Source organism: Anguilla rostrata, chromosome 8 (genome assembly GCF_018555375.3).
Source record: "Anguilla rostrata isolate EN2019 chromosome 8, ASM1855537v3, whole genome shotgun sequence".
Taxonomy (NCBI): domain Eukaryota; kingdom Metazoa; phylum Chordata; class Actinopteri; order Anguilliformes; family Anguillidae; genus Anguilla; species Anguilla rostrata.
The window spans coordinates 9,743,463-9,815,551 of NC_057940.1; the positions used below are offsets into that span (position 1 = coordinate 9,743,463).

General features: G+C 42.8%; 2 protein-coding genes and 1 long non-coding RNA gene across 3 annotated transcripts; 1 reads left to right on the forward strand and 2 right to left on the reverse strand.

The window, feature by feature from the left end:
- The first annotated feature begins 703 nt into the window (after window positions 1–703).
- LOC135260750 (homeobox protein Mohawk-like) lies at window positions 704–25,728 on the forward strand. The gene is made up of 7 exons (XM_064346271.1): window positions 704–837; window positions 1,735–2,005; window positions 4,787–4,946; window positions 8,023–8,176; window positions 9,859–10,194; window positions 21,174–21,207; window positions 22,093–25,728. The coding sequence occupies exons 2-7, from the start codon at window positions 1,830–1,832 to the stop codon at window positions 22,277–22,279; spliced, it is 1,047 nt and encodes a 348-aa protein (XP_064202341.1). The 5' UTR covers window positions 704–837; window positions 1,735–1,829; the 3' UTR covers window positions 22,280–25,728.
- On the reverse strand, window positions 3,613–34,616 carry LOC135260751 (uncharacterized). Its single transcript, XR_010331742.1, has 4 exons — window positions 34,410–34,616; window positions 33,685–33,788; window positions 5,118–5,165; window positions 3,613–4,997 (listed from the first exon to the last, which is right to left on the reverse strand). It is a non-coding gene; the product is annotated as an uncharacterized LOC135260751 (long non-coding RNA).
- A 17,130-nt stretch (window positions 34,617–51,746) lies between these two features.
- LOC135260754 (Y+L amino acid transporter 2-like) lies at window positions 51,747–62,391 on the reverse strand. Its single transcript, XM_064346279.1, has 10 exons — window positions 62,123–62,391; window positions 60,283–60,812; window positions 58,092–58,217; window positions 57,214–57,358; window positions 56,144–56,267; window positions 55,792–55,895; window positions 55,178–55,274; window positions 54,662–54,811; window positions 53,708–53,891; window positions 51,747–53,084 (listed from the first exon to the last, which is right to left on the reverse strand). Exons 2-10 carry the CDS (start codon window positions 60,791–60,793, stop codon window positions 52,990–52,992), a joined length of 1,536 nt encoding a protein of 511 aa, XP_064202349.1. The 5' UTR covers window positions 60,794–60,812; window positions 62,123–62,391; the 3' UTR covers window positions 51,747–52,989.
- Window positions 62,392–72,089: the final 9,698 nt, after the last annotated feature.

Sequence of the window (72,089 nt, forward strand, 5' to 3'; positions counted from 1 at the left end):
CAATCATTGACATGACATTATAGGTACATTATGTTAGAGCTGGGTACAACCGGTTCCTTGTTCCCACTGCACTCAATTCCCCCCGAGCACATCACCAGAAAACGTCCTATTTAGGAAATCCCGAAAGCATGAAGTGAGGACACATATACTACTGACCTAAGCATAGCCATGTTCTAAAATTCCCGGAGTTCCTCGATAGTTAATAATGAATAAAATTATTGAAACCACTTGCATCAAAAATAGCTCAAATCAGATTGCCCGCGCGAATATTAAAATGCATTCCCATAAAGCTCACGTTTGTGCATTCAGAAACTCTTATTCTTCGCCTTTTTCAGGCCAATACAGTTTTACACCTGCGCAACCGCTCTCCCAGAACAAAGCGCGTTGTGTCAACTTGCAATAGACTACTGCACAAGCAGGGTTGCAGCTAGTGCGCGTTTATGAATTCCAATCAAGAATTATAACCGGCTACTGCTATGAACAATGTGCGCCTCTGTGCTGTCGGCTTCTGGAAGTGGTCCAAAGAGTTTACCTAGCGGGCAACACTGCGCCATCTCACCAATAGCCTCTCTCACCTGAGCGGCGGAACAGGCATAAAACATTATCTCTATGTTCACACGCTGCTCTGATATGCTAGGAAACATGAGAAGGATAGAGTATTCATGTTCCCGGGCGCAGTATAAAATTATCCCGAGGCCGGACGAATAAAGCAACCAGGCTTCTGTGGATTCTGTGATATGAGCTCAGGAACCTTTAAAGGGGAACATGTGAGCAGGGAATGGAAATCGGAGAGAGAGATATATCAGTAGAGAGAGACGCAGGAGGGGCGCTATACAGGTAGGCTAATGGATTTTATTAATCATCATTACTATGCAAGGTTACGCGTGGCTCTGTGCACGTTTAATACATTCAAACGAACCGAACGTTTTCTTTCCGCCGTTATGAATTGGAGTGCATAGGCTTCAGTTTGAAAAGTTGCTGGCTACCGTGCGCATTTAGTTTACAGTCTCGACTGACAAATATATACATGAATTGTTGAATATATAGACTATTTTAAACCCCAGTTTACAAATTACTACCCTTACAAAGTTTTATTGATATTGTTATTTTAATGAAACAACTATGATACAAGTGCCTTGTGTTTTGGGTTGCGCTTAAATGAGCCTCTGTATGATAATGTATTTACAAAATGCACTTGCGGGTGTTATTTTGATCTCCCGAGAAAATAAGCATAGACCAGTAATGAGACACAGTTGGTATTAACTAGCTAGCACGCTGTCTGCAAGGATATTTCAGCGCGTGATGGCATGGTTTGCTTGAATGCATGCGCCAGAAACAGTTCAGTATTACTGACGTAATGTACAGTAAACTTATACAGTAGCCTATATCTTATTTCAACACGAATAAGAACCTGCAGTATAATCGTAAAATAGCAAGTTTAGTTAAGCAACGTTTAACATAGTCGAAGTGTAATAGTGTATGCGAGTTTCAGGTCGTATGGTGTGCGTGTGTGCGTGCGTGCGCGCGCGAATCAGTATATTCAATATTTAATAGGCTATATGATGGTAGGGGTGTGCTGTTTGATTTGATTTGCGATAGTCAATTAAATATGCAGCTGCTGGCTTATAATGAAGGCAATTGATTTCCAGTTGTGAGGTAACCATATAAAGTCGATAGAAGACAAACATTCAAACGTGGAATACGTGCTTATTTATTTATTTATTTATTTTACAGGGAAGTAACCAGGACTACCTTGGGCGGCTTTCAGTAACACGCCGATTCCTGAAGACGTTCGCACAGGAGCGATATAGGAGGAAACCTTACCAAAGATGAACACGATAGTTTTCAGCAAATTAAGCAACCAAGTCCTTATCGAAGAAAATGCGAAAGAGGTGGAAAGGAGCAGTATAAACTATTTAGAAGTGCTTGATCGGCAGCATCCAGATATTCTGTCAAGCAACCAGCCAATCAAAGAGAGCTCTCCAATCAGGCATAGGAAGCCCGGGTATGTAGTTTTCCCCCCCGTCTTTTAAGCAGCAAACACACGCATATAGTCTTTGTTTTTAAATACAACAGATGGATTCTAGTACGAAAACCCTTGATAAATGTGTTCAGTCAACAACTATGTGGAGCGCAATATCAAACGGGCAAACCTTTTAAAATATATATTTTAAAATATATTAAAAAGCCTAATATATTTAAATCACATAAAAATAACAAAATATGTATTCTTTGAACTATTTGCACATCGTGTTATCACTAGGCTATGACCTGTAATTGTAGGCTATTTGTGGGCATTTTGGTCGATGTATATGCTTTATAATCTCGGAATAAAAAAGTTATTTGAATTGTTTCCCCCAAAAGTACAGCAACTACAGTAGTTTTTTCCACAATTTTCGCACTGTTCCTCCGTAATCCACGATTTAAACCGACATTGTATCACGTTAATATACAGGTTTTTTGCTCAGTGAGTGTAACACTTGTGTAACAACCGGCTGATTTAACAGGTCGTGCCTCACTTGCAGTAAAATTGCTAATGAAAATATTAATACATACATTGCATCGCTAAAATTGTACTGAGAGCAAAGAGTTCTTCGAGTTGTTCATACAGATCGAGATTACAAGGAAAATATTTATAGAATACCAACTTCAGGCAAGCTTGAGGTTACGCGTTATATTTGCGGTACGTTCAGATGGGTTCAAATCCGTTTTCCTAGCTCTACGATGACATCTACAGGTTGAGCAAGTACATACCCGTGCATAGACGTGCACGCATACTGAGCAATACTGTTTGATGGTAACAGACTGATTTGACTTTTTAAAACGTGAATGAACTGTGCGTGACGTAAAAAGTGAAACATTACACGAACCTTGTTTGAGGTGTGAATGAAACACCGAAAACTGATTTCTAAAATTGCCATGTTTCTTCAGATCGATTATTATTATGGCGGTGTTGTATTTACAATTAGATCGATTATTATTATTATTATTAGTAGTAGTAGTAGTAGCAGTAGTAGCAGCAGCAGCAGCAACAATAATAATAGCCTCGTTGTAGAACTAGTATTTGTATTATTGCTGTAATGCATTTTCCTGCTGAATATTTTCATTTGCAGCTGAGATTGCATTATGATGGAGGGTAATAAAGTACATAGCATGTTATCTGTGTCTTTCCAGGCACTTCTTTTTAAATTTACATATGTTCACGGATGTTCAAGTCATGTGACCGCTGTGTTACGACAAATCAACGAAATTTTATATAAAAATCCAAACATTCCAAAGTCTGTGTTGCTTCATGGTTGTACTGGCTCAGCATGTGGCAACAGCTTTGTCAGATTATTAAAAATGGGGGCACAGGGACGGTGTTCAGGTGGGCTGTGCATTGTGGCAGTGTTCAGGTTGGGGCTGAGCTGGGAAGTCAGCTCAGCTCGGCTCAGTAGACACCGTAAGGCTCAGGAGAGGAGCTATCCCTTCAGGGCTTTAGTCCAGTATACAGAGAGACACCTGAGCACTGCCTGAATCCACTGCCCATTCCACTGCCCAATCCACTGGTCCTTTTGTACAGAATCAGCATGTAGTCTGATGAAGCAGTCTGTCCAACCACCCTTTATTGTCGCTTTCGGGAGTCAAGGACCTTAATAATGTAGAAAAACACATAGGGCCGGTTTCACAGACACAGATTAAACTTAGTTCTGGACTAAATAGTTTTGCATGCTGAATCTCCACTAAAAATTGAATTTAATCTGGTCTTAATCTGTGTCTGTGAAACTGGCCCATAGTGTTCTGTGTGAGACTGGGATTAAAGTGGCATTCAGGTGTGAGGGTCCAGTTGGGCACTGTGATAAGAGCAGTAATATTTGTGACTGGCTATTTATTAATGGTTCATAAAGTGTTATTTCACTTAGTGTTAAAGATGTGGGCTGTGGATCAAGGTATTGAGGTGTGAATGTTCAGCTATGGGTTGTGGCTCTAGGTGGTGTTCAGGATTTGGATGTTTATTGAGGTGGTTTTCAGCTGTGGGTTGTGGATTTAGTTGGCACTCAGGTGTGTGCTCAGAAATGGTCTGGGTGTTCAGATGGGGTTCAGCTTTGGCCTGTGGATTTAGGTGATGCTCAGGTGTAAGTGGTTAGGAATGTGCTGGGTGTTTCGACGGTGTTCAGCTGTGGGCTGTGGCTCTAGGAGTTGTTCAGGTGAGAGTGGTTAGGAATGGCCCGAGTACTCAGGTGGTGTTCAGTTGAGGGCAGTGGATTTAGGCAGTGCTCAGGTATGAGGCAGTGCTCATGAATGGGAAGTTGATTCAGGCAGTGCTCAGGAGTGAGACAGTGTTCAGTTGAGGGCTGTGGATTAAGGCAGTGCTCAGGTGTGAGACAGTGCTCAGGAATGGGCAGTGGATTTAGGCAGTACTCAGGTGTGAGATGGTGTTCAGCTGAGGGCAGTGGATTTAGGCATTACTCAGGTTTGAGTTGGTGCTCAGTTGAGGTTTGTGGATTTAGGCAGTGCTCAGGTCTGAGATGGTGCTCAGCTGAGGGCAGTGGATTTAGGCAGTGCTCAGGTCTGAGATGTTGCTCAGGAATGGGCACTGGATTTAAGCAGTGCTCAGGTCTGAGATGGTGCTCAGCTGAGGGCAGTGGATTTAAGCAGTGCTCAGGTCTGAGATGGTGTTCAGCTGAGGGCAGTGGATTTAGGCGGTGCTCAGGTCTGATATGTTGCTCAGGAATGGGCACTGGATTTAAGCAGTGCTCAGGTGCGAGATGGTGCTCAGTTAAGCGCCCCGCTCCCGCCCCCCCAGGTCTCGGCAGAGCGGTGGTAAGGTTCGGCACAAGCGGCAGGCTCTCCAGGACATGGCCAGGCCTCTGAAGCAGTGGCTGTACAAGCACAGGGACAACCCCTACCCCACCAAAACCGAGAAGATCCTGCTGGCCCTCGGCTCACAGATGACCCTGGTTCAGGTAAGCAGCCCCTGCTGTTCAGTCCCGTATCCATGGGCAACACCAGGCAGGCTGGGTTCCGTCCAATACAATTCCGTCAATCCAGGAAATGAAACGAAATGCTATTTATTAATGAAATCACCATAGATTATGGGAATTTATCAATTTAATAAACTTCCTGAATTGACTAACCTGAAGTGGATTTGACCCCAATGTTGGTTTGCTATCCTGTGACTGCATCTTTGTATTTGAGAGAAAAAGTTTCCATGACATTTTTTAAAATATCAAATCAAATTTCCTGTTTGGCATTGGCTTAAATTTGCAGGAAGATATATTAACTGCAATTCAAGAATGTTAACCGTTTACAAGAAGTCTATTCAGCTGTTGTTTTATTGAAAATAGGTGGCATAGTAATTTCTACCAGCCAATGGGCATGGATGCATATACAACATTTCAATTTCAAAATGAATCTAGAGTGACTTTTCAGGTAAAAGGAAATGGACGGTTCACATATTTACACTTAAATTATAATAACCTATAAAAAAAAGGAAATGTGCCTGAACAGGAAATTGCAGGTAAAATAATCCGGAACAAAACACACACACACACACACAGAGCATGATCTTAACAACACATCAAAGGGTGTTTTTGGTCTTTTTCAAGAAAGCCAAAAGACAGGGCCCAGTTGGCTGAGAAAACGCACTCCATAAAACTTTTTCGTATGCGCTACGCAAGTGGCTGTGGAGAGGAACATCTGCTGAACTACTGAGCACTTGATGTTAATAACAGTCATATTTGTCAGTCACGATTTGTTATCGTTCAAAATGGACTATCGTAAAATAGCTTAAACACGAGGATTACTTCAGAGCCCTTTAAACCCAATAACCGAAGCGCCGCGGAGTTTCCTGGCCTTTTTTCGCGAAGGGGAGAACAATGGCGGTAATGCCATCCCTCTCAGCGCTGCGCTGAATTCCGTCTGCTGACAGTGTATCCATTGGCACAAGCAGGGTATTGGGGGGGAGGGGCGGGGATGGGGGGGAAGGCTCGTCAAGGCTAAGTTTAGGGTGACTCCAGTGCACTTGGCTTCCTGTCAGCACACTGCGGTCAGATACACACTTGAAATGCATTAACTCTTTAGGCGGCAGCAAAATTTGGAAGCACCCCTCCCGGTCAGCTGAACAGAAAATGTTATGGTCATTCAGAAGTAGAAATCAGCTCAACTTTTAAAATCATCACCCGTAACCTGCTAGAGCTTGAACTGGAGTCTATGTCAAATAACTATTTGACCCGATTCTGCTTGGGCTACAGAGGCAGTCAGAGTTGCTCTGTGTAACCTAATGGGTCATGTGCTCAGCCCTGCAGGCCCCGGGCAGTCTGAGCTGCCAGCCTCCTAAACATACGCGCGCGTGCCCGCCAGAACTGCAGAGATCAGCGCAAGAGCAGCATTTCACAGGAGGCTCTGACCCCCCCCGGGGGCATCGTGTGTATAAACGCTGCACATAGCCACGCTTCCCCGTTTTATATATAGCCATAAACTGCACCGCCGGGACCACAGCGCCAAATCCTTGTGATTTAGAGGCTGGTCTGGATTCAGTCAACATTTTGTCCTTAATGCCGATTCGCAAATAAATAAAAGGGCCTCTTGGCTTTTTTTTTTTTTTGTCTTCACAAAAACACAGTTTGGCAGGTCGGAGCGCTCACCACAATTAAATCACCGGGTAACGACCTCGCCAAATAATGCGACTTTTTAAGACCGCGGCCTGGATCCAGTCAACATTTGTCCAACACACTGACGCGCAAATAAATGAAAGGGTTCTCGGGTTTGCCGAGTTCAGCAGACGCAACTGATTCGCTAAATCTATGTTTGCAGAAGCAAAAAAAATAATAATAATAAAGTAAGGCTCGTATTTAATTGTGAGTCACGGATACGGAGAAATGTCGACAGAATTCAGGCTTCTGTGTTTGCTTGCAATTAGCACACTGCGGTTACAGCTGAAGAGTTTGAATAAGATCCGTAGAAATGGACACGGGACGAAGAATTCCAAAAAAGGATAAGGGGACTAATGAAAGAAACAGCGCAAAATCCAAAGTTTCCAAAAACGAGCGGTCCAGGTCTTTTAATTCTATCAGCCGTGGAAAAAATGTACTTTCGCTTCACTTCCAGCAGTCTGAAGTTCATGTGGAATGGTCTGTGGTCATGGATGAGCTGAATGTCACTCGAAAGTGTACTGCCAGGCAGAATGTATTACCCTAGAGCGATTATCATGCTTCAGAGTCGCATTGCCAGGTTAGGCCATTTGAAGCACATGATGTAGATTCAGGGGCTGTTCAGCGGTGTTCCTGGAGAGCCACGGTGTCCGGGGTCTGTCTGTCTGTACGTCTGTCTGTCCAACCTGGCTGTCCTTAAACAACCCGGTAGAGATGTTCATGGCCCACATAAAATGAAACCTTTGTACTTTGTATCTGCAGGGAAAAGCCACCACATTCTCTCCATCTCTGATCAATAAGACATCTTGTACTGGATAATATGTATGATTATGAATTGAAAAGGAATTACAAATTATCAATATAATAATACCTGTTATATATTAGTACATAAGTACCAATTATGAGTAGCAAAAACACGGTTTTGATATCAACAATGTTACTATTTATAACATTCATTCAAATGATTTTTTTCTTTCGTGGCATTCGGCAGACACTCTGTCATGCGAGTGCAAGTGGAAAGATTGGGGATCTAAGCGCAGTACTTCCCTTGAAGGGCAAAGTACAGTCAGAAGGAACAGCAAGTGCAGGAAGAGTAGACGTGTTTGGCGGCTGGTCAAAGACCCTGTTGAAGATGAAATTGAGTCATACAAGCAAGGACAAATCTACCCTAAGGAGTATTAAACTATATGTGAGGAAGAGCAAAGAACCACAGGCTCTGAAAATAGAAAAAAAAAAAACTAATCTAGGGCTAGGTAAACGTTTGAAAAGAGTTTGAAGCGAGGGGCTCAGGTGAACTTTGAAGAGGTGGGTCTGGAGTCGGTGTGGGCAGAGGGCGTTCTGACCGTTGTGGGACGCTCATTCCCCCATTTTTGCGGTGTCTTTGGCACAGGTGTCCAACTGGTTCGCCAACGCCAGGCGGAGACTGAAGAACACGGTGCGTCAGCCGGACCTGAGCTGGGCCCTGAGGATCAAGCTCTACAACAAGTACGTCCAGGGGAACGCGGAGAGGCTCAGTGTCAGCAGCGACGACTCCTGCTCAGAAGGTACGCCTCACCTGGAAAACTACTAGACTTACTTACGCAGAGGACCGAAATTTGGTCATAAGCAGACCTGTGTCAAATACTTGGGATTAAAGTTTAAGATGAATACACTATGGAGCTTAAGCTTCAGCACTTGAGGGCTGCAGTATCTGCTGGTTTGTGGTGTGTTTCACCTAAATGCTTACATGAAGTCATTGCATTGGCTAAGTCCACTGACATTATTACCAAGGCTTAAACTGGCTGCTAATTAAAATGAAGACACAAAAACCTGCAGATACTGTGGCTTTCACCACTAAAGTATTTCATGTACATATTTGACACAAATTTGCAAGCAACTCATGTGAAGGCTGTGGCTTATACAGTAGGCTACAGCTATACAGCAGGCTCCAATTTCACATTTAAATCATTGAGCTTCCTGTCAGCATGTCATTCTAATGCATGGTGACCGGGCCACACTGGAATAACAGTCATTGGAGGGCAAGGGACCAGCTCAGTATCGGTTACAGAAGACAGAACACAAAGCATGAGGGCTGACAGGAGAGAAAGGGTAGAGAGAGAGAGTGTAAAGAAGAGAGAAGAGAGTATTTGGAGGGATCAGCTTCTCTATTACAGTGAGAGTGAAGCTGCAAACGATGATCACAGGAGAGTCATTTAAGTAAATTAGCCCTTGCGCCTCTGAAACCTGCACACAGGAGCTCTGGTTATGCTCAGGGCGAGACACGATCATAACAAAGACTTGGAGCCACACAGTACCAAGCTACAAACCTTCATTTTCAAATGAGTCTGAGCCAGAGTTTTGACTCAATCTTGAGTTGTGCATAACTGTTATTTAAAAAAAATAAAAGCTGCAGTCGGCATGGCAATGGTATAAATGACCCATTCTCAGCTATCAGATATGACAGTGTGTGGATAGTGGGGTTGAAGAGTGCGGAGCAGTGGGCTCGTTCGCAGATTGCACAGGCCTGATTTTGGCAAGGGTACTGCCATTGCACAGATCAACCAACGATTCTCCTCTGGCAATACACACACTTTGTGAATTTGTGGTATGGACATCGTACACTACAGACAGAACATCCCATTAGCTTTTGTCCCTTGCTTTGACTCACAACTCAATGCAAGTAGCGGCTTATTTTCTTAAACAAAAAAAAAAAAAAACAGGTTTCTAGGCAATATTGAGAAATATTTAAAATGCATGTGCCAAGCTGTGAGAATCTGAATAAACAAAACAAACATCAGAGACAGAGTAACAGACAGCTGTTGGTTAGATCAAGGCCAGTGGTATATATTGCATGCTGGATCCAGGGTTCCAGCTAGCAAGCAAACCGTGGCCCGCTAACAGCTGTCAGTCTCTTAGCGTCTTGCAACTAGGCACAATAGCGGCTCACTGGCAGCCAAGATGAGGGTAGGCTATGCAGAAAAGCCAGAGTGGTGGGTGAATGGGCGCGCTGTCAGTGTTTTGACTGCAGTGCTAAATGCTGGCGTGCCTGCAGTCGTCCCCGACGGCGGTCCAGTGGGCCCTCGCTCGCTGGGATGTGATTGAAGGAAGCATGTCACTGAACATTGGGGCTGTTTCAGTCGTTGTTTTGATTTTTAGTGAGTAAGACGAACCTCTACGGCGGCCCAACCCGAGCCCCTGTCCCTGGTCCCGGGCCCGTTTTCGCGACTCTCTGCTCTCTCTGTCACAGAGGTGGAGAACCCCCTGCGCCCCGAGGCGGGACCCGCCGAATTCAGCAAGCCCATGTACCAGAGCGTGATCCGAAAGGAGGGCGTGGTCATCGGGGCGGGGCTGCGGGCCGACGCCTCCCTGGGCGAGGACTACGCCTGTTCCCCGCCGCCCAAGTACAAGAGCAGCCTGCTGCACCGGTACCTCAACGACTCGCTGCGCCACGTCATGGCGGCCAACGGCGTCACGGACTCGCGCAAGCGCAACCACTCCGGGTCCTTCAGCTCCAACGAGTACGACGAGGAGCTCCTCTCGCCCTCGTCCTCGGAGACCGAGGCCAACTTCGTCTACCGCGCCGGTAAGTTTGTTTGTTTGTTTTTTTCTTGCGTGGTTTCGCTAACTGCTCGTCGGGGGGGGAGGGCGTCTCTTCGCGTTCCGTTTTCCATCGGCACCTCGGGTCTGTCTGGGGCTCTTGGGCCTGTTGGGCAGAACCCGCTGTTCCTGCCGGCAAAGGCACTAACAAACGCTCATATTGTGTCATCTCGTATGGTAGACAAACAGACTTTTTATAGATACCTCACGGCAATGGAACGCACTAAAATAGACCAAAACATATATAGAGGATCAGAAAAGATACTAAAAAGATACTTCGCAGTAAAAAAGGGAAATATATTGTTTTTAGAAAATTTAAGGAAATTCTTTATGCAAGGAAACATATAAAATATATATTCCTGGCTGTTGTATATCGTCCTTGCAACCACCATGAGTGCGTGAGAGAGAGAGAGAGAGAGAGAGCTAGGCCACCCAGGCAGGGCTTGGTCTGTGGTAGACATAGGTCCGCGCAGAAGAGCATTACCCTGAAACTACAGTCACTCTTGTGAAGAGAATTTTTCATTCTGGTGTGAATATTATCGGGAAGTGTGTGTTTCTTTATTTCTCTAGCGTGCGATAAACTTGAGTAAGTGTAGCATTACAACCAAAGAGAGTGTGATGGTGAAGACATTAATCCCACAGCAGGTTAGCCTGGAGCCTAGCACCTGACTGTGAAGCACACACAGTAAATGGAGGACTTCAGCCAACCACCGGCTAACAAATCTGACATTACACAGGAGGTGGTAGGTGCAGACCTTCTTCTGTCGTCTCTTTGGTGGAAAACTTTTTTTTTATTTTTTTTTTTTTAAGTCTTTTGTTTGGAGAACCAGGGGCCTGTTGGGAAATCTGTTGAAGACACGGGGCTGGATAATTCCATCAAATGTGCCAGGAGTTCCATGGCACATTTTGCTTTAATGGGATATTAAACGCCTGGAATCCCTCTGCATTTTTCTTCCTGCTCAAAAGCCATATTTCTACCCCCGTCCGACCCGATAAGGATAATTTGGGAAATAAATATCAATTAGCCCGGAGAATATGATGGGTTTTTACTAGTGAACCGTGGATTATGGGCAGACGTTTCTGTGCGGGGAGCTTCCTGAAGTTGATCGTTTATTCAGCTGAAACGAAATAGGACCCAGAAGCAGAAATAATTAAAGCAGAATCGGGGAAATACTGTATTTAGAAGCAGCTTTGCTTTCACAGTGATGCTAACGGTACTGTTATAAAAAAATGTTGTTTAAAAAAAAAAAAAAAAAAAATGTTTTTGAATGTTTTCAGTGTCCCTCTCTGACATCACTAGTATGATCAAGCGTTAGGAAACAAAAATGTTTTGTTTCCAAGGTTTATTCTCATTGGCTTGAGTCAGAAGTGGACTTTAGGCAGCGGTTGAATATTCTAAAGTGATTGTCTTTTTGGCTTCCCCGTTTTTGGGAGAGGGGAGCACAGTATTTTGTGCCACTGAACCACCTGTAGGCCATGTTCTCGGGCAGACCGTTCGTTGCCTGTTTAACCGCAGTCTGGAAACGCATAATATCTAAACCGTGTGTAATTCACGGCGAGGGGGTGACTCATTTTGAATGGAAGACAACAGTTGACGCACAGTTTAGCCAGGGACGTGTCAAGTGGATAAAAAAAGCAGGGTTCGAACGGGGCCACAGAGACTCGCAAAGGGCCTTTTGAATTAGACCAAATTAGGCCACAGAGAGCAGCAGATATTATTGAGGCTTGGAGGAGTGTACTCTGTTTGAAATGTACTGTAAGTCAGCTCCGAGCTTAAAAAGGTTTCATAAGAACTGAGACAGATGCACCATTCTCTCTTTTTTCTTACTTTTAGTATTTTTGTATTTGACTGTCATGTATTGCTAAAATTATAACTTGGACATCTTTCTTCAGAAGATTACTGATGGATGCCTGAAAAGGTTTTTTTTTTTTACATTTATTTATAAATCAGCCTAGTAATATATAATCAAAGCACGCATAACTAAACTAAACAATAACCACACATGATTACTGAAAAGTGCTCATAAGAGAATTTGAAATGTACACAGTGGAATAATTCGTTTTAAAATCAACTTAGGTGCAGGTCACTGAGTAGGAAAAATCGATAATTCAGGTGTAGCGAGATGACAGATGTGGACTGTTACTGAGGAAACTCATCTCAGAAATCACAGGACTTTACGGTGCCTTTTTTTTTTCGTCCACTCCATAACGGAAAATGGAATTGCCGTTCTGGCCGAGGCAAAGGCAGTGGCGTTTATTTTTACTGCTGTAAAGTCTATCAGTGCCCTGTATTTAGCTCTCTCTCTCGAGTGTTTCCGCGTTTCTGATGTCAGAGGCTCGCAGGACAGGAAAGGAAGCTTCGCCCTGCAGAGTGTGTTTAGCCTGTGTTCTGGAACGTATCGCGGCGATAAGGTGACCAGGAGGGCACACACCGTTTTCTGGGAGATGGTGTGTGTGTGCGTGTGTGTGTATGTGTGTGTGTGTGGTTAGCAGAGGACTTGTGCAAGGAGACTGTGTGATAAGCAGAGCTCTCAGACTCTCAGGGCTTGCAGTGGTGCAGTGTCTGCCCGTTCTTCAGTGCTTGCCAGCACCCCTGCTGATTGACAGGAAATGACAAACCCTGTTTAATGACAAATGTTGACTGAATCCAGGATATTTTTTAAATGTTGCCGTTTCACTTACTGTTGGTGCAAAAAAGAAAAAGAAATGAGTTCGGATTCAATCAACATTTGGAACTTTACGTTGGACCACATCTATGGCTATTGTCCACCTCCAACCCTTACCTGGAAATTTGTCAGCTGAGAATCAACTGCTTGTTGGGAATTATCCATAAAGATTAAAACATAAGACTACACAATGAAGGCAACATCTCATTTAGGGCATCTAGGCTTATCGCGTTCCAGGAGTCTAGAATCTAGATGGTTCCAGCTGAGGTCAGGGGGGTGGGTGAACCGCCAAAATGCCACAAAAGTTGACATCAAAAAACACAATCACCACCATATTCTACTTGCACAGGCCAGACCTGAACAGATCCCTCACCCTGGTACCAAAACTGTCGTACGGTCCGTTGTTAAGTTGTGTTAGGTCACTTGTTTACAGCCATGTTGCATAAGCTGGGGTTTTCTGCAGAGCCAAGATCATGAAAACACAGAAGCGAATGTCTTGCAGCTTCCCAGCAATCAAACACCCGCCAGGGTTTTGAAAATCGGCACCGCGGTGGTCCGGTATAAACATGAGGCTTAAGACGTTTCATAACATGGGGCTAAAGTTTTATTCCATTTCCTGCACTGAGCATGGAGTTGGTGCATTGTGTGTTTGATTCGACTGGTGTGAATGTCATGTGAGAGTTTGGGAACCACTGCTATAAACACTAAAATATGGTTTTTCCACTGGTTTGGTTTTACTTTAGGTTCTTATGAGTAGTCCCAGCTGATCATCTACAAAGAAACATGTTCATTTTTAAATGAATTCTAAACTAGTTTCATTTGACTCTAATAGGAGCCATGCATGGTCTATTACAGTTAATTTTAAACTGAAATTTTTTGCTTTTGTACCTATGGATGATACCAATCCTTTGGATTCATTTGTTTGTAATGTAATCTCTAGTGTTAAATTAACTCTCAAAGTGTATATTTTACCCTTAGACAGTGTATTTGTATGGTCCATGTGGACCCGCATACACACAGCTAATTTGTAATTAACTATGAATGTTTCTCAGGGTGTCCTTTTTTAAACTGCTATTGTCTATTTTAAATAGCTGCTTGTGTACCGAGTTAATCCGGGTCAGGTGCTTGCTCAAGTGCCGTCCGGTTGATATAAACCTGTAACACCGGCCAGCGTGACCAAATAGGATCGCCTTCTCAGAAGAGGTCATGGGGCAATGCTAAGAATCAGTAGCAGTCCGGACAACAAGAATACAGTGACCCGATGGAAGGACCCTGTCAGCAGAGCCATCTGTCTGCCAGTGTTTGGCAAACTCAGCACTGTAGCATGGCCCATGAGATCAAGATCAGTTGCTAACCCTTTAAGGTTAATGCGATTAGTGTTCTTAACTGAACATTCTAATGCTGATGTCACAATCCCTACTGGTAATTGAAAGCAATGGAGTTCTAGAACACGGACTTGGAATTTTCCAAAAAAAAAAAAAAACATTCCACAAATCCTACTCTTCAAAGGGTTAAAAGAATGCAAAACGGTTTGTAAACGGTCCTGCCGCTGGCGGAATGTCGTAGCGCCGACCTGCCAAACGCTGGCGGGAATGGCAGCTGTTCCTGCCGGCGGTCCGATAGGTCCTCGCTTGGCTGGGTGAGTCATGTCCCCGCAGTTGAGCGTTCTGTAACATCTCTTCCCCCCTCTGGGTAGATAACCAGATGAAAAGGGAGGCTGTCTGCAGTCCATTGTTCCCATTATGTATCTGGCACGGTCTAAGGGTACAGTGATTGTTAGCCACATCTATTTTCAGGAACACATTTTTTTTTTTTTTGGGGGGGGGGGTGCTTTTTTGTTTGTGAGTGTCTGTATTTTAAATTCAACGCAGGCCTTCGGTGATTTGCAAATTCATCGTGGTACAGTACATTGCAAGCAGAAGACCCGACGGTACACAGAGCTCTCACCTCGAAACAGGCCTGCGTGTTAAATTACGTTTTTTAGTGCGCGATTGTTCGCCTGTTTTTTCAGCGCTCGCTGTAGCCGTCTGTGACCTGGCGCTCTCGTCCGTCGCAGGAATGTACAGTGATCTGCCACTAATGCCTTTCACAACCGTAGAAAAACCTTCGGTAGCACCGCACCAGCGCAGCAAGGCCAACTGACAGTCGGTAACAAACAAAAAAAAACACACTCAGGACAAAAAAAAAAAGTCTGAAACTATAAAATTTTATAGGTTTTCCTTGGCGTCTGGGATTGTTTGAAAGAAAAAAAAAATCTGCATTGTAGATGTTTTAGGCAAAGGCGTTTGGAAATAACATTCTGTTCCCTGTTGGAGGTCCACTTTCCAATTTTCTGTCCGTGGTCCCCCCACCCCCCTCCTCCCCCTCCCCCTCCACCCTGGTTTGGGATGACCGGCTCGCATGCGGCCACACCCTGGAGATGAACGAGAAGCACCAGACCAGACCTCAAATAAACAGTGTTTTAATGGAGCCGGGCCTCCCACTGCGCCTCCCCGCTGCGCCTCCTCGCTGCACCTCCCCATGCGCCTCCCCGATGCATTGGGACACTCACTCGCTCTTCACCGCTACGATGGCAGTGGACACTTCCCTTTCACTTGCAGTTAAACGCAAGAGTTACTCTTTTACTTCAAGATGGCTTGGCAAGTTCCCGGGCTGCCAGAATCAACTCGCAGGACCGTTCGAGAATAAAGGAAGTCGCTCTGGCGTTTACTTGAAAGTCAGAGTTAAAAAGGAACGTTGATTGAATCAAGGCTATTGTTTCGTGAGCTCTGGTTCGTAGACTAGTGTCCATCCAAGGTGCTGCTGACTGATCCCGTGGCTGAACCGAGTACCGTAACTCGAGAACTGCACTAGTCACATTACATTACGTTACACTGAAGCGGCAGACATTCTTATCCTGAGCGACTTACAGTGCAAGAGAACATACTGGATAGGAGTCATGAGCAATAGTGCCAGGCCTGGCCAGGTGAATGCGAGTGTAATGCGCACATCAGCCAAGCGTCTACGATGCCAGCACTAACGCTACAATAAAGAATCGAAGTCATTAGCTTAACATCCGCATTACAGCACTAGAGAGAATAGTAATAGGAAAAGGGCCGCAATGTGTACTGAAGAGGTAATTAGCATAAATGGTCCTTATAAGGAGGGGAATGACAGATAACTGCTGTTGTTGCTATTGAGAAAGACTGTGCAGAATCAATGGCTTGGATTCAGTCAACATTTTTCTTTTGGGGACAGATTTTAGTTCCCAACTTCAACATTACAGTTTGGCAAACTCAGAAATAATCAAAATTAGCACACCAAGCTGTGCTCGTGAAGGACAAATTTCATACTTGAACTTGTGCCAGTTAAAGTTAAGGACACGTTTTTATTGAATCCAGACCTTGCTTTGTCCTTACAAATGAATGTGACTGTTGCAAAATACAAAGGCAGTTTTTATGTTAATTGGGGAGAGCCAAAATTGTGGACAAACGCTGATTGAATCCAGGCGAATGTTAATGAAACTGTTGTTAGTGAGCTCAGCAAAAAACCAAAAAAAAAAGTCTCCACATTCACACATGTAAGGCAGATGTAGCTCTGTACACATGGAAGGAAAACAGCAGCTTCTGAATGCTTATTTTCATTTGAAGAAATACTAAATTCAGACTCAGCTTTAGACTTTCATTTAGACTTTCCAGCAGTTGTTTGACTAGTTGTAAAACAGCATCATTACGTTCGTAAGTGTTCGTACCATATAAAATCTGAAACTGGTCACAGCCTGCTTACACTTGAATAGTGAGAGGTCTGAATTTCGGAGCTGACGGACAGCCAGAGTGGGGCGTCTTTGATTGGCTGATGAATGAATAAAATGTGATGATAAAATGCTGATAAAAGTATTCAATAAACCCTAGGAAGGTACAAAACTGGCACTAAAGATCACACACTCAAGGGATGACTAACCCCCCCATTGAAAATAATAATAATAATAATAATAACAACACTGAAGTTTCACTGAGATACGTTAGAGAACATGCTATGTTTTTAAATTATGCTTGTTTTACAGCACTGTTTCGGACTACAGTCCTGGCAGGCCACAACGTCTGCAGATTTTTAGTGTTCATCACCACCAGTGATTCATTGGCGTTGTTGATTGGCTAAAGACCCCACATACTTTGATCCCAAGGCCTTATACCTGCAGGTAACTCAGTCCTGCAGGACTCAAGTTTCACACCACTGCTCTAAGATGTGGGGCTTGAAGGAAGAAAGGCGAAGGTCAGACCTCCATCTTGGAGAGCAGCAGCAGCTACTGGTTTTCAGTGGGTTTTAGCACCTACGTGCTTATTGAGTCACACCGTCTTTCCAAAGCCTAAATCGGCTGCTGATTAAAACGAAACCACGCAAACTTGCAGACGCTGTAGCCCTCCAGGACTTCACTTTCAAAACTTCTGGTGAAAGGTCTTTCCATTGAGTCGGTACATCGTGGTACAGGTGTGGATCAATTCCAACGCAATTTGTTCTTGAACATGTGCAGAAAATCAGTTGCAAAAATGACATAGTTGTACTACACCATTTTGACCACCGTCGTGAAGATCGGTCACCGTGTATTTTGCGCAAAAACTTAAATTTTGTGCGGCGAATGTCAAGTGAAAGCAAACGCACGTGCTGCTGCTGCAAAAACGTTAGCCTAGCGGCGCGAGTGCACCACTGAGATTAATGGAACAAACTCTTCACCGGGGGGAAAGAGTGAGGCTTTTGGTTTAAGGGGGTGCTGAGGGGAGCCTCTGTCATACTCAACGGCAGATATTAATGGCTTGTGAAGTGGCGGAAGAAATGTTTCGCAGACTACATGAAGTACAGATATCGTTTTTCTTTCTCTCTAAACCGAGCGACGCGGCGGCGTTTGCTTTGGCCGGGCCGAGGAGGAGCAGACGGCGGCGGCGGCGCGGCGGTCCGCGGTACTCGTCGAGAAACGGTCCTGGCGGGAACGATGCCGACAGCGGGCAGCCACCTGGGCTCTGTGTCCTTTTCCGCTAAACCGGTGCTTAGGCTACGCGCGTGTTTAAAAAGCGAAATCCGCCGCTTTGGCTGTGGCGTGCGGGTTTTTTTTTTTCTCGCGAACCGGCGATGCGTGCGCGTGCTCGTAAAAAAGAGAGTCGGGGGGGGAGACACGGCACCAGAGAGTGTTTAAAAATCACGGGGGGAAAGAAAAAATGAGAATCAGCAAAAAAATTCCTCAGACTCACCCCCTGCCACACACACACACCTGCTCTACAACATCGGAACATCTTTCGCAAGCAGCCGAAATCGTTGGCTATTTGAAACTACCAGGTGATTCTCTCGACTGGGGGGGGGAAAAAAAAATGTCTGAAAGGTTTTGTGAACTGTTAATGAAACTGGCGGAACTTTTTTTAGTCCAAACGAAAATTATGAATGGAAGATAAACATGCAAGGTATAAATTATGCTCATTTTTTAAAATTATTTTTGAAATATAAACAATCGCTTTTAATTCGTAGCAAAAGCAGAAGATATGATTCAACAACGTGTACGGTGACCTCGCCAGGACCCTGAAAGTCTCGAGAATCTGGTGATGAAATTTCAACGTTTCGAGTTCACAGTGCAAGCCCCAGAGATAGGACTCTTCTGGAGAATTTTTTTTCACTTTTTTATTTTTACGATGTCTACCTTTTCTGCATTAAGGAACGATGTGGCGTGTATATTACATTACATTACAGGCATTTAGCAGACGCTCTTATCCAGAGCGACTTACACAACTTTTACATAGCCTTTTACATTGTATCCATTTATACAGCTGGATATACACTGAAGCAATGCAGGTTAAGTACCTTGCTCAAGGGTACAACGGCAGTGTCCTACCCAGGAATCGAACCTGCGACCTTTCGGTTACAAGCCCAGTTCCTTACCCACTGTGCTACACTCCGACCCTATTCCCACAGCGGCAGAATGAAGGCCGACGCTGCGAAGCGGGACGCCGCCGATCGAATAGCACGCTCTCGTAAAAACGCTCGTGCGCCGGACTCCGCGGAGCAGACTCTCGCAGACGCCGGAGCGCTCGTGAGAGCAGTCAAACGTCTTTTTCCTCTCTGCGAGAGAGGCGCGGTCGGCGAAGAAGACGCCGCCACTTCCGTTCGGTGCGCTGCGAAGTCCTCAAAACCAAAACATCTGCCTGGAGAGGAGTCACTTCCACAACCCTAATAAACATCCAAAACGAAAGAACGTGCCGCAGAATAAACCAAGCCTAACCGACCGGTGTGCAATCAATGAACGGAAAACAGGGAGAAGAGCAACAAATTACCATTGAAGTGCACAGAGCAAAGACACACACACACAGAGCACAGAACCCTGCCTTTTAAAACTGGCAGGACTGGGCTTTGTATTTGATTCTGTACACACACGGGCGTGCCTGCATTTTTCCAGTGCTAGAAAATTGGATGCTCTCACTGTCCTCTTCTGATTGTAGTCGGAGCCAAGTTAGAATACCCCTGTCCCTTGTCCTCCCCAGTCTCCTGCCCTTGTGCTTCACTGAGCCCCCCAGCACCGTTTCCCCAGGGGCTAGTGGCACCCACAGCACTGTTCCCCCTCTTCAAGGGCTTGTGGCCCCTCCAGCAATGTCCCCCCCCATCTCTGCTGGGGCCTGTGGCCCCCAGCGTTACCCACTGCATGGGCCTGTGGCCCCGTACCGCTGTTATTCCACACAAACTCTAAACTGCTGGAATGCACCTAGTCTCTGTAATGCAAAAAAATAAATACATTTTTACAGGCCTTGTGATGTTACACACTCACACACACACACACACACACACACTGTGCTCAGTATTTAATTTTGCTTCTTTCAATCTAAGAAATTTAAAAATGAGACTGACTTGTACCATAATAATTTTAGCCTTGGCAAGCTCTCTTGTTCACAAGAGTCCAATCACAAATTCTTTTTGGACATTTCTTCCAGTCAAAAGCAACTCCTCAGAGTTTCAAATACCTGATACTTTCAGCTGATAATGGAAGTTAGCATGCTCTAGAACACTGGGGGCTAAAATCGAGGTTTTAAAGGTTCAAGTTCTTTATTGTGGTTGTGATTTTTTTTCTTTTTTTTAAATGTTCTTTGTTTTTATTTCCTTTAGAAAAATTAAATAAATGATAACATCGACATGTCGTCCCAGTGAACATTTTTGTGGTGACAAGTCAATAAAATGGGGTTCTAGGCATTCAGGTGAAAACCCAGCTACATTTGTTTGAAAAGTGAAAGCTTTCTAGCCAACTAAGATGTAACCAAACTATATCTGGGTAAAATCTGAATAACCTTGGGAGTTAACCTAGTCCGTGTATGTCAAAAGGTCTTTTCAACCTAGATTTCCACCCCTTTAAATGTCTAGATTCCGGCTTTTTCTCCCTGGTATGAATCTACAGTATCATATTAGAGGAATAATATTAAGGAATGGCCCCTGGTAATGACCTAAACTTCCTTCAGAATGACCCACCCACTTTGACACCTGTCAACAAAGAAGTGACTTAGAAATCATTGACCTTGTGACCAGGCTCTGCTCATCTCCACCTCTCATTCACATTCAGTTCAGTTTAATTTGTATAGCACTTTTACAGAGACACAGCCATAAATACATTTTATAGTGGAAATACTAAGGAAAATTGGGCCTGGCACCAGGCCTGAACCTCCAAAATGTTCGCAATTGGTGGCTATAGAAGAGGGCTCATCCTCCACTGGCCGACCCAGTCATTACATTCATACCCATTCATTCTACCTTAACTAGAATGAATGGTTATAAATGTAATGAGGGATTTAGCGGAGCAAACAATAAAATGGGGTTGGGCAGGTTACAGTCAGAGGTGGTTAAATGCGTGTGAGGGGACAAACACAAGGCTTATTCTTACATCTGGACACTTTCATTAGCGATCCCACAATACCCTCCTTATGATTTCCATATGGAACACATGCTACACTGACTCAACCATTTCAAACAGCGGCGGAGTCGACCTTCCCTTGAAGTCCGTTCTCTTACCCTCGTCTCCTGTTGCTGGTATTGACTCCGATGCGTCAACAGTGCAATTTATCAATAATTACTCCAGACATTTGTACTCCATTAGGAGGTCGAGCGCCCCGTTCGAGTCCTTTGTATTGCCGTTTCCTCGTTTGATTATAGAATGCAAACACAAACTGGATAATTGCACGCTGTCGTCCTCGTTTCCAGTCTTACTTTCACGGGCTCCTCAAGGCGGGATCCTCTGAGATGATGTCACCGCGGACGAACTTCGCTTTTGAAATAACCTTTCCGGCTGTTGTGTTTTCAGAGACTGTGGACCACGGATCAAGAAAATGTGACATGTGAGTACCGCTCCTCGCCGTCCTCTTCCTCTGGCAGTCACTCTTCCTCTCCCCGGTCGGGGAACATGTAGTGCCCACTGACTGCCCGCTGTTGGCACAGCCGCCGGTCCCGCCGGCGTTTTGCGAATCGGTGCCACGGGAGCTTTCTAACTGACGTTTGAGGAGAGGCTGTCGAGACGAGGATCAGCTGTTTAAAGGATGCAGGACGGTTGCAAATCGGCCCACTGTAGTGGCAGCTTACAAAATACTGGCAGACCAACAGCTGGCATCCGCCATGCTTGCTTACCAGGGCCTTCCAGCGATTTTCTCGATTTTGTACGTAGTAATAAGTAAATAAACTACCATTTTTGTAACCATTTCATTTCACACTTCACAACCAGGTGCTCCAGTGGGCCAAACAGTTCAAATCAAGATAGAAATCCAAAGGAAGGACACTATCCACAGTTACAGTCTAAATCAGACCTGGGTCAAATACGTATTTGTTATGTATTCTAATTCTTTTCTGTCGTGTATTGATCTTGCCTGGTGTAACTGAGCCTGCCAATATGACCAGAAGGCGGGGTCTGCACTTCTTGTGAGTATTTCATTTAATTGGTTCCCATACACCAGACAAGATCGGTAAAGCGTAGAAAAGTATTTGAATCCAAAACAAATACGTATTTGACCCAGGTCAGGTCTAAATATTTTCAGTCATAATTTCAGCCTTTCTGATCTGAGCTGGAAGAGAGCTCCACTCTCAGGGTGCACACAAACTAAAAGAGGCCTTGTCTGGCTGACTCTAGAGGTCATACCTGGCTACCAACAACACCAATAATGATAATAATAAAAAAAAGAGCCCTTGGCCATAGTTAGAATTTCATAAACTGTGTTTAATTTAAATCACAGCTCGCAGAAGGAAAAGGGGCGGGGCAAGGACGAGACGTACTGGAAGGAGATCAACGCGGCCATGGCCTTGACCAACCTCGCCCAGGGAAAGGACGGCGAGTCGGGGACCACCAGCTGCATCATCCAGAAGTCCTCCCATATATCAGAAATAAAGACCGTCAAAGTGCCCCTGGCGCAGAAGTATTAGCTCGTATCTCTGCGACAGTCACAACATTCCTTTTGGAGGCTTTTAGCATCTTAACATTTTTTTTTTTTTTTCTGGATTGTTTGGCAAAACATTTCTTTTTCTCAAGCTCTCTCTCTCTTTTTTTTACCCACGCATTGAGAAACTATCGGTTTTTGTAATAACTATTAATGTTATAATTGCATTATGCTGAATGAAGACACTTTTTTTATAATGTTAACTTATTTGATAAATCAGACATTTTTTTCTAATCTGAAAATTGTATTTTTCTTTACCGACGTGCCTTTTCACCTGAGAAGTACAGTCCATGACTGAGACATAACTGTTGTTTGAAGTTATATTTCTAAAAAAAAATGATTTCAGTATTACTTTTTTCAATTTTCTGACACTATTTTTGAAAGACTCTTGAAGCGACAATTCCTAATGCAAAGACCCAAGAAATTCACCGAAGCCTCAAACGTCACCCCGGTTCATGTGAGGCGTGTGGCTGTTTTCTTATTTTCACTGAATATCCAACATTATCTCCAACATCAATTCATCTTTGAAGTGAAATATTTTTAAAAAATTGTCTCAGACACAAGAAAAAGAACAACACTGCCGTAAATTTGTGGTTGAAAGGAAAGACCTCTTTCAGAACAGGTGAGGACCTCTGAACCACTGTAATTTTGCCCGCTGGAGTGTTACTCATTTTCGAATGAGGTATTGCCCAAGCTTGTTATTCGGCACATGGGTTTGTGCCTTATTATTCCTCCTTATTATATGGGTTTTTTTTTTTTTTGTAAAAGCATGTCCTTTTTGGCGAAACGTTTAAAGACGAGGCAAAACCGCGTTGCTGGAGGACCGAATGGCGGTTACCTCTAAACAAAGTCATGTGAATGGTTTCCTGCACGGTTATTATTCCCGAGGGTCATCATTCATTTACAGCCCTGTTGTTTTCTTCAACGGTTTTTTTCATTCTGTGTTTTCATTGGCCACGAGGTGCGGAAAAGAGCTGCTCGAGTGCCACCTCTTTCACCGCCCTGGACGAAACGCTGTTACACGCACCCATCACAACTTGCTTGGAGGTAGATTTGGACTGCATGGGAAAAAAAGTGGTGGTGATTGTAGTATGCATCCAGGTTTTTGGATAGAGAAGAAAGTGGCCAGATTGTATGTGGGTTCATAGGATTATGAGCTTTGGAGGGGGGGGACTTTGACATTTGTGAGTGGAACTTTGGCATTTGTGGGACTTTGGCATTTGGGAGTGGGTATCTTTGCATTTGTGAATGAGTACTTTGGCATTTGTGAGTGAGACTTCTTTGTATTTGGGAGTGGGTATCTGGCATTTGTGAGTGGGTACTTTGGCATTTGTGGGACTTTGGAATTTGTGAGTGGGTATCTTTGCATTTGTGAGTGGGTATCTGGCATTTGTGAATGGGTATCTTTGCATTTGTGAGAGGGTATTTATTTACATTTGTGAGTGGGTCATCTTTGCATTTGGGAGCACAATATTTTGTCCTGTTCCATATGAAAATGCAATGTTCCCCCTTTTAGCAGTCCATTGCAGTCACAGAACACACTAGAGCTATAAGTATTGATGTGGCAGTATACCACCCAACAGCGCTACTAAATGGCTGTAGCCAGCAGAATACCATCCCAAACCTAAGTCTTGTATTTGGCTGAGGAATGCTGGTCCGTTGCCTTTTCCCTGGAAGGGCCCACTGCCACCGATAAAGACTGCTGTAATAAAGTGCGGCTGGCAAGTTTATGCAGTAATTTGAACGGCAAATTTCGGCAAGTGTTGACGTTTTGTCTTGTAAACAGCATTTTTCATGAAATCCAGATAACACCCAATTCATGCTTTGTAGGCAAAGATAAAGTAAAATTCACTATTACAAATATCAGGAACAATACAGTGTAGAATGAATGAATACTGGCCACATATTTAACGGAGGTGAAGAGAAATGTTTTTTTGTTTCTTTTTTAAAGAAAATATTGAGATTTTTCCATTTATTTGACTGATCAATAGCCCTTTGAGAATAATATTAAGGGTGAAGAATTAGCTTTTTTATTGTTATGTTTTGCAAACTGTAAATATGTGTTTAGTGTTTTGGGGTCTTGTTTTGCTCTTGCAATTTGCGTTTTTCTGCCGTTTTCGCAATCGGCGTTCGCCATTTGCTCAAATAAATCCACACAGACTGTCCTGAGTCCCCGTTGAATTTCTGCGCTCTGGCGACTGTTGGTTCTTTTTCCAGCGCACTGAAATGTGAAACGGGCAGCTAGTAAATATGCACCTGTGCGGGAAGAGTCGCCTGAAATGACTCCTCGCGGTGAACCCCGGCCAGCACATGCCCGTGGGTCCCCTGATATGACGGGGGGGTCCTGTTTTGTCTGAGCTCACCACAGTGACGTTAAATCGTACACTGTTGTGTCTTGGCCTGCGGGATATCGACATTCATAAATATGAGAAATAACTGGAAACACAGAGATAGGTTAGCACAGCAGTGCTGTATTCATGCATGCAGGCACACACACACACATGCACGCACACACACACTAGATTAAATGAATAACTAAAATTGATTGGCAGCTTTATTATACTTGTTAATACTTTCAGCCCTGCCTCTCCGTCTTAGACATTGTTTCCAGAATTGAAATTTCTGTTTCTGTTTCTTCTGAAAAAGTTTTTTTTTTATTTTTTTTTTTAAGCTATAAAGGCTCTGGTAATTAGCTCTGATACTTAAAAACGTCACATCGACTGGATAAGACAAAGAGGACAGAAAGTTTTTTGATTGTTTTTTTTATAAAGAGCGACAGTTTATGCTAACGAATGCGGCTACTGCAGTGTGGCTTCTGTTCAGAGCAAGGTGTTCACCGCACAGGATAAAGGGACACGTCCTAATCTGTTTGACATACTGAAGTTCAGCTGTCTGGAGTTTTTCTGTTGGTGTCTACAACAGGCCAGAGAGACGTTTACACATTTGATTTGATTTGTCATACGTACCAGTATTACCTGTCAGCCAGCACGTTTTCAAGGCTTTTTGTGTATGTCAGTGTGTCATCATTATGTCAAGTGTTTTGCCATGTCACATTAATCACTGTTCTTTGTGGTTGTTTTTTTTTTACTCAAGAACCTGTCCATGCTATTAAAAGGTTGTGTAAATATTGCATCACTACAGTTCTAATAAATGGCAAGAGAAAATCAAATATGACTGTATGAACAAGTTGGATCACTAGTTTTTTTTTTTTTCTCTTTTAATCTCTCAATGATACAATTTGTTTGTCAGAAGTTACCACTTCTGTTCCGTCCTTGACAGACAAGGTACACAATGCTTGAATTGTGAAGTGGCTCATGTACATATTTTAAAATTTAAGATTCTGCACACTTTTATATTTAGTCTCATGTTTGCCTTAATGGGAATATGTGGATATGTATTAAAAGCACTCACAACGCTCCATTTTAGAACATTGAATCGGAACTCTTGTGTACTCTTCACTGACTGTCCTCAGCCTGTACTGTTTGCTTATACACGTACTGTTCTATATGACGATAACACACCTTATCAGCTTTGGAATCCAGTGAGTACATGGGAGCATATGGTTCCAATAGCTTTCTTTTAAAGTGCCTTGCCCTTCTTACACAATTTGATTATGACAGATATTAGAGAGAGAGAGAGAGAGAAACAAACTCCACACAAGCAGAGCAGACCGCAATCTGTTACAGAGAAAAGGGTTTGGGTACTGTGTTCCACAGATTTTTTTTTCTTCTGAAGAATGGAATATAACTACTTTGTTCATACTTTTTAAATTCATAAATTATTAAGGAGTTTAAAACTGGTGATTCTTCAATTTTATTTTTGTTAAGTTATATGAATTTAAATGTTGACAGAGACTGGATATTTGTCCTATGACCAAAAGCTTACCATCACATTATAATGTGGGAATTGCTTTGTAAACCCTTTCAAGAGAACAATGGTTTCTTTTTTCCAGAGCAGTGAATAAATGTTTTTACAAAAAAAAGCTGGCACTTGTGTCTCATTTATTTATTTATTTTGCAAACAATTATAAACACCTGCTATTATTTAAATTTTAAAAATAATTTCAAACAGTTCATTTAACCCATACCAAAACACTACAAGTTAATTCAACTAATTAATTGGAGGACATGGTCTGCAGGGTTTTTGCTGTTATTCAGCACTTCAGTGATCAATGAAATTTCTTGACTGTACAGTAACTGTAACTCACCTCACCTGATTTTGTGGGTCTGAATCGGTCGCAGATTTCAAGGTGAAAACGGAAACCAGCACGTCATGATTCTCTCCAATGGACAGAGAGAATACCAGGACTGCTCAGCATGTGAACTAGGGATCAGGCTCGTTTAAGAGCTGTACACACAAGTTCTCAAATAAAACACGGGAGACCAAAGAATTTAATTAGTGTTAGGACTCATGTGCATTTGTCACGTTTATTTATTTTGAATTTAGAGTAGAATTTTACAGAAAGGTGACATCCCCTCTTTTTCCTTAGCTTTAATTAAAAAGCATGTATGCTATCAGAGCCAGTCATTTTTATTTTTATTTATTCTTTTTTTATTTTATATTTTGGCCTGTTTCTATTTACACTCCTTAAACTGGAAGAGGTGAGCAATGTTTTCCATCGATTCTATTAGATTTCCAGTATGACCCCCCCCTTCCCTCCCCCTCAAAAAAAAAAAGTCTTCCTTTTGATGACAGATCTGGAATGCATTGGGAAATGTGCAGCGCTCTCTGGCCTGAGATGAGTAAGTTGGGGGGGGATGTGTGAGTGAACTTAATCGCCTGACGCACACCAGAACACTTCTGTTTCCACTCTAGAAGTTATGGAAAGATTGTCCGGGGATCAGAAGGATTCTGAAAAATGAGCTGGAATATCCCAGTGTTCTGGGGACACGCTGCAGTCGGCCTTCTGTGACAAAACTGTGGTTCATTTACCTTTGAATACACATATTTGTCCCTTCTGCAAATACTACCAGTGTGTCATTTAGACTGTTGAGGCTAAGGCTCAATATATAATCTGACTTCAGAGCCCAATAGAGGAAACTGTAATGGTCACTCACAGTTAAAAATCTGGCCCAGATAAGGAAATGGCAATGATCACCTGTAGTTCATATAACCACAGTTCATAATTATACAGTTAAAAGCCGGTTTAGATGTTTTCTTTGCTAGTTGTTTTCTACTCTTTTTTACATACCATGACCACTTAGAGGCCAGAACACCATCTACTCAACCACCAAGGAAGTGGTCTAGTTGTAAAATCAGACATTGCATTTTTAATCAGACTGAAAATCAGGTGTTGAGCTAATAACCATAGGATTGTTCAGCTATCTTCACAGTGATTACAAGTTGAGTTACAAACATAACTTATAATTTATGCATTAAAACTTATACTCTTTGCCCTGCAAAAAAACACATGCTCACGCACGCACACACGTACGTACACACACACACACACACACACACACACCCACACACATCCACACACAGCACCCAGAGCGACACTACAAAAATTTCCTGAGTGGGGATTTGTTCCTACTACAAATACAGTTCCCTGGCCTCACTTTACTGCTCAAACAACTGAAATGCACTTTAGGCACATTCACCGGCGCGGAATGGGTAAAACAAACAAATGGGAAGGGGGGAAATCCGAAGGGCTTTTGCGAAATTCACGAGTTGTTAATTTTAACGGTCTTAATCATAAGGCCGCTAGTTAATTTTTTTAAATTTATTTTTTCTTCACTCCACTCGATGCCAGAAACACAGACGACAGCTGCGCCACAGACACACATTCTAATAATACAATAACCCCCCACCCCCACCTCAGCTTCTGCCTGCTAGGGCTGTCAAAACGACTCTCTTACATTTCAAACACAGCCACTGAGCCTTCAGGCCCGGCGGCAGGACGAGAAGCGTCGCTAACAAAGACGTTAAAGTTTACGGCTCAAAACCGGGGTAAAAGTCGTCCGTTTTACGGCTCGCTAGCGCACGAGGCGTTTCTAAGCGTTTATCATCGGCCGCTTGCTTGACACCGCCAACTTCAGCCTCTTTGGATAAAATGGATAAAATGAAAAAATAGATAAATGAAAACTAAAAAAATTCTCTGGTAATTCATGTCATATGCCTGGCTTGCGCGTGGACATAGACAAACGCATCGTCCAAACTCTCCATAACAACAGCAATGTGGCTCAATGTGGAGCGGATTAATGTATAATGTACCTGTGGCTACACGGATGATGTGTGGGCTGTTTTTTTTTTTGGTTCTTTATTTTTAACCAAAGAATGTCGAGTGGATTGCATTAAAAAGTTGACTGAGTGGCATTAAAAGTTTAATGAATTTCATTCATCTGTTTCACTGCACATATCCTTGAGCATCTTCAGTGTCAAATGCAAAAACCTTGTATGTCCATTTGTATGTGCAGTTCCATGGATTGTAAATGTCTTCAGAACTCAACGATTTTTTTTGTGCCACCAGAGAATTTTTTAAACATTTAAATAAAATGTTTTTGAATATATAATGCTATTAAATGACACTTCCCCAGAGCCACAACCAGGGTGCAGTCTGTTCCCTTAACTGTGATCAAACTGCATTCTTTGTTGTGCCATTCAGCTGGTTAAGCTTTACTTCCATTTCACACAAGTGATTTCACATCTCACAATCAACTTACAATAAACTCCCAACGAGTAATCAACTCACAGTCGAAACATCAATACTGAAGCGATCCAAGTTCAATTAATCTCTACTCCACTCTCATTTAAAGCCCATCTCCTTCTCTTTAAAAAAAGATAACTCCCTTTCGCCTATGCTGCAGTGCCACTTGGCATAACCTTTGTGGCCATGCCAAAACTGCTGAGAACCACACGCCTGGCCGGTGTTCATGGATGAACAATTTAGCAGCGCTACTTAACCCTTTAAAGAGTTAGGGTTTTTTTGTTGGGAGTGTTTTCAGTGTTCTAGAACTCCGTTGCGTTCAGCTACCAGTAGTGATTGTTAGCATCAGCATTAGAATGCTCAGTTAAGAACATTCCAATCACATGATTGTGACGTCACACCTTAAAGGGTTACAGGGTTTTAGTGTCCGTTGTCGGGCAGAGGGATACATGTGAAACGGGTAACCTTTCCCTCGCAGCGGGAAGGGTCCTGCAGGGCTGCTCGGGCGCTCCGGTTTCAGAACAATACGGCATCGGCATTCCGGCGAAGCCCAAAGCAAATATCACCTAAGGTCACTGTCTCTGTCCTCGTAACAGCCACACAAGCAGGCTCTTATTAATCAAAGCCGGCGTCACCGAACCGCCGTGTCGACAGGCCAGGTCAGGTGAGCACTATAAAAAAAAAAAAAAACACAACCTCTGAAATCACTGTAAAATCATTCCCAAAATCAGAAATTTAAATTTTCTTGACAGCATCCACTTGACAGCATTGGACGGAGTGTAGCACAGTGGGTAAGGAACTGGGCTTGTAACCCAAAGGTTGCAGGTTCGATTCCCGGGTACGACACTGCTGTTGTAGGCTTGAGCAAGGTACTTAACCGGAATTGCTTCAGTATACATCCAGCTGTATAAATGTTTACAATGTAAAATGCTAAGTAAAAGTTGTGTAAGTCGCTCTGGATAAGAGCGTCTGCTAAATGCCTGTAATGTAATGGTTGCATTTTTGATCATGTTGGAGTTTCAGAGGCCAAACTTAATAACAAGCAGAAAAAGAAATCACAACAGCTCCCCAGTCAAACGATTTAAAAAAAACACAGACGCATTAAGGTCTGCTGACATCAAAAATGTCAATTTTTCCATAAATTATACCATACTATTTTTCTCTGGAATTTGTTTTCGGTTTCTGACAAAACTGGAATGCTGTGTGAGATTTCGTAATTTCATTAAGTGAGAAAAAGCGGGTGAAAAAACACTGATCGAATCAGTGACTGCCCATTATCAAATGCTTGGAAACAACACTAAAAGGGAAAGAAAAATGATTTCATTCTGTCTGCGTAGTAGGCTACTATGGAGTCAAATAATAACTCAATCCAGCCTGACGAAACCATGTCAGAACAAATGTAGAAGATGCACCATATGTCATGCGAATGTGTCTTGGCAGGAGTAAAAACAAGAAGATTGAATGTCCCTCATGATTGCTGAAGATGTTTTGAAATCCAAAGATGTATAAGTCAAGTCTCTATGTACAATTTGCTATGGTTATGCAAGAATTGGCAGGGAATACAGTTACAAGGGATACTCACAATGTCATTTACAATACATGAACTGTAAAAATGGTAGGCCTATGTTTTTTATTTTATTTTTTTAAACAAAGACACATCCACAAACACGCATATATGTGCACATGCATATGCAGACACACACACCCATAAGTACACACACCCATACATACAGTACACTCTCACTCACAAACACACACACACATTCATATATACAAACATGCACACCCATGTACACACACATAGAAGCACTTGCACATATGCAGACCTATGCCCATGATGTCACTGAGACAGAAGATACGGGAGCTGTCCCTCGAGAGAGAGATGAGAGTAAGAGTGAGAGAGCGACAGTGAGAAAGTGAGAGAGTGAGTGTGAGAGAGAGAGTGAGAGTCACAAACACACACAACCCTCTCCCCTGTCATACAGAAAACAAATCAGCCTGGAAGCAGTTCAGTCAATGCTGCCATTAATCTGGACCCAAACAGCGCAGTCCCAGACAGTCTCACAGTGAGCCATTTTGGCTCCTACTAAGCCAAAACTGGCTGGTGACTTTCCACATCCATTAGTAAATCTGACATGCGATGTTCAAAAAGAGACCCTTTCCACATCATAAGTGCAATGCATAGATAATTAAAATGACAGGCATGAAATTGACAACACCCTCTCCATAAAACTTTGATGGTAACAGAAGTTCAGATTAGGCAGTGCTAACTGGGATGTGATCGCAGCAGACTCTGAGCCTAACCACAGTCATACAAAGACAACATCAGAAGGACGGCACCTCCTACAGCACAGTATCAATGTGATTACAGGGGAACATAAGTTTTCCTGCTTGGTTCTGAGAGAACCCCGCCAGTACTGGCTCACCAACACTGGTTTTTTTTCATTAGGTCAGTTTCTCCCTCTCTCTCTCTCCCACACACACACACACACACACACACACACACACACACACACACACACACACACACACACACACACACACACACACACACACACACACACACACACACACACACACACACACACACAGGTACGGGGCCGTGTGGTCACTGGCACGCACCTCGCGGTTCCAGTGCTTGCAGTTCTGCTCTTCTGTCTTCAATCAAAAGTTATAAAAAGCTCAGCTCTCTTCGTGGGTATATATATACATAGACCATCATACATGCTGGAGCAGATGGTCTGGCTCGGACCTGAGACCAGCACGCATCGGTTCCTCTGCAAATGGAGCGGTCTGTTTAGGATAGTCTACACCATGGCCCGTCATTACAGAGAGGGGAAAGAGTCATGTGTATCTTTTATTTTATTTTATTTTTTTAAACAACTGACACTCTCCACTTGAGTCTTTTAAATCCACTGCAGCAACCACACCTTTGGTCAAATCAAGTTCACAGTGCAGATCGAGATTAAGAAGACCTGCATACAAAACAAGACGTTAACCCTATACAGACACTTAAAAGCCTAGGAAAATAGGAACAATATTTTGAACTGCCAATTCCTTTTCCACTCTTTTTAAGATGTACAAAAAACGTTTTCCTTCCGTTGGTGTGGAATTGATGACTTTTTACGGACATGTGCCCTCCAAGTTTCTGTCAGGATATTAATGGAGGCTGTTATAACAAAACTTCTCATTTGTGAACCCAAAAGCCCCGTGTGCCCAAACCCATTGCAGGGAGGACATCAGGATCGCACCTTAAAGAAGAGACAGAGGTGAAAACTAATGTCTGTTTCTTATGAACTGCTCAGCTAGCCTGAGCCCAAGAGCAGAACTCAGAGTCCTGTAGTGAAGTTCACAGACAAAATGAGAATTTCACTTCAGTTAGAGCCCCAAACTTCAACGAGACAGTGGCGAAAACACTTAAATGTCCAGCCATTAGTGACATAATTACAGCTGACATGTTATTCCAGTTTGCACGAACCAGGAGCCAAGGCATGTTTAACCAAGGTGCACAAGCAAGACCTTGTTGCCATCAAGTCATGGTACAATGTTCATCTGCCAAACAAATTCACTGCCAACCAAGGACAATACAAATAGGTACATTTTTCCTGGGACCACTTCAACAATCTGTGATTCCTAATAACAGGGCTATAAAATATACCTAATGTAAATACATTTGTCACTTAGCAAAATATACTTAGGTGGGATCCATCATAAATAACCGGTCCCATATGTAATTTCAAAAAGCCTTTATGACAGCTGAAATTCCCAGTAGATTCAAACTATAAGCCGTGCATGGTTTCATTTGGCCCTCCAGAATAACGCTAAAACCTTCACGTCAGGCAAGAGGAAAATATGTCAATGATTAACGACCTGTCTGTCTGGCATGTCTTTCCACGAGAATCATGTAGGCTGCTGCAACGTTCCCATCCATAATGGCCTGACATGATATACTTTTTTTTCATCCCAACTAATGCAGCCTACTACATGAACCCAATTTCCCTCTGCCACTCTTTTGTCAGATATAGTTTATAAAAGACGCGCCAACAGACTTTACGAAAAAGGTCACGAGATAAACGGACTTATTCAGACCACAGAGGCCGTTTATTTAAATCATATGCTGTAGAGTCAGTAATTTAATGTAATGAAAAGGGAAATAAAAGCCTTTGCAATGTGATCCAAAAGTTGTAAAAGGAGAGAAAAAATATTTCAATGAAATAATAGTTAGCACTGTCACATGTACAATAACATTTCAAATAGGTCACTGCTTTTATAATGAATGTCAAGGCTAGAGATGGCCCATACAGTGGTAGAAGGCCATTCATTTCACGGCAATGTACAATGAAATTTACATGTCCACTCGGTATAATCATCCATAATTTGAGCCCTATAATCTGGAGATAGAAGGCTTAAGAGCAGACAGGTTCCAAACAGGTGCAAGGATGATTCATGGTCAAACCAAGTTAGCAATGTAGGCAACAGAACGGTTGATGTCATAGATGAAGAATGTCAAGGAATTGTAAAAGTCACTTTTTAAAAAGTCTAAAATATAAATACACGTGAATTTCCAAGCAGAGACTGTCAACGCACTACCGTGTAACATTTCCAGCCCTCGAATCTATCAAAGAGCTAGCTCTAAATAAAATGTAACGTTTTCAGTTATTCAACACACGTTATCTGTCTTGCAGAAGATGACAGCAAAAGATAACCTCTGACAATTATCTAACATCCGCCGAAGGTAGACCTACCTGTTAATCAATATCTGGTGATTTTGGAGTTCTCTGCCTTGTACTTTAGTCAGGTAGGAATAAACTTTAAATTTGGTGGAATTTACTTGGGGCTCACGAATCCGCTAAAAGTAATAAAAACCATGGACAAGAAAGGAAGCAGATTTAGTGGGATACTATTTGATCGTTTGTGTTATAATCGTCCAACAGATCAAGTTAGCAAACTTGCCAGTAGGCCTACCGTGAGCCAACGTTAATTAGTTGACGGTCGGTGAAAAACCTAAAATTAAGCACTTGGGAGAAATGTAAGGATTATAAAAGTATCTATGAAGTCTATCTATCAATGAACAATATGAAGTAGAACATATTTACTGGCATGTAAATCGTAGTCAGCATCATCCAACATGGAGAAAACCAGAGTAATCCTCCGCATTCCCCAGAAACATATTAGTTCCTAACAAGTCTTTAAATATGAGGATGCAACTGGATTCATATTACGAGGTTCATTGAGCAGGCAACTTAAGGCATGGTAGAATATGTTAAAATGCACAGCGTGACAACAAACATCTTTGATCATTCTCTTCTGAAATGACTTGAATTATATTAGCAACTTTTTGGGAAATCAAGGCAATTTAATAACCGTTGACCGTCGGTCAAAAAATACAGGCGAAAGTAACACAAATGTTTGGACGCGCCGGTCAGGTAGGATGAAATTTTAGAACATCGGCCGAAGGTAAATACCTTACCATCACGTGCCAGTTTGTGGGACTCTGCATGTGCTCCTGTTGTAGCTGAGGGGGCAATATTGAGAAATACACGAATCAAGGATTTGTTACAGTTGTTGAATTAGTTTCAAGAAAAAAAAAAGGTAGGAACACGAAGAATGAACATCGGCAGGCCATTATTTTCAGGCACCGCATGCCCTTGGCCTTCATGACATCACTTCCTGTAGGTTTCCGCTTTTAACGCAGGCGCGGTGATCCCAGTTACCTTTAATATGGCCAGTGCGTAACTGGCCGAGAAAATAATTGGTATCTTGGCCTTGTAAAAAATCTATTATCCCAAAGTGCGGCACTGTGCGATGAGCGCTTGACTTGAGTAAAGTCCACAGACTTTCAAAACGGTCGTTTTTTGAAATCGTTAAAGGTGTCCTTTCAAAAGACAAAAACGAAAAGGTGGTTTCTCAGCGAACGGCTCTGTCATAGTACTGAAATGATGGTGTCCACTGTCAAAGAGCCACCTCTCCCTAAAGTTAAACGTTTTCTGTTATTCCGGACACTTTTTAAAATTATTTTTCAGTAGATGGCAGCAAAAAACGGTTGTTGCTCATGCAAAGTTAAAAGGCAGACGTTTGAAACTGACATGCATTCAGTTTTTTTGGAAAGACAGCGAATAGTGTTTTCGGTGGTTAAGTAGCCAGCCGCCTAGCTACTATAACTTACAGGCACCATCAGTGTTGTTATTGAACTTAAAGAAAGGTTCATTTTCAGTGAATGAATGGAAGTTGTAAAAAGTGAATTTCCAGTCCACCCTCACATGTTTTCCCACTTTATTCAGACTATGGAAAGTCGGGAAAAAACATGAAGATGAACTGGAAATTCACATTTAGAATTTTCATTCAAATGTCCAACTGTTGAAACGATTTATGTCCTGGTTTTTGAAAGGTTCCTTATACTGTCTCAAATCAAAATAAATTTGGTCATGAAAATAAAAAAAAAAATTAATTAATCATTGTTGGACAATCATTTTATTTGTGAACATTCATAGTGCTGGTGTATGCTGATTGTATTTACAGGTGAATGCATTGCACCTGTGTGTGCTTGAAAGAGTACATGCCATGGCAACCAGCCAAACATGACACCACACCTTAAAAATCAATGATCGGTTTACTAGTCAAGAGTTTATTAATGAAATGGCACTGAATGAAACATGATATGAAAACGAGTACCAAAAAAAAGCAACACATTTAACATTTAGATATGCTAGATTTGTTATAAGGATATACTGATTACACGAGTGCAAAAAATATAAATAAAAACAAAATGTTCATAAATGTTTCATTCGCGTCAAAGTGTAAACCCTATATATTATCTTACAACTTATTATACAACTTAATACTTATCCAAAGAGTTTTACTATAATTGACAACATTACTGTCTCAAGAAGCAGGCTTTTAATTAGGTTGTGGGTATAAATCCCAGCAGTGAGACACTGATGCCATAGTGCAACCTAAACCGCTTGCTTTAAAATATAAATCTGTATTACTATAAAATAATCCAGAAACGAAAGCAACTAGTGGCAACTAAAGCTAACAGCGCCACTTCCTGGCTACTACTGAATATGGCAATGGAAAGGCAAGGATGCTAAACATGCCATCATTATGTGGCAATAATATGAAAAAACAAAGCAGTAGCATGTTAAGTGACAGTTTAAGGGAGACAAATCTGGTCGGATCTGGATTTCATATCCATGCTGATATAAAGTACAATATGGTATTATGTTGAAAACAGACAGACATTGAGTCATTTTTTTCATGTTTATTTTTTAATTGTTGCTTTGGTGCGGGACATAGTCATCCTAGCTTTGGAGTGAGCCGGTACATCAATTGGCCAGTCTCACCAGACCTGTTGTCAAAGCTGGACACTGATTGGTCGGCGTTCATCCACCGCACGGTTGTCCAAACTGAATGCTGCTTCCTCAAACTCAGACGACCTCACAGTTGGCTGTGGAGCGCTGGCTGCACATGAAGTCATTCGTAACCTCCTTGAATAGAGGGACGTTGACCAGACCACTTCCTGTTGAGAAAACAGACACAAGCATGTTTCAGTTAAAATGAGAAAGGAATCACAGATAATGCAATGCTGCGGAGGACAGTACAAGCATCTACAGTCGAGAAAGTGACACTGCAAGTCTTTACAATGGTAAATCTTACAGTATATTAGTGTCTACTGGTGTGAAAAATACAAAAGCAAATAATGTCTACAGTAGTGCAAATGATACCATTAATGTCAGCATTAACAAAGGATACCTAGTTCATTACAAATGTCAGTAGTGTAACCTTGACACGTGACTATACTAGCCAAAAAGACACTACTAGTGGATACAGCAGTTAAGTGCACACTGTGTCTGGAGTTCTTAAGGTGTCTACAGAAGTGAACAGAGCCAAACCAGATAGTGAAGAAGGCACTATGTGAAATACAGCGTATTGCAGTGAAATACGCTATATAAATAAAATTTGATTGATTGATTGATGTATGTCCAGTCAGGCTCCTCCCTTACCTGTCACAAGGTTGAAGAGGTTGCAGTAGTTGGTGCCATTGTCAAATTTCCGCCCGTCAGCTGGAGAGATAGATATGCCCTGTAGACGGATCACAAGGTCAGTGAGTTTCTCTGGTTTGATTGACTGACTTCATTTGATAATTAAAATACAGCATTATCATTCACATCTGAGTACTTACGGAGAATGATTGCACTGAAAAATTATCAAGCATAACATGAAGTCATGAAACGTGTGTGTGTGTGTGTGTGTGTGTGTGTGTGTGCCTGTGTGTGTGTAATGCATATCTAGTAGATTCAAGCTCTTGAAATACAGTTTTTGGTGATGGATATATTTCATATGCCAGAACCTCTGTGACCTTTAACCCCTTTTCATGAGGCTCTTGGAGGAAGGGGCCGGTCCCCAACTCACCACGGTGCGGCACATTGGGGCTTCGCGGTAGCGTTTGAGGATGAAGCTGAGGCTGTCCACGCTCTTGCCTGTGGGGCTAGTGTGCTTGGCAAAGATGTAGGTCTGGTTGGCTGAAAGCAGCTGGGGGAAAAGCATGCAGATTATTTAAAGACCCCGTTCACTTACTTTTTTTTCTTGCATTTAAAATGTCCATTAAGCCACAAAATGAATATGCACAATTACTTTTTCAAAATTATAAGCAGAGATATAATAGCCTTTTGGTTTGAATTATGTAATCATCAACATGAGAGCTGAAAGTCTGACATGGCATGTGCGTTCTGTAATGGATACCCGCTTCAGGTTTACTTCTGATTGACAGCCCATTAGACAGCTGTGTCACTGCTTGTTATAATTTAGTGTTGTCACGATGCTCACACAAGAATACCAATGCACTCGTCATCAGAAATATACCAATAGCAAATGATCTTTCACTGGGCTGTATAAGAACTTTTTGCATTCAGTCAAAAAAAAAAGTAAAATAAAATAAGCTTAAAATGACAGCATGTGTTTTCTTTGACCCTTTACGTATGTAATAAAAGGGGAAAAAGTGTCATTTTTATTGCATAGGGTCTTAAAGATTCCAATGGCAAGCAAATAGTTATCCGGTAGCATAGCTCACACTTCTCTGTGGGGTGCACTCCCAGAATGCAGTGCTCTTACCTCATACAGACATTTTTCGCCTCCTGTCAAACAGTTATCCGCATCCGACCACTTCTTTATCTGACTGACCAGGGCTGTGGAGACGTCGTCGCACGGGAGTCCAATTACCCTGCAGCGTGACAGGAGGGGACATCTCAGTCACGGGCCGTGCCACACATTTAAAACTACAATTCAACTTCATATGAAATACAACTGGAACAGAGCAACTGAAGTCTTACACGGTGTAATGCTGCCACCTACAGGGTGATGTGTTGCCTTGCAATAACGGAGCACCTATACTTGAATTTTGGCTAAGTTTGTTTTTCTTGAAAGAAGAAAAAAGAAAAAGAAAAAATTGAAAACATGTTTATGTATGATCTAATACATTCTAAGAAATATATAACCCCCCCCCCCCCTATTTTATCAGTATCCATGCAGGGGAGGTAATACTCTGGTTATCTGAGAATATGTAAAATTACACTGCATTAATTTTTTTGTCATAGTAACTCAAGAAAGCAAACATTAGTCCTGTTCATCAGCTAACCGGCATTCCAATAGTTAAATAGCTCAGGAGGTAAGACCGATTGTCTGGCAGTCGGAGGGTTGCCGGTTCAAACCCCGCCCTGAGCGTGTCGAAGTGTCCTTGAGCAAGACACCTAACCCCTAACTGCTCTGGCAAATGAGAGGCATCAATTGTAAAGCGCTTTGGATAAAAGCGCTATATAAATGCAGTCCATTTACCACTTACCATTTAAATGGCAAAATCCAAACAATATTTCAAAGAGGGAAAAATACACCGTTTACAGCTCGTGCCCCAGGAATCCATGATCTACTTATTGTGCAACTAACTGTTGTGCCCCACCTCTTTATAAACCGTAGCATGATGTATTCTTACACAAGGAATTGAAATGGTAAAACAACTGGGCGTGTACACAGTAAAACTTTGTTGAATTAACTCTGATAAAGTTCATTTTATCGCTCTTGGTTTCAAGTAAAAGTTGAATAAATACTACATGTTTTACTGTGAAATCTTGTGCACTGAATTAAAAAGGTTTCCTGCTTCATTTGTCTGGGGTCCATTCGGAATGACCTGATGACCCACCAGTGTTCCCAGGCCCGCCATTTTGGAGCCACGGGTTGACAAAACATGGGCTGCACACAGCAAACTGAGGCCTGAGAATGTCCCATAAGAGCTTTAATCAACCTTGCAGCAAGACGCTTCTCTGTAAACACCATTGAGATTTGCATTTACAATTCGGAATAGTCAAAGGCGTATGGCTTTAACATTTTTTAAAATATGAAATTCGTTTTTTTTTTACACCCCCTCCATCTTAATACGTTTATCATGAGAGTATACGAGATTAGCAAACTACACGAGATCGACGTGGCAACATGCTCCCACACATATAGTAGAAATGAAATCAACGAACAACAATACCATATCGCTTTGCACATCAAAGGCATTGTCATCGCTGTGGTGAAGGTGCCACAAGACCCCAAGATCACGGCGGCGACGAGCCAGGTTTTCACGTGCATGATGTTATTTCACGGGTCCTTCTTCTTCTTCCAAGTTGCTCTCCGCTCACGGGCCTTCACCGGTTTCTGTAAAATGGCTTCCTCCTCGCGCAGGCAGCACTCTTTAAACCCTGCTTCACAGGCGCGAAATCACAGGACCTGCATTTATGTGGCTTGAAGGAACCGGCACGAACGCTTTCCGCACGGACAAGTGCGTGTGAGCTGTGGGGAACACGGGCACACATTTACTGTTGCGCACTTATAACAAGCGTACGCGTTCCGTCTTACAAGACACACTAGTCATCGTCCACTTTATTGAAAGAACTGCTTGCTTCAGATCAGATGTTCCACTTCAAGGTTTTTTTTCCTGGTGAATGCCAACATTCCCCATCAGATCAGGTACCTCTAGTTATGTAAATGAAACATGACGCAAGTCGTTACTTCCTAACTACAGTCTCTCTCTCTCTCTCTCTCTCTCTCTCTCTCTCTCTCTCTCTCTAACCCTAACCCTAAATCCTAATCCTAAAACAGCCTCTTGAATTTGTGAAGACCAGCAAAACGTCCCCATGTTGTGTAATTTTCCTCATCTTTCTATCATTGTGAGGACATTTCTCACAAAGATAGTATTACAAGTTCACACACACACACACTCATTCATATTTACCCAAACGTACGTACCTATGACAGAATATGCTTATGAGGAAAATGAATGATCCAGCAAGGTCATGAGCAATTTTTGTCATTACATTTTCCCACGTTAAATAACATATCTTGTAAGCACATACTAACCTAATGTGCTGTAATGGTAGATGCACTTTTTTATATCCTGTGAATAAATTGAAAAACAGACGTTTAAATTCGTGTTGACAGTTGTAATACCGTATCGGACACGCCTGCTTGCGCCTCTTAAGTCAAAATGCGTTTCACTCAGGGGTTCGTTAAAGCTGGACTATAATGTACTGCTCAGTTCACATTTGGCTGGTCCGGTTTGGTTTTTGAGGGCCAAATTAAAAAAAGGCAGTCTGACTCCTCTGCTAAATTGTACTATTAATGTTTGTATTTGCCTCATTGAATGGTTATTCATTCATTATTTATTTTGAATTAACGTGTCTTTACCCCGGGGATAAAAAACAACAACATGATCTTACGGTTGGTTATGCCTGCCAATATTTGCAGTAAGATTTATGTAGGTCTATTTATTTTGTTATATAACGTGTTGCTCATTACAGTGCTGTTCAACTGCCCGCTCCAGTACAGATAATGAATTGTCCACATATAAATCTATATTAGGCTAGGTAATCTGCAGATTTAAGAAATGTTTAATTTTCTAACTGAGAAAAAAATAACTCTTTTCTATATTAAAAAAAAAAACCTTATGAGTATTACATTAGTATTTGTTATTGGTATGTCGTTAATAAGTAAAATGTTTTGTACTATAAGACATTCGCATTCAATTTCCCTTTAGAACTGAGCACGGCATGCACTGCTTGTATGAATTTTGAAGAAAGATGATCGAACAGTCGCGCCTTACTCCGAATTAAATTATTTTGGAGTGTTGTCGCATTAATCTGAAAATATTTAGGTTTCGTCCCAATCTTCGATTGAGGCCGTTTCCCCCTGGTCCAGGTTTACTGCAGAATGTGCGTTCAGCCGCGACGCACCAAACACGATCTTAACGGTCAGGTATGCTGTTGTGGGGTCATACCCCCCAGCAAAATGTGGCTGGCTACGCTCCCGCTTCGCCTCGCTTACGTGCTGTGTTCTGACCTTATGCGGGTGTGACAGAGGACGCGCGCTTTAGACAGGACGCTGAAAGGAAACTTGTCACCAGCCATACTGAAACCTGTATAATGCATGTTGGGCAACCGGGAGGGGGGACGGCTGATGTTTGAACATGCTTGTACACACACACACACACACAGACAGACAGACACTGCCTCCATAGATGCCCAAATTAATCCCTGTACCATTCCAAAAAATCTCTTGAGAAAACAAAGAGTGATATTTCAATTACATTACAGCCACTTATGCTCTTCTTTTTAACAACTTTTTTTGTTTTACTGTTAAGAAATTTTTAGTTTCTTAATGTCCAAGTTTTTCTTCTTGCTGCTGTCACCCTTGGCTTGCTCTTGGCGGCCTGTGGTCTGAAAGTCTGTAAGCTGCACTGAATTCTGTTAATTGGCATGCTGTTAAATGTACTGGAGTTTGTGGTTATGTAATGCAATTAGTGATATTGGAGTCAAATGCATGTACAAATCTTACCGTGCATGCAAAATATCACTGTGCCCTGTATAAATACTGCTCTAACATAAAGTCTATAGACCAATTCCTATTAAATACACCATGTTCACAAACTTTGTCCAGTTTACCTGTTGACTCTGAAGAAGATGCTATGTCGAAACATTGGTGTTATTTAAATAAACAAGCTTTATTTTGTAAGAGTTCTCCAGTGTCTACTTTGGGTAGTCTCTCTAAAGAGCTCTGGTGTGTATTTCTGCTACATGCGCTGTCTTATACTAAGAGCACCTTCTCTCTCTTTTATAAGCTTTGAATGTTGCGTGCGAGATAGTCTATTTCATGTTCACAAACTATTTTGTGCCTTTTATTTTATATACCTATCCTTATAGTTGCTCTCATTGCTTGTGCCACTTTTATCTCTCCCAAGAGAAGGCCTCTGCTCTGGTCTGGCCAGTACTGTAATGATGCATGATCTCATTCTCTGCAAATAAATACAGTCATATGAATATCAGTCACTCTTTTGCCTTGTATACATTTAATGAGTTTAATGATTCGTGCAGATATAGGCCTACTGGTTATCTAACTGGACACATAGATTCATGACTTTGAAATTGATTGCCTGCTAATGTGAATGGGCATGACTCCAATATGTTGCGATTGGTCAGAGTCCTGTTGCAATTTGTTGAGACATGTCCCCTGGCTGTGAATCTTGTCATCCTTTTAAAAGTTGATTTAATGGAAAGTATTTAATGAGACAATCATTCATTTTTTTTATGCTGTTACCCGATTGGCTGCGAACAGTGACAGTCTAATTTTATTCATGTTAAAATCAAGTTTCTCCAGTTTTCTTCCCATCTGACTGGTAAAGAAAATAACTGGAACTTTATGTCTAATGCCAATAGGTGTTTGAATAAAGAATTAAAGAATGTACATCAATGGAAAAAAACATCCAGCTCTCTGGAATCACCAGTACAAACAAACTAAAATGAAACCGCATATCTCATATCTATGAAAAGCATTTGTTAAAGTTTGTATCGTGTTAAAGAGATATTTAGATTTGCTAACACAAAAATTGATGATGATTTTCTTCATTTAGGCATAAGTAAAACTGTCCATTTTCACCCCATTGGTGTTATGTAAGAAAATAATATGACAATCCCTTTAATCTCAGATTAATTTCAGTCAATATCCTAATATTGAAACTGTTTATTGTAAACTGATTTTTAGACTGCAAATAACTGTGTGTGATTATACTATATGGCAGTTATGTGTAGAATGCATGGCAGCTGAGGTAGATGAAAGACTTCTGATATAACTAGTGAAAATGATAAAAACACTTTGGGTTTGTGTTAAATTACAAATAGCAATCTGACACAAAATAAAAGGTAATGTAAAAAATAAAATTCTTCCATGGGTCTCAAAAGTTCAAGCATCTATAATGAACTGCAAAGGCAAAATGGCCTTTGGGTCTTGTGACTCCAGAAAGAATGGGGGAGGAGAAGCTAAGTTACGAATGGGGGTGTCAGCAGCGTCTGCCGTTTTTGGTGTGTCTTAGCTCTTGGGTGCTTCATTTAAGCACCAAATTGGCTAATAAGAGTCACAAAACCTAATTTCCAGGGCCTGAATCGACCACCAAATTGAATGCTAACCACAGAAACCTGCAGGCACAGTAGCCGCCAAAGGGCTTGAGTTTGACGCCCGTGGGTTAGAGATTACAGCTGTCTACCAAAGCCAGTGGGGGAGGCCTTCAGGACCACGGACAGCAGAAGCATCACGCGGCTGCACAGCTGAGGATGATTTTTAAAAATCTGCTGTTGCTCATTGCCTTTGTCAAGTCCATGTTTAAAGGCTGAACAAAGCCACAGCGTGATTTAGCTCTCCAGAAATCCCATAAAGACAACTGGAATTCTGTCCACCCCTCTGTCAACCCCCCCACGCTGCATACAAGGAATTCTTCTCTCCGTGAACAGAAATTTTGGATTTCATTTTAAATTTTTTTTCTTAATTCTGAGTGAGATTTTTTATTCTATTCTATTGTCTGTGAAGAGGCACCACTTCCCCTGCCTTGGGCTCAACATGGTAGGAGTGCTACAGATCTGAGAGGAACATATTGAAGGTGTGATTATTTTGCAAAGATTAACAAGTATATTGTTTCATGTTTGCAAGAACAGGCATGCATTCCGGAAACATAAATGTGATATCATTTTTATTGATACAGTTCACACATTTCAAATGTGCACAGTGATAATGAACGTAATTAATCACATGAAGGTGAATACAGCATGGTGAAAGCCAAAACTAAAAAACAAAAACAGGGAATTGTGCGGCATTATAAACTCCACACTGATTGGCCAGTCTCTGTAGCTTTTTCAGTTGACTGTCAGTTTTCCAGTCAGTTGTTCAATACAGATTCAAGCTCAATACAGATTGATCAGTCAGCAGACTGTACAGTTGTCTAAGATCAAAGATGACTGACCAGTCTACACAAACTATATGCAGTTGTCTAAACTAAACAAAAATTTCTCCACGTCCATAGTCTCTGCAGGTAGTTAAGTTTAGTAGATTGTGCAGTTGGCTGTGGAACGCTGAGTGCACATCCTGTCATTGGATATCTCATGGTATTCTGGGAGATTGGTGAGTCCACTTCCTGTTGACGAAATAGACGTGACCATGTTAGAGTCTAGTCCAGTCTCTACATCAGTGAGTGACATTTAAAAACACAACTTGTGTTGACATTAGTGACAGGCATGACCAGTATTACCTTAGGATACTAACAATATCTACATTAGTCAGAAATATTAACATCATCTACATTCATGAGATACATACCAGAACTTTTATTAGTGACTTGTCAGAGTAAATGACCTCTTCAGAGTGCACCCTGGTTTTCATGACTGTCTTTAGCTATCCTCATTCTTTCTTTATAGATTTGCTTTTGGGATAATGTCACTGGTATAGCTGTGCAGCGATATAGTTACCTCTATTGTGGTAATTTTTGTTCACAACAGTAATTGTTGGTTTGTTCAGTTAAACTTACACATATTCCTTGCGAATGGGCCCTGTACAATATTTGTGTTCTTGCGACTAACACTAACACAAGTTTTCCACTTTTGTAAGTTGCTCTGGATAAGAGCAACTGCATAGTGACTGCAATGTCATGTAAAAATCAAGATAACTCTCTTACCTTCCACTAGGTTGTAGAGGTTGCAGTAGTTGGTGCCATTATCGTATACTCGAGTAGCATCATCAGATATGGACAAGCCCTAGCGAAACCACAGTAAGCACTTAAACGAGAGAAAGTCTTTACACAACAGCGTTAACAATAATAGTTTTGCAATGGCAGCAACGTCAATGTAGTTCACCTGTATGGGCGACCAATGATATCAAACTTCTGATCAAATATCACACAGAATTGTGTTCAGGAAAAAGGAATATGGTGCAAGTGTGGTGGATTCTCTATTTTCAAAAGACAGTGGAATAAGTGTGAATGTCAATCACTAGCACTGTGTAAAGTGCTAAGTGCTATAAATTAATCTGTTCATATGTGCAGCTTCAGGAAACATACAGTTGTTACACAGACAAACAAAAACTATTTGGCTTGATCAATAACATACACAAAAACTAAAAAATGAATAATATCAAAGAACCTCAGGAAGAGAACTGTTCCCCTAACGAATCACTGATTCCACTAAACAGAACGGGGCGATCACTTTCATGACCTTCGACCTCTTCTGAGGTGCGGGGGAAAGGGGCGTGGCCTCATCTTACCACAAGGCGGCAGTTCAGGTTTTCGGCGTCGGACCTCAGGAAGAACCTGATGTTGTCCACGTACTTGCACACAGCCGAGGTGTGCCTGGCGATGATTTGGGTCTGGTTGGCTGAAATCAGCTGGAGTGGAAGCAGAGAGGGCAGAGCAGGACTTTAATTTAAGATCCTATTTATGCTGTCAGGTAACAAGTAAAACTTGTAATCCATTTTGGTTCTGTCGCTTCAGTGAGAAAACGAACGAACAGATATGAAGAGCACTCCGAGGATAATTCTGTCATATGATTTAAAAGGTGTTCTTTGGAATGGGAGTTACAGGCATACCCATGTGGACCAAGCACAAATTCAGCACAGTATGCCAGCTTAAATGCAAATATGCTTTTTCAGCACTCTGGAATAGATTGTTCACCCTTCCCATAGTGCCACCAGACTGATAAGTGTGTGTGTGTGTGTGTGTGTGTGTGTGTGTGCACGTGTGCGTGTTTGTGCATGCGTGTGTGTGAGTGCATTTGTATGTGTGTGTGCATGCGTGCGTGCGTGCATGTGGGTGTGTGTGATTGAAGAAAAGGATGCTTCACCTTTTTTTAGCCCTTACCTCATACTGGCACTTCTCACTGTCCATGGTACAGTCTGTCATTGCCCATGCCTCGATCTGACTCGACAGAGCCAATTCAACATTGATGCACGGCATGCTCAGTATCCTATGGCAAGCCAGAGAGAGAGAGAGTGAAAGCGAGACACATGCTTTCAGATTCCCATTCATATCCTGGACATTTTCCTGGCTTCTTTGATTATTCACTCATAGCTAGGCGCTTTCAATGGTTTCATTTCAGAAAATTGCCACTTAGTGAAGGCAGGTGCTGAGAGCTGTCCTGATGGTAGAGGACTAAATTGTTAAATGGGGTTAAAGTGTGGGTCTTGCATTTTGAACACAAAGCTGTTAAATGTTATCAGTTTGTAAAATGTAATGGTGGATGTAATATATTCATATTCAAATATCAAAAAGGTAATGTCATTTCAAAAAGTTATAACGGACCCTGAAAACAATGCCTGATAGCGACCTTTACAATACGTTTATGTTGGCTGATTATGCTTACACAGTATCAGGCTGGAGCTGGACATAAATATTGTAGTTATAGGCAGTTACATTTGTGACTGTTATTTTTTCTTTCCTTAATTTTGAACTTTTAAATCACCTGTTCCTATTGTATTAGTTCCTATTGCATGTCTTGTTTTTTTTGCATTTGTGAAAGAAAGATGTCAGAACTTAGAAGTCCTTTCAGCAAGTCTTCCGGTACTCAATTTTAATGATGTTCATGCGAGCAATATCCTACACTACTTTAACACAGACAGTGCGTTAGCACAGTTTTGCCCCATCTAATGTATTTTAGTTATGATTTCTAATATTTACAATGAACCCATATAAAAGTGGGGACCAAAAGCATGAGGACACTAACAAGACTGTTTTCATTATTTATCGAAGGCTAAAACAAATCTTACACTTCTCACTATTCAAGAATACATTCTTTTTGTAATAATGTAAGTCAATTTATCGAAGGTCAAAAATTGTTAGAACTTTGTGTGCCTGCCTTTCATCGCCCTGATTGCACTGATTCCACCGGCTTATGCAACATCTCATCTTCCATTTCATCCCGGCACTTTCTCAACACTTCCCAGAAAAGATCTGTTGATGTCACTTGATGTTCGGCTGTTTTTCCCTCTTCAGCTGCTCCCACAGACGTTTCGACTGGGTTCAGGTCCAAAGAGTATGGTGGGAATGCCATCCTAATAAGCTCCCCTTGTTCTATATAGTGTATTGTTCAATAAGAAGGGTAATTGGAGTATCATTCCTTGATAAATAATGCAAACAACTGGGACTTGGTAGTGTCCACAGACTTTTGGTCCCCACTGTATATCCCAAAATAAAATCTATGCAGGGTCTGGAATTACAACAGAGAAATTACAACAAATTACAACAGACCATGTTCATGCCCAGTGCAATTAACAATAAGTAATATGCAGAATAAAACAAGTCGTTGGCGATTATAACCTACCATATCACTTTGCACTGCGCGCGGAGGGGTTGGGCGGCGATGATTACGCAGGCTCCCAAAACCAAGGCCGACAGAAACCAAAATTTCACTTGCATCCTGAAAACGGTTCTGCACTCTTCACGTCCACGCGATGGTAATAGCAACCTGAAGTCTGAGAGACGCTTGAACAAAACCGGCTATTTTAATCGTCCCTTTGCAAACACGCGCAACACCACAGGCCAGTCACAAGTGTGAAAGCAAGTTCCGTGAAATCAATTGCGAAGACTATTCCGAAAAACGGATAGTTGATAAGCATCGCCTATGACCTCTAAACACCCGTACAGCGGCACTAATCTCTCGCGCTGGTTTGAAGCAGATATGCTTTATATGTGCTCTGGACATTGAGCGTTCCACTTCAAGGAATGCTCTCATAAGTGCTGATAGTTTAATTCCCCATCCGATCAGGTAGCTTGAAATAGGCTACTGTATGCTCGCACTGCATGCAACTCCATAGCTCATGCCCTTCGATTTCTTTCAAAATTCGTTTAAAGAATCCAATAAACATATGTGCAGCGTAGTATTCAGGAGATTATCGATTCTATTCTTTCCAGATTATCAATAATAATAATAATAATACGAAGAAGAAGAAGAACAACAACAACACCTGTGTACGTAAGTATTAAAAGTTTATTTAAAACTAAATATTGATTTTTTTGATTGAGGTATATTTGAAACCCCCTAATTATTACTGTAATTGCAATTAAGATCATGATATGAGGAAACTGACCTGCCACCAAAGAAATAAAAATAAAACAAAATGCAGAACAACAAATTGTTCACCACTGGTTACAACCTCACATTGGCTGCAGTGTTACCCACAATGCACTACAATACAGCAATACAGTGACCCACCCCCCCACCAGCAAACAGAGTGATGTATTTTATTTCATTTATTAGGTCCCCCTTTAGCTGCAGCAGAAGCAGCAGCTATTCTTCCTGGGGTCCACACAGAGAACAACATTAAGTACATAAGACTTTATCAAAATGTGCCACATCACATCCTATGCATTCTACCTGGTAAACTGAATTCTTAATGAGAATTTAAGGGCATAGCTCAGAAAGACGTTGTGGCGTCGGAGGTCCAAACCTGCCTGGAATGTCGAATGTCCTACAAGCACCTACCTATGTTGTAAGCATCATGTACCTTGGTAAATGCTATAATCAGTCATTCCATACATTAATGACAGCACTCATTCTGTTCATCGTGCATCGTTCGATACCTAATGATGTTGCATTGGGAGGACAGCCATGACACAGAAGCCACGCGCGAACCGTGTCGAACTGCAGAGCATCCGTGCAGATCAGTCATGCGGCCGAAACCATGCGAATGCTGTCAGTATACGATCCGGCCAGACTGTGACATCACATGGTCCCGATCCATGAAGGTTTTTTATTATATATATTTTTTTTTTACAAATGCATAAAGACAGCTCTCATCCTGATGATTGTTTTTCACACACTTTAACCGTAAAGGTCAAGAATCCTCTCGAGCATAACGCCTCCGCTTAAGCACACACACACACACACCCACGCACACATGCACACGTGCGCACACACACACACGTGCGCACACATGCGCACACACACGCGTGCACGGGCGAGGACGCAAGCACACACACACGCACACACCAGCACAGATACCCTATACAAGCCACCAGCGCATGCAGTGGTCAAGTTCTGGAGAAGGTGCCACTCCCCAGCATCAAAGTGGCAATAATTCGTCATGATTAAAAAATGCATTCATTCCATTTGTTGCTGTGTTCCCTTCTACTGTACACATAAATGTCCTCTTGCTGAGGACATGTCCCATACACTCGTGCTGCTGTGATCAAGGTTAACAGTTTAAATAAGCGTTTAGAACTGTATTTTTCACAAGCCAGCATTAATTATTCTCTGTGTCGCCAGTAGGTGGAGCAGAGATTGCAGAAAGTGCTTTGGCCTGAGTCGGTCAGACTGTGAATGGAGTATTGAAATCGAGCAATACCAGAGACTGTACACATGAAACTTGGTGATGTCACTACTTATTTCACGAGAAAGCCTGCCACATCTGCTCTTAAGATGCACAAAACTGCGCTGGATACATTTGCATATGTTAAATGAGCTTTAGTATTAGCTTGCAAAGGAGAGCCACGTACACATTTAATCCCATCACTTTAACCATAAAAGGTCAAGCCTCTTGAGCAACTGCTCTCCGTGAAGCACACAAAGTTGTGACAGTTGTGTTATCGCCTTTCAATGAGACATCCTTCAATTCATCCAAACATCCATTCAGCCAAAACGGAGGGGGGGGGGGGTTATCCCAGAATGCAGTATGCAAGAAGCAGGAATACACCCTGGACAGATCGGCAATTCATTGCACGGCACACACACACTATTCACTCACGCATTCATACCTACAAGTAATTTAGAATCTGTAATTAAGCTACTGCATGTCTTTGGACTGTGTGAGGAAACTGGAGTACCCAGAGGAAACCCACGTAGACACAAGAACATGCAAACTCCAAACCGAAAGGCCCTCGGTCAGGATTTGAACACAGTACCGTCTTGCAGTGAGGCGACAGTGCTATTCACTGCACCACTGTTCTGCCCCCTCAATGAGACAGAGTACCAGAAACCCAAAGCTTACTCAGACTTATTTAAAATTATTATTCCTGTCAGAAAAACAGAACAGACACGCACTTTAAACTGGGAAACCTAAGGAATGCTGCTATTCACAGGTGCTCAAACCAGAAAAAAAACCTTTGTACCAAAAATGGCTTTACACCCTGCAAACCATTTTGAAAAGAAGGCTTGACGGTTCGCGTCTACCTCTGTACCAGTTCGCTCCTCTCTGCCGTCTTATCTATTTAGAGAAAGAACCGTTTATAAATATAATGAAACACAATATTTGCCCTTGATTTAAAATCCAGATCACAGTGCTAGGAAAATGTTTTGCCAAAATGGAAAGGCCAGGGTCGTAAAGAATATAAATATATTTAAAGCCGACTTTAAAATGAAGTGCACATAAATATATATTTATGAAATATAATCAAACCCAGAAAAAATGATAATGCAAGTCCAGCAGAAGAATACAGGATTTTCTTCCCAGTCTCAACTGTAAAAACTACCGGCAAATGTACGAAGGCTCACCGTTTGTGCTTTGAAACGGTTGAGAATAATTTTTGTAAAAATGTCTTGTAAGTGATGGCCGGGAGTAACCCTTGTAATTCATTTCAAATTCATTTCAAATTCATATTTGTCAGTCGTTGGCGGCTGATTTACTGGGCCCTCCAGTCTGTGCAGGCAGCGGGTCATTTAAAAAACGCTGACTCGTGCATAAACATGAGGGCAAATGGGCGGCGGGGCCAGACATGGACCACGGTCCTAATGGCTACTCTCGGTACACCCGAGACGCTGATGGCAGACCACTCCCTTAAAAACTCCCCTCCCCCAACTATATTTGAAGGCCTTCCCCCCCCCCCCCCCCAATCCTGCGAACTCAAAGAGCTGACCTCAACAAACAGACGCCCCTCAATAAATCTTTATCCCATAAATCTTTATGCCAGGACATCCTGGTCCAGCTGTTTTTATAATCCCTCTCCCATCTCAAGTTCTATGTTTTATTTCATGAGGTGCTCTTAATAAAAGAGCAAACATTTCACTGGTTGCACTTCATACAAAAACAATTCAAGTCACAGAGGAACCAGAGATCTTCAAATGGAAGATTTTAAAATTATGGAAAATATTGAAAAATGTTTAGCTTTTCAGGAAAGGAAAGGAAAACCTCGTGAAAAAACCACAAACGTTAGAGAAAAAGAAAAGGCAGAAAATTTCAGCCCTCTAGTGACAACCAAAGGTACTACTGCATTTTAAATTGGTCAGTGGTGACATCAGGAGACACCAACAGCTTTTTCAAGCACATATTTGAGGTACTTTAACTCTCTTGATGCATATATTTAAAAAACCTTTGGAACCTTTGCAGATCCCTATCATTAAAAATATAACTAACCAAAATATAATCATATGAAGAAATAATTTAAAGATTCAACAAGAATTCACTTTAGTATAAAGTGTTCGTATATTTCAAGTAATATTTGTCCCTGGCCAACAAAAAATTACAAAACAGATTCACCATCAAAAACACAAAAACCGTGGCTTTAATCATCAAAATATACAATTACTACATTGAAAAAAAATGTAATACATCATTTATTTCAATTTTGGCTCTGTCGGTTTTTTGTGCAAATTGCAGCAAATTTTTGCTTTGCATTTGAAGTGTCTGAAGCCATTCTTTCGTTCCTCTGATTTGTGATGTACAGTCTTTTCCATTGCTACATGGATGCATCGCAGGGCTGCCCAACCCTCTTCCTGGAGATCTACCATCCAGTAGGTTTTTGCTCCAACCCTAACAAAGCACACCTTCAATCAACAGCTTGAGATCACCTTGAGCGGTAAATTAGTAGAATCGGGTGCGCCAAATTAGGGTTGAAATGAAAACTTACAAGATGGTAGATCTCCAGGAGCAGGGCTGGGCATCCCTGATGTATTGGATACCAGACATTTTTTTTTTTGCCAGCCTTGGCACATGTTGGTCCACCCTGTTTTTCAAGTCCATACCCTGACAAATAAACTGACACACAAATAAACAGAGAAATCTATTCAGAGCATTTAAGGTTAGCACTTGTAAGTGAGTGGTGTGTGTAAATACATTGACCGGACAAGAGATCGCCAAACTGAATAATGAAATAAGTTGTTTGTGACATTGACAGAACGGAACACGAGCAAACGGAACACTGATATGGGAATTCTTCGCTGCACTGTTGGAAAGTGCCACAAAGCGATAAGAAGCTTTGGGTTTCCACGGGCGAACAGCAGGCATTGTTGGTACGTTTGTGTGAATGTTCCAGCAGAAGAACGTCCACTTTGGCTGCGTCCCACAGTCCTTTAGCCCTGAGTGTTCTCTCAAGAACAGGCCGGCCTGGCAGAGAGGCAGAGGCCCTGTTCCGTGCCGTTACGGGAGTCCGCTCAAACTCAGGGCAACGTACGCGCAGGACCAACCGCGGAACCACATCAGAACCGAAGTCCAGTGTCCTCCCTGTCACTTTTTTTTTAATTTATTTTTTTTTAATAGTCTTTATAAAGTCGTGTTGTCCAAAATCCCACAACCCAAAACAGAAAGTAGTATGAGGGAAAAAAAAAAAAAAGCTGTAGAGCACGATGCACTGAGCATGCCAGAAGTGAGGGCAGCACTCCTTGAACAGAGCCGCCCAGGAAAACAGACCCGCTTGGTGTGGAAGGGCCAAGTCGTGGGCGTGGTCTCTTCAGGGACCCCTCCGGCGATTGGTGCATGATGCGGGCGGGGCTGTGACATCACTGGGTCTTGTCGCCGGAGGGCGGGCTGGGCTCGGTGTCGAGCTCCGTCAGGCAGCAGAAGCAGATCATCTGCGTGTATCTGGTGACCGCAGCTGGGGAGGGACGGACATCACAGTTCAGCTGGAGGGAGACTCCACAAACACTCGCGCTAACACAAAGCTTCATTTTCACAAAACTGCCGATATTAGAAACACCTTAAAGCCCTTAAAGCACCCCAATGCCCCAAAGACACAGTGGCAATGTTATAGCTTTAATGTTACTTATAGAGGTGTCACTCCTTCACTGAATAACGTGTTCTATGGCACGCACACACACACAGACACAGACACACATACACACACACACACACCATTCCAAAGGCAGTTTGTGGTTTCTATTTGCGCTGTATTATTTCCTTACCAAGAACCTTGGAAACAGTTGATTGTGTGGCTATACTTCTTTCCTCATTATTATTATTTGTTTCCCCAAGCCAATTATAGCTATGTACTATAGTAGTATTCTTCCTGAGAAATAGCTCATCTTGAGCTTGAGAATGTTTTTTTTCCCCCAGCATTCTCAAGTGTAATTGCTGGGATACAATTACACCATGGCGTGTTAAACATGACACTGCATTTAGGCAATTAACAGACACTCCTATCCAAAGCTTTCCTTCATTTCAAACATCTCACTGAGGCCTCGGGCCTGTAAGCACTGCTGCTTTCACCAGCGCGCTCACCGTTTATTCGGCCGATGAACTTGGGCCTCCTGTCCTCGGGCAGGTAGATCCCCACGTAGTACACCGGCACTCCCGACAGCGCTATGGCCACCCCGATCAGGGAGTTAATGGTGTCCCCGTAGAGCGGGACGATGACCAGGAACAGGCTGCACAGGCAGTACACGAAGGGGAAGAAGAGGGTCAGCTGCAGGAGAGAGAGGAGAGAGGAGAGGAGGGAGAGAGGAGGAGAGGAGAGAAGAGAGAGGAGTTAGCGCTGATGCTGTTATACCGCATGGTCACACACCCTGAGTAAGGACTCCTGTAGCATTCCATCTGTACTAAGCAACTACTCCTTCAGTGAAAGAGTGAGTGAGTAGAGTGTGAGGACTCCTGCACACAGTTACAATGCGCAAGGACTGCCTGTCGTGACACCTGAGTATGACATATCAGGACACCTACAGTGACTCACTAATACAGTGTGTAAACACTCCTGCAGTGACTCACTAAAGCAGTGTGTAAACACTCCTGCAGTGACTCACTAATATAGTGTGTAAACACTCCTGCAGTGACTCACTAATACAGTGTGTAAACACTCCTGCAGTGACTCACTAATACAGTGTGTAAACACTCCTGCAGTGACTCACTAATATAGTGTGTAAACACTCCTCGTGTGACTCGTTTGTGTAGTGTGCAGGGGACACCTGCAGTGACTCACTAATACAGTGTGTAAACATTCCTGGGTGAGACTTGTGAGTGTAGTGTGCAGGGGACACCTGCAGTATTATATGGTATGTCTGCCAGCAGTGACTTATGGCTGTTATATGGGATGCCTCTGCGCTCTCAGTCAAGGGTATCATGACCTCTGCAGTGACTCATGGGTATTATGTTATGACTCCTGACTTGTAATTGGCTGTTAGGAGTGCTTGCGCTGAACCGCGAGTGTAGTACTGTATGCAGCACGCATTGAGTCCTCACTTTGACGGGCCGGTGCCGGTCGGGCTGCGTGATTCGCAGGTAGATCAGGCCCGCCACGGACAGGCCCACGAACAGCCAGTAGCTGAAGCTGAAGTAGCTGATGAGCCGGAAGACGTCCTCAACGCACAGGAAGATCAGCCCCATCAGGCCCTGCCGAGGCAAACGCAAGGCCGGCCGTCACCTCAGAGACCCGCGCCCCATTCGCTAACACCGCCGCCTCAGACGGGGGGCCGTCCTCAACACCGGGAGGGAGCGACAGATAGCCGCAGAAGCGACAGAGCCAGAACCAATTATTTTTTATCTGTTTCCCCTGCTGAGTCAACTGTGGAGGATTTACACAAAAGGAGAGGTGCTATCGTTGGTTGAGCTCGACAGCATTAAGGTGCCGCTGTTTTCTGTTTTCTTACAAGCTCGGTTCTAAAAGGAGCACCAAAACAGCAGCCAGCGGGAGATACCAGCTCTGGATTTGTTTTACTCTGACCCAACAGTAGTCTTAAAAGGGGGGGGGCAACTTACATTGAAGATGAGGGCTGGGATGGGGGTGTAGCGTTCTGCATGGATCAGGCTGAGGCTGTCTGGGAGGTGTCCCTCCCTCGCCCCCACGAAAAACAGCCTGTCAACCAGAGAGACATCAATTTCACTATCCTGCTTACACACAGTAAAATGTTCAGTGTTCAGTTAATTCCAACAGTGTACACATGGTCCCTATTGGACTCATATACACTCTGTTGGAGTTGAATTAACACTGGAAATTTTAATATGAAAATAAGCTCATAACTGAGTGAGACAAACAAATACTTTATTGGTCACCAGTACAGTACCGAAACTTACATTCAGCCATTGATCAGACACTCTTTCAACAGTGACTTACACAGCTTAACTTTTTTTTTGTTCTTGCTTTGAAAAAGTCAATTTCAGACAGCTGGACATTAACAAAAGCAACTCAGGTAAACTATCAGCTGTGTCCCCACCTGGGAATCGAACCTGAAACCTCTTGAGTTACAAGCCTGGTTCCTTAACCTTTATAATACGTATATTATACACTGTAGTGTTGTCCTTTTACCTTGAAGTGAAATGGATGTCAGTGTTTTACATAAACCCCTCAGCCCCGCCCCCCCTGTCTGAGGTACCTGGAGGCAGCAATGATAGATGCGTTAAGCCCACCGTAGCAGGATATGGCCACGGAGATGGGGATGATCCACTTCACCGGCCCAAGGACTACGTTCCCAAAAGTCTTGGGGGGAGGGGAGGGGAGGGGAGGGGGGTAATCCATTACAACAGCTGTTGATAACCTGATACATCTGACAAACTACAAGGCTCACATTATAATTATGCAATACACTTTCTAAGAAAATAATGTGAATGATGAATGTCAATAGCCAGTGCAAGCACTATAATGACCGGAGGTGAGACTTGCAGGTTTACTGTGAAACAGAAAGACACGGTGTGTGACATCAGCAGAGCTGACAAAGGCATCCTCACCACGGCAACCGCATCGCTGGCCAGCAGGGATGGCATGTCCAGCACCACGTAGTAAGCCACGTTGGTGAGCAGGTAGATGATGGTCACTATGGGCATGGAGACTGCAATGGCCAGAGGCAGGTTCCTGGGAGAAGGATAAGAGGCTTTGGGCGGGGCAGGCAGGGCAATGGACAGTGCTCCTCGTAATGTTAGGACAAAAAGTGGAATTGCTGTGATAGATCCCTTATTACTTTCCTGTATCTGTCCATTCTAACGGTACACCGGACCGGCTAGCGGATGATGAGCCCCCCCTCTATAGCCGGGTTCCTCCCGAGATTTCTTCCCATCTGAGAGTTTTTTCTTGACACCATTTTAAGTGTTTTTCTTCCCACTGGGGAGTTTTTTTTTTTTTTTTTAATCTCACTTGCTTGCATTTTGAGGGTTCAGGCCTGGTTTCTGCTCAATGTTCCTTCTGTTTCTCAGTAAAGCATCTAAATTGCTGTAAAAAGCTTTTGATTATGACCCATTCCAGACTGTAGTACAGTACAGGGTGATGTCAGGCCTTGGTTCTGATCCACTGCCAAAGAGGTCACAGAGATCTTACTGATGGGGCCTGCCCACCTTCATATTGGACTGCAAATTGGGTTTCGCTCGGCCTATACTTTTATATTACAATGCTCTGTATATCACACCTTCACAATTGAAGATGGTACAAATCCACAAGCGTAAATGCCCATATGTAAGGACCTAACTGGATCATTTTCAGTTGGGGTGTGAGTGTGAGGTTATGCTTGGGCACAGGCCCAGCCATTACATTACATTACAGGCATTTAGCAGACGGCCTTATCCAGAGCGACTTACACAACTCTTTACATAACATTTACACTGCATCCAGTTATACAGCTGGATATATAATGAAGCGATGCGGGTTAAGCACCTTGCTCAAGGGCACAACGGCAGCGTCCTACCTGGGAACTGAACATGTGACCTTGAGGTTACAAGATCAGCTCCTATTAACCCATTGTACTACACTGCAGTCCTGTCCAAACGGCAAGGTCAGGCTGTGCTTGCATTTCGGGCCGCAGGGTTACCGTTCAGGGTTCTGTATCTCCTCGGTGACGAAGTTGAGGGTGTCCCAGCCAGAGTAGGAGAAGAGGGCGGAGTACAGAGCCAGGGCGATGTTCCCCGGGTCTGTGGTGGACCCCTCAAACGGGTTGTCGAAATTCTTAGTCTCTCCTAGCCGAGATAAGTAGTACAGTTTCACATATTTACACTACCAGAAATGACACCTATTCATATGCTACAGAGAAATGAATGCTGAACAGGTACTTTTTTCTATGATATAAAAGTATATTAAACATAATATTGAATATTTTTGGCAATTCCTATTCAGTGAATTCCAAGACCTTAATTTGTACATAGTGAAACAACGTAAGGAGCTACTATCTGAGCGTTAGTTTTAGTTGTGAGGTTTCTTTAACCCTGATATTATGTTGAAACTTTATTAGGCCTTTTATGTTCAGGGTAAAATTGACCCCAACACTTTAAACTGGCACAAAAATTATTAACACAATTTTGACACTTTGTGTTTTGCCTTCTTAATGTCTCCCAAAATGGCTAGCCTTCTAAATATTAAAAATCTGTGAAAAACTTCTCCTTTTAGAGGCTGAGGTAAGTGAAAGTTTGAAACCTTATGGGAAAGAGTCACCAGAATCATCCATAAAAAATCAGAGATAACAAAAAATGCTTCCTATTTCTTATTTTGTACACAGCCACAGAGCCTGGGGTCAAAATGACCCCCCAAAAACTTTTGTATACAAAATTGGCACAGGACTTGAAAACATGTTGCAGTGTATTAATTAAATTAAGTTCAAATGAATTATTTTCTTTTACATCTTTCAAACTTCCCCACTATATGCTCGACTTATCAACTGTTTCTGAACTCCAAATCCCAGCATCCACCTCTCACCTTGTGCTATTTTCATGAGGCCCACTACGATGACCAAAAGGAGAGCCAGGAGTTTGGTGTAAGTGAAGACGTCTTGGACCAATGTGCCCCACTTTACATAGGCACAATTAATAAAGATCAGCATACCTGAGAGAAAGAGAGCGAGAGAGAGAGTGAGAGAAAGAGAGATATTGATTGTAAAAGTACTTCATTAAATAAATAAAAACTCCTTTTGTACAATCATATTGAAAAAATAAATTTTACAAAGACAGAAGACAAAAAAATGTGACCTTACATTAAATGCTCCCCAGAAAGAAAATGAAAAAATTGGAGAGAGAGAGAAAGAGAGTGAGAGAGAGAAAGAGAAAATAAAAAGATAGAGGATAAAATATGGGTGATCAGAACACTGGACTTTATGGCGACTGTAAAAAGATCTGTTATTGCACGAAGCGGTGTTTGCGTCGATGACAAGCGCGTCGATTTTGGCACGTTGCCCGGGAGCTGAGCTGAACGCCGAATATAACTCAACGCGAGGCCTAGCGGGCGAGACGGACAGAACTGTGTCAGAGAGCAGCCAGGCTTCAAACACATTCATTTCTGTGTAGCTGTTGAACGGGCGCTGTTACGATGCACCCGCGCGCTGATATTCATATGCTACAGATATACAATATAGATGTCATACGCTGATATTCATATTGTACGTCGCTTTGGATAAAAGCGTCTGCTTAATAAATGCAACGTAATGTAATGATATGATGATAATGATATAATGGGAGTGGTGGGTGTGAGTTAGGAAACGATCTCAGTGTGAAGAGCAGCCTCTTCTTCTCGCCGTATTCCAGAGACCCCCTGTAAACAGGGGCTCTTCACCTCTCCCCAGCGACAGATGGGGAACACCACTTGGCCAGTGCACACTGCCCAGTACTTTTCCCTTCCTTCCTAAGCTCCGCCCTCCCGATCCTATCTCCTTCCTCCCAGCTGGAGGCAGACAGTTAGGATAGCACCCCCCCACTCCCCCCTGCCCCCCACCCCAACCCCCCTGTCGACTGCCCTGCAGGCATCTGAAACACAAGCGCTCAGCCACTCTGCTTCCTCTCACAAGCCATGACTTGGAACTCACCCCCCCACCCCCACCCCCACCCCCCCCTGCCCCACATGGGAACAGTCTGTGCTCCAACACTGCAGTAAACACAGACCCGGGGAGGGGGGGGGGGGAGGGGATGGGGGCGGGGGAGCTGCATGCCCCATCCTCCTTCTTTGCCTGTTTTCTATTAGAATGGGATTGCGCTAACACAACAAAACCACACACGTGCGTGCGGGAAAAACATGTTTACGCGAAGCAAAAATCATTCAGTCTTCGTAGTGAACACCTATACTGTACAGTATAGAGCAGCACTAAAGTTACCAAATATGAAGAAAAATGGTTGCAGAGAGGTTATCCATTACATTTCTTTTAACAACTCACCCTGTATCGTGCGGAATCTGGATTTATAGACTGCATTGTGAAACAGAAACATTGGAGCCAAACCTTCTAAGTCAACTGACTGCTAAAATGGCTACTTCAAAGGAGGATTATTGGAGTAATATTTTCATAATTCATCAGCGCGGGGATACACGTGGCAGTTCTGTAAATAGGACATTGTGACAGCCGGCCCTTGTGAACGAGTGCACGAGGGCCGGCGGGAACATCCCAGCATGCCTGGGTGCTGAAAGACCAGTCCTTCAAAACAAATTTTGTTTGCTTCCAGAAACGTAAATATCGTGCCTTTTCCCTGAATGACTGAACACACACTGCGGTCAAGTTTTAAACCAGACTAAGACTTTTAAGACTGTAAGTACCACTTTGTTTAGAACACGCATTCTCTCCACACAATAACAAGTTGGCAGACAGTAAACACAACAGAGCTGAAGTAAAAAAAAAAAAAACTTACGTCACAAAGAACATCCTACGTACTTGTGATTTACATATGTATAGTTTACAGTGAAGAGGGAGCGAAGCTTCACAAACCCCAAATGGGTTAAAATACTGAATACTGTGAACCATGACCAATAAAAAGTCTGTTGGTCTCCATGGCGGGTTTTGTCAAATCAGCAATTTCTTGATAATACACCATACAGCCGCTCCAGCCATTGTGGGGTTTACGAAGCCAGCCTCTGTTGTTGTCACTCTCCTATTGGATGCAGACCAACCGACGCGGTGGCAGGTACTCACAAAGACAGGCGGCGGCGATGAGCCGGATGGCGTCGTAGGGGGGCTGGCAGGTGGGGTACATCCCCTCCACCAGGTAGTTGGCGAAGGTGATGGAGATGACGGCCTGGCTGGCCGGCTCGATGAGCAGGATGGAGGTCCACAGGCGGATGAAGGCCACGAAGCTGCCAAACGACTCCAGGATGTAGGCATAGCTGGCGCCCGACTTGGTGATGGTGGTGCCCAGCTCGGCGTAGCAGAGCGCCCCGAAGACGGAGAAGATGCCGCCCAGGGCCCAGATGACCAGCGACAGCCCGTAGGAGGCGCTGTGCATCAGCACGCCCTTGGGCGAGACGAAGATCCCCGAGCCGATCATGTTGCCCACGATGAGGCAGATCCCGTTCAGCAGCGAGATCTCCTTCTTCATCTGCATCTTCTCCACGGGCGGGGCCTTCAGGTCCACCTCCGAGCTGGCCCGGGACCCCGGGCAGAACTCCGCGGGGCAGGCCGCCATGGCGCGAACGTTCTGCTTCATCCTACCAGCATGAAGAGGGCTGGAAGGGGGGGGGGGAGGGCACACCATGTCACCACCGGGCCAGAGGCGGAAAGTCCAGGGGGGTCAGGAAGTAAAAGTCCTGCCCAGTGTGGTTCATCCATGAACTCAGCCAGCTGATTTCGCTACTTAGTTATAGCTCCTGACCAAAGAATTGCACAATTCAGCAAATCCAGGCAACTGGAACAAAATACTAGGGAGGACTTTTACATTGTGAATCTGAATTTTCCACCTGTGCAAACCATGATCATCTTTGGGGACACCCAGGGCAGGTGCCAATAGCACAACACAAGAACACAAGGATATATAATTCATCCCATCTAGACCTGCCACATAACAACAATGTAGAGCATCCAGTGTTGCATCAAGCCTGGGCACGAACGCCCTGTGGCACACTGGGCCAAGTTCACCCAGTTCGTAGGCAGGTCGAGAGATTACGCAGAACCCCTTCGACGAAGTCTATGCCCGCGAATGCCGCGATCAGCTGTGCAGCACTGACAAGTCCCTGATTAATGTCCCTTAAAACTCACCAAATTCACCGTGATGATGGACATATTAAGTACATTACACAAACAGGACAATGCCTAGTTTTGAATAATATATTTAAACACTCATTTTCTGTCTGTGATGTTCAGAGCACCTGTAAGACCTTATTGAAAAGCATTGTACTCATAACAACATACTTGCTTTGCATCACCTATCAATTCAGTAGAAAATATAGTTTTTCTACATTTAATTTACATTTTAAAAATAAAATAAAGCTGATATCCGTGACATTAAATAATATGGGAAGTTCATATTGCTGTTTTCCACGAATGTTTGATTTCCAGGCGAATCGTCCTCAGCGTGCAAATAGGTGTTTTTATATGACGGTGAAACTACACTATTAGTTTGCATTCACGTTAGGACGTCAAGTTTCAAATCCTCATTCAGTTGAAAATCATTAACAGCCCAATGTATATAGGCCTACTGCCAATGTTAACCTTCGAAGATGTTTATTGTCTACATTTAACTGCATTAAAATCGGTTTCGAACCGAAACTTTCCAAATAAAAACTAAGTATTTCCTATTGCTGAGTGCGGGCTCTTTTTTAAACTTTCTAAACGTGCATAGTCGACCCACCGAATCAGGAACGTAGTTTTAAAGTTTCCTTAAACGATATAATGATACTATTTTATGGTCACAAGTTTGCCATTTTGCGTTGATACCGTGAGAAAAAAAGCTCCAGCTGTTGTCACTGTGTCGACAAAATCAGATGAAAAAAAACGAATTGCAAAACAACAATAAAAGCAGCATTAGAACTCCACTTACCACTTAAGGATCTGTGTGTATGAGGTAAACAAGGGAAGTCTTTGTGCGTCGCTCTGGATATAAGAGCGTCTGCCAAATATCAAACTGTAAATTGTCAAGGCTGGACGAGACCGTTAAATTCCTCTTTAACGGTTGGACAGTGCCACTCTGCTGCTGGGAGAAAACACCTGAACGCAGGGCTGTTTCTGGTTGAGCTGTGTAGCAATAGCTCTTCCTACATGTTTTGTTGCAGCAGGAACAGTCTCATATTTCCATCTATTTTTGGAGCTGGGTACTGGGAGGAGAAGGTCTGTTTTCTCCCGAAAGGCTCTATGGTGTTGAGTTTGTTTACCGCACGGTGGAGTCCAACCCTTCTGGACATAATTTGTGTGCCTTCAAGCAATCTAGTCAACTAATTGAGATTGCTTTAGTTTATTACCACATATCCACAGCAGACTGCTCCTGGTGTTCGAACAAGGTTGGTTTGGGTCATTCTCCTAATCTAAATAAATGATTTCTGCCAGCGGGCAATTTTAGTTTTGTAACTGACGTTTGGAGAGAATATCAATCGAGTCAGTAATACAGACAAATTATGTTCAGAGATTCACCTTTAAGTAAATTTAAAACCGAAGTGTCCACTATATGGGTGCATTCTATTTAGTAACATAATAATAACAACAATATCTGACGTGGGTTGCCATGTACAGCTCCCAATATAGATTCTAAATAACGTTTGGAATTTAAAAACAACCACAAGAACAATAACTACACCAATAATAATAGTAATAAAAAGATCAATAAAACATTACATCCATCTACACATGAACAACAGGTGAGAAGAAACTGGACTGGAACTGTTTGTCAGGCTTTTTAGATTCGTGGGGTAGCCTAGCCTGTATATTTCACACCTGAGGACCTTCACTGATATTTACAGGGTCGCTGCATCTGTGTGGCGCTATTTTAATAATCCCGACCCTGACGTGATAAGCTTTGGTTTCTTACGGTTGGTGACCACGACGCACCGTTTGGTGTATCTGAGAGGTTTCTCACACAACTACCCCTGATCTACCCCCCCCCCCCCGTTTAAATAGAGCTACGGGGGGCCAGTCTTCTCTTTGCCAGTATGCTGAAAGCATGTTTTCACACTGGAGTTCTGGTGGAACTCCATGGGCCTAGCAGATGCTAACCAGGTTTTTAACACTACTCAGAATAAGGAAGAAAAAAACGGGAGAAAAAAAAACGTAAGGAAAACAATCTGAGAGTGAAACTTGTTTCTCTACAGTGGAAAAAAAAGTTTTGTTACATGAAGCAATAGTTTTCCCAAAGGAAATGGTCTACAACTGATCATGTGACAGTATTCCTTGTTTTACTGTATTTCCTGTCGAGGCACAAAAACAACTGTGCTTTATTGCTAACTCAGGTGCTGAATCATTCCTAATAATTATGAGGACTGTCTACCCACCGATCCAACCCCGTGCCTCCTAACCACCCCCCTTCCTTCCCCTCCCCTGCCACATACCCACAAACAGAGAGAGAGAGAGAGAGAGAACTTCATTGTCGATTCATCCATCCATCCATTCATTCATTATCTATACCCACTTATTCCTGGTCAGGGTCACAAGAGATGCTGGGGCCTGTCCCAGCATGTGTTGATCACCAGTCAATCACAGGCAATTTTCCAGACAGAGAGAGTGAGAGAGAGAGAGAGAGAGAGAGAGATGGACATATACTGGCAGCAGGACATAGCAGCATAAGGTTCTCATATAGATGATGACAAGTGAACTCCGTACAATATATTGGTGTCAGTTCCAGGAATGCGTCTTGTTTGCATTGAACCCAACGACTCGTGCCACAGCGGCACACAAGCATGTTTCGAATGCTGTGAATCACAGCAGAGGCCGCGCTGGTGTCACCACCTCATCCAGTCCGCTTAGTCTGAAGCGAAAGCGAAGGAGAGACGCACAAAAATAAAAGCAATGAATTCGGCGCGGTTGTGTCTCGACCTTTATAGTCATAATGCACTGCCTGCACCATGTAAATGTTCTTTGGTCATATGAATACATTACATTACAGATATTTAGCAGACACTCTTATTCAGAGCGACTTACAGAACTTTTTACACTTTAGCATTTTACATTGCATCCATTTATACAGCTGGATATATATTGAAGCAATGCAGGTTAAGTACATTATTCAAGGGTAAAACAGCAGTTCCCTACCCGGCAATTTTACCAGTGACCTTTAGATTACAAGACCAGCTCCTTACCCATTATACTACACCGCTGCCCCGGTTCATGTGGAGTTAGGAATGGGGTTTGGATGTCACTGGGTGGGCAAAACCTCTAAACCAGACAATTATGCGCCCCCCCCCTCCCCACTACGTATTCTCCTAGCACATTGATGCATCAACATGTTTTGTGCTCTTCAATAGGTGAGCTTAGGTGACGCCATGTGATGGGAGCTCGGTGTTTACCTGACCTAACCCTACTGCACATCACTGGTGTGCCAACATGACTGAACCATAATTTGAAAGCATCTGTTCCCTGAAAGACATGCCTCGCACAGTTTTTCCACAGAGCTCAAGTTCCCGAAATGCGAGTGCTTCAGATGGATGAGCGGCAGATGGTTAACACGGGAACAGGTAATGTGTAACATTCAGATAATATTTATACTTAACGATGCACCAATTTGCGATTGATTGGTCGACGTCCGAGGGAAATGCATCCAGCTGAACCGTCGAAAAGACCAGACTCTAGGCAAGCAGATGTTTTCTCGTTTCTGTCCAGTTGCCTTTTTTTTCCTGTAGTTTGCTCACTTGTGTATCAATTAGGGGAGCTACCCGTAGTGTTTCCTTGTGGGCTTAATTAGCTGGCTCACTAAACGATGGTTTTGAGCTCATTCGGAGTTGCTTGACCCACTGTCGACCAATTGGACAACAGATGTGTTTCTTATTCCTGCCTCTCGCCCAATGCATGCTGGCATAGGCTCCAGCACCCCCCACGACTCTGACCAGGATAAACAGCTTTCATTCTCTAGCTCTGTATCTGAAGCTTTTTTTTTTTTTTTGAGTGCTCATTTAGCCAAATCTTATGGAAAGAATTTATTGAACATTTGGATATTTGTAGATCAATTTGTTAGGATGTGATGGATGTATTGTGGTTTTATGAAAATACTGTTCATTACTCTTTTTTTGTGAACTTTATTTAGAAAATTTTTGGGATGAATGTGCTATGCTAGAGGTCCCTTGGCAATAAATAAGCCAATAGCGCTACCTGTTGATCAAAATTAGACACTGCAACTGACATTCAGTTATTTCTTACAGTTTGCAAAGATTTCAATTATTCAAATACTCTGGTGAGTTGTGTCTACTGTTATATTTTTATTTTAATGTATTTAAAAAAATTTTTTTTCGCAACATACCCTTGTTATGTTTTTTAAGACAGGGATCGGAAGCTCCAGTCCTAGGGACTGTAGTAACTGCAAGTATTTATGGTTTCTTTTTATTCTGCAGTTAATTCAGCCTTGAATGCAGCATATGTACTCTTATCAATAATGACTTTAATAAAGCATTTATCTTGCAGTTGCGATTGCGTCCCAAACTGCACTTTTGAGCCACAGCCTTCAGAGAGGTTACGACACTAATTTCTAGTGGTGAATTGTAATTGCCACCATGTTGGCAGAGGGAACTTGGGGAGAGCAAATTGAGCAGCGACAAAGTAAACATAAAAAATGGGTCTGCCACAAACCAATGGGAGAGAATGCCTCAATGTTTCAGTGTACAAAACATGTACTTTTATTTTTGGCCCGGATACCTAGGACCAAAAATAAAGAAAATCAAAGGAAAAACACTCCCGCAGTCCCAAAAGCCGAAGTTTTAACATGTAAAACAGGCCCACTAATCCAGAACAACCAAAAAAATAAATGTGCAAGTGAAAGGACAACCCACCCTTAAGCTGGGATCAAGATGTGTTTGTTTGCAGCTATAGTCCCATGCACTATCCTCCATGGGAGACCAGCTGTGCGTTTTTCAGTGAGCAGCTTGTATAGGGACCGCCAGCAGCCTTTCTTGGAAACATGTGGGCCAAAAACCCCAGTCAACCTCGTCGCTTTCATCCCTGTCAAAGAGCATAAGTAAGACGCACCTCAACACAGATGCAATGTGCCGCTATCTTACCCATCTCTTTGAACTCCCGCAGCTTTGGGGTTTTAAAAAAGAGAAACAGATCCCCCCCCCCCCCTCCTGCCACTCCCCGATGGCAAGAGTGATAGTCAGAGATGGGACACTATACTCACATTCATCGTCCCATTGGACGGATAGAGTACGGCTTTTAGAAAATGCTCGGAGGGGCTTTGACAAGGGTGCACAGACCTCGAACAATTTGTGACTGCAGTCTGGGGGCGTTAATGTTGTTTTGTATGTCCCAGGCCACATCCACAGATGTGCATGTGGCCTTCAAGCAGTGTCCCCGCTTAACACAGCCAGCTTCACGCAGAGCGGCTCTTAGACTGGCGGAGGACAGAGCATCATCGTGTAGAGTTATTTTTTTTTTAAAAACAGCAGTTACTCAGGGATCCACATTCCTGGTGCCTCACTGGGCACTCTGGAGACCTGAAGACCCGGCCATGCCAGATGGACTGAGGCTAAGAGAGGTGTGAGCTCTGTGATATCCATCTCGTCTACATTCAGGAAGAACAGCTGTTTGCCGTATCCCAGGCGACCAGCCTTCCCTAATATCAGGTTGGCTGGGCCCAGCCATCTCGCCCCACGGTCATAAAGAAGTCTCTGAGCTGCTTTAAACCTGAAGGCCTTTATCCCAGAGGGAATGTCATTAGGCCCTGTTCTCCTTCCCCCTACTGGAAGATGTAGCACTGTAGCCCATATCCAGTGCTGCTCAGATCAGAAGTAGTTAGTAGTCAGTGCAACCACGTTATTAACAACCAGAACCCTTCCCCTATATACGGTAACTGGGGTAGCAGCAACAATTTCCACCCAAAAATTTTATCACATACCTTCCCCACATTAATCCACTGGGCAGAATGGGGACTGTCTCTCCTCTCCAGTGCCCCACCTGTAGGGCCTCACACTTTACTTTACTTTACACACCTCCCAGTTTACTTTAGCCAGTTATGCCCTCTCATACAGAATAATACAGCTGACAACTGCTTGCACATCTCCCTGCTTCTTAATAAAAATATTTAGCAATAAATATCAAACTATCAAACCAAAAACAACATAAAAAAAAACCTTTGTCACAAATTAACATAATTCATTTGACTGACCTCACCCCCTTCCCAAACTGCACAAAGTATTTTTTTATTTTTTATAATTGAAGAACATCTAAAGCCATGCCATGTATGCATTTTGGGTATTTTTAAAATGGAAATTATACTGTATGCATCAGTCAAACCCTATTTCTAGATTTCATGTCTTTTTTTTGTACAATAAATCGCAGTGAGTGCTAGCAACAACAAAAAAAGGCATTTCCATGGATAGAAATGTTGTTATTTATATATTTATGCATTCTTGCCACGACTGAGAGACAGAGTAAAATCGAACTAAATCAATGCTAATGTCACTTCTCAATTTGCAGGGTGGTTTAGACAGCAATAAACAGTAACAGGGTTGCTGTGGGTGCTCCGCATTACACTGATTTATGACGACAACTGAATTTAGAGGAATACTTAGAACGAGGGGGATAAGATTTGTGTCAGATCATCAGGATTTTGTGCTTGATTTTCCATCTGTGGCACAATGAATATTATTTCTGTCTGTTGCCTCTGGGAGCAACTCTGACAAATCGACTTCATTTGCGAGTTTGCATGGTGGGAAAAGCAGAGGGTGGGTGGGGGGTTATGGCTCTGTTTTTCCATATCAAATTTAATATCTCATAATTGACTCTACTTCTCACTGACATTTGAAATGAAACTCATTGTACATGCCTGGAACCCACAGCAATCATTAATCTATTATGTACATGAATATACCAGAGACACATGTACATATTTATAGCCGTGCACAAACATACACATGTGTTTAAACACATGCACACATGCACACACACATACAGACATGCACACACACACACACACACACACACGTACACATACACACAAGTACACGCATGCATGCACACACACACATGTGCATGTGTACACGCACACACACACACGCACACAGTACTGTATAGCTGTCTGCTGTAGTATTGCTGGACCACAGGCACACATTTTCCATTGTACAAATAACAGCAGTAAAACTCATCTAAACATAATCCCACCACAACCACAATATTCTAAAAATGAAAATATACAGGTTTAGCCTATAGTATGAAATGTTTGGGCTTAGATATTTTTAAATACAGTATTCAAGCCCAAACTCAAATAAAAAGCTTTTCTCTAGTCAATGCACCATTTTAATTTTGCATGAGGATTTCTTTTCCAGTAATTATGCACCAATTATGTATTATCTGACATAAAGAAATAAATGAGAACTGCAGAGTTGAAATTATATGTTAAAGAGATCAACCAAAGAAAAATATTTGTACAAGAATTTAAAAAGCTATTTCAAAAACATTATTGCTGCTCAGATTAACTAGACCCTCGTCTCTATTTGTATCCTTCTGTGTATTTTGTGCTGTAAGGGCCTACCACAGCCCCATCTGCTGTCAATGCAATGCTTGTCATTTATTGGAAGCTTGGAAAAATGTATTGGCCAATCACACAACAGAGATGTTCATCCCACTCCTTGGCTCTTCCCACACCCGAGCAACGGGATTGGCCAGCTAACTCAACTAACTCCTCCCCATGCCTTGTCTGTTCATCTGTCTTGTATTTAAATGAGTTACGTTTTGGTCCAGAAATCATTTCCTGCTGTGGTTTGCTTATGATGAGAAAGCCAACAGAATTGGAATACCAAATAGATGGTGCGGTGAAAAAAAATGGATTTGAGGGCGGAACATTTTGTTCAATATATCGAACAAAATATGCTGCCAGCCAGCTGAGAACCCTAATAGTTTGGGGGACACATCTTTACATTTATATTGCTGTCTGGTCCAACGGGAAGAATATGTACACTTTTCTCTCTAATGGAGTCAGATAGACGTTTAGCTGCACATCAGATTAAATCAATAACATTATATCTGGCGCGGCTCCGCACCGCGGTGCAACCCTCAAAAGGCTTCTCGTCGCAGAACACAAGCTGCCGTTATACTCCAAACGACGTTCCCGAGAACAAATTCAATCATAGCCGTTTTAACTCGATCGTGTTGGCTGACTCAATTTGCCCAATTAAGACGTAAATTAGTCCATATTAGCAGATTACTTCAGTTTGGACATGGTCAAAGATAGCTACTGCTGCATGCGGACAATGATAAGCAAGCACGTGGCTTTTTGGTTAGCTAGCATGATCTGCAGAGGCCGAGAGTGGATCTTTGAATTAATGCACTCGTTAATCATAGTGCAGGCTCTTCAGCTGTTTCTGAGGGAGTATCAAACTCTTAATTTTTTTTTTGCACATTCAGTATATTCTAGATTGTACTTAATATAATACAATAATTACAGATTCCCAAGAAGCATACATCGTAAAGGCCCTGCTGTGCGTGTGTGTGCGCGTGCGTACGTGCGTGTGGCGTGTGTGTGTGCCTGTGGTGTGTATATGTATGTGTGTGTGTGCGTGGGGCGTGTGTATGTATGTGTGTGTGGGTCGTGTGTGTGTGCATGCTTGTATATGCATGCACATGTCTGTGTGTGTGTACCTGTACTACACTTATCAGCTTGTTCTGTAAGGTTTTAAGTTCCTTTATCCATAGCAATCACATGTGTATTTTGTTTGTACTGTGAGTGGGTGGAGGCCATAGAGGACATGATTTCTCTCTGTGCAGAACTCTCAGATAGCCAGGGCTTTCAAAACAACATCAGTGCATGTTAACAGCATCCTTATTCACAGAACAAAACAACTAAAAAAAAACAGTAAACCTAGACAATAGGAACAATCCATGAAAAGTGAGGGCTTGAGAATGTTAATATGCAATTTTTATTTTTTTTACTCAAAGTTTCTCCTCAGCTGCAGGGGCTGAAGTTTCCGCCTCATGGGAAACTTGAGCAGAAGTGGTGCTGGAGCTGGGCTGCGCTCGGCACCGGTGGTGACACAGATACCAAACTGACTGAGCGTAGGCGTGGGAAGGAGACATTCGGGCTGAACAGCCTGTGAATGAGCAAGCCTGGCCTGTGGGCATCGCTTATTAAGATTTCATTAAGATTGAGAAGGCATTACATGCCACTCACCAATGAAACGGGGCTTGTTTCGAATTTTGTGAAGAAATAAGTTCTGCGCCTCTTTTTTTTTTTTTTTTTTTGCTGCACGGGTTGTGGAGTGTGCCTCGTTTCCTGTTTTGCAAAATTGTCCGGGGGTGACAGTGTAGGATACTGATGGAGGTACTGGAAACAGGTTCTATTCCCACGGGGTATACTCTTGTTGTTACTATGTTGTAAGCTACTTTACCTGATTACCTGATTTATTTCAGTAAATATCCGGCTTTAAACACTGATTGCAGGTCAAAAAAACGTAAGTTGCTGTAGATATGAGTGCCTACTGAATGGTGGCTGAAGCGGCTGCGAATGTGTAGATCTTCTGTATGTGGCTGCAAACGCTTACTGTGTTTTCAGGGTTGAAATGGGTTTGTGTGGAGGTTGAGGAGCTGCTCCACCACACAGTCCACAGATTTTGGGCTCATCATTTTCCACAAATTACTTATGCTTGATCATGGCTGGAGAGGAGAGACAATAAATCCAAGCTAGTGTGTCCCTACTCACAGTCAAAGCATACATTTCAGTGGTTCATTATTATTATTATTATTATTATTATAAAAGGCTTAATTTGGGTGGGCCACTTGGTTTGCTTGTGCATGTATGTGTTTGGTTGTGTTTCTGTGTCTGCATGTGCATTTGTGTGTCTCTGTGTGCATGTATGTGCGTATGTTTGCCGCAGTAGATGACCCTCCACTGGTTAATCTGCGTTAGTTTATGCCATTTTCTGTGGAGAGAAGGCGGGGGCCAGTGTTGAAAGCAGGGGGTGTGGGGGGGGGGTCTATTTAAAAAGGGCAGACAGAAGGTCTCAGCAGTCAGGGGCAGCGGGGTCAGACTGTGTTTTGGCTCACCTCTGTGAGATCACCTGGGCCCTTGTGGTTGCCAGGTCTGTCTGTGGAAACCAGGACAGTGTGTGATTTAGAACGTTCAGCAGCCTTTCAGAGGCATTATGGAGACAGATGGCAAGACAGGCACGTCCCTCAAGCTATGCCTCCCCCCCAAATGGCTTCAGTGGCCGTGTCACGATGAGTAAGATACAGACAAAAAAATCGATAGACAAATAAATAGACAGACAAACAGATCAACAGATACAGTGCCCTGAAAAGTTATCTGCCCCCTCGTTGATTTCCTCTGTTATTGCATATTTGTCACACTGAATGGTTTCAAATCTTTAGACAAAATGTAATATTAGACTAAGGGAACCTGAATAAACACAAAGCATTATTATTTAAAATGACTATTCGTAAAAAGTTACTAAACTCCCATTGACCGTGTAAAAAAAATGAAAAGATTGAAAAAAATTACAGGTAAAAAAAGTTTTTAAGGAATTACCACCAGTTTTCTATGTTACCATGTCACCACACTAATTCTCCCCAGAGAACACACAACACCCCCCATACCATCTGCCCCCCCCGCCCCCAAAACCGCCCGTCTGCCCAATTTGAACATCTCCCGCTGATGAGTCAGCTTAGAAGAGTATTACATCACAGGGTTCACTTCACTTGAGCAAGCCACCAGGATAGCCTTTACTTTTCCCAGCTCGATAAACCCAAAACCTTCTGTGTTTCAATGGCCTTTTTGAGAGCCACATGGTCTCCTGGGGGGGGGAGGCTGTGAGGGGTGGACACAGACTGTTTCTGTGAGATCGGGATGTGTGAGCTGTGTGTGTGTGGAAGCTTGCCAGCTT

Coding starts and splice junctions, on each gene's coding strand:
- LOC135260754 (XM_064346279.1), bottom strand. CDS start 60,793: ATGAAGCAGAACGTTCGCGCCATGGCGGCCTGCCCCGCGGAGTTCTGC. Junction 55,896..56,143: donor CCAGCGATGCGGTTGCCGTG/GTGAGGATGCCT, acceptor CCTCCCCCCAAG/ACTTTTGGGAACGTAGTCCT. Junction 53,085..53,707: donor GTTCATCGGCCGAATAAACG/GTGAGCGCGCTG, acceptor GTCCCTCCCCAG/CTGCGGTCACCAGATACACG.
- LOC135260750 (XM_064346271.1), top strand. CDS start 1,830: ATGAACACGATAGTTTTCAGCAAATTAAGCAACCAAGTCCTTATCGAA. Junction 2,006..4,786: donor ATCAGGCATAGGAAGCCCGG/GTATGTAGTTTT, acceptor CCGCCCCCCCAG/GTCTCGGCAGAGCGGTGGTA. Junction 10,195..21,173: donor CAACTTCGTCTACCGCGCCG/GTAAGTTTGTTT, acceptor TTGTGTTTTCAG/AGACTGTGGACCACGGATCA.